A 72,089-nucleotide genomic window follows, 5' to 3' on the forward strand; every position below is an offset into this window, starting at 1 on the left:
AGCTAGTCCGTTATTTTCTACTGACTTTTATTAATGGCGCCTTCTCTGTTTAGTAACACAGTGATGGATGAAAAAGTAAAATGTCTGTCAGTGAAGGCTTCGTGATTGGTTTGCTCTCTTCACATGCAGAAACCAGAGTGAGAATAGGCCAAGAAAAATGAGTGTGTGTTGATGAGGGGGGGTACATTCTGTTCTATGATGTGTATGCTGATGGTCTGCTGTGCGAACACAAAAAGCCTGCTGTATTCAAGACTGCAGGAGAATGAAGTGGCAGTGTGTGTTCTGCATGTGTGCTGCGAGTCTGAGCGACATGACTTTCTGATCGTGTTTTTTTTTCTTCCCAGCGCTGGGATCAGGCTCTCAGCAAAGGAAGGAAACGGGAAAATGACAGACTCATTCGTCCCTGACCTCACTCTGACATGGACCAAACCCGACCACACAAGTATCTGAGAGAACTGAAAAAATTGCACTAATGTACGAACTTCTTGATGTGTAATGAGTTGTAGCAGAGATGTTTTTAGTTGTTGCTTTGTAAGATAATTTTTAACTCTCTTTTTTTATTTTTCTTTTTTCTTTTTATTTGCCTTTGCACGAACAAAATGTTCATTTCAACATTGCTGCACATGTGTGTGCGTGTGTATGTGTGAACTTTTTTGTGGGGGTGGGCTGGGGGACTTGATTCATGTTTGTGTTACAAGTGAAGATGAGGGGGATTCAATGGGGAATGAGGGAGCTTATACAAGAGCAGATGACTGTTTTTCTAGCAGCAGGAAAATGAGAAACAGTGTTTTGCCACAACGCAGCGCACCATCAAGCCTTCGTGTTCACGGAGCCGTGCTGATGTCTCGCCATCGCTGGATTAAAACAAAATGGAGGGAGGGGGCGTTTGGCACAAGACACAAACACGAGGACAAATCTGAAATCCTGAAATTAATTATATCAAACTGAGACAAAATGTTTGTTAAGCATTAATGAATTACATTCATTTAAAAGGAATATTTTTGCATAATATCCCAGTAGTTCTGGTTTTGTAACTTTTAGCCACACATTTGATATTCTTGATCATTAGGACACTGTTAATGAATGAATGCATAATACATAGGATGAATGCCGTGGTTCATTAAAGACAGCTGTTTTTTATATCAAACTGATTGATACAAGATGATTCAGCCTTGCTCAAACTGTCACTTTTACTTCCACTATTAAACATATCTGACTGTTGAACTGAGTTACATGTTAAATGTTTATTAGATTAAGTTAAACAAAAATCAAATTTACTCAATTTTACACATTTTCCCGACATGCCTGGTGTGTGAAGTTTTATAATTAAATTTTACACTGAAGCTATATTATATTACTAAAAGTATGTGGACACCTGACCATCACACCCATATATCCTTGCTGGATATCTTATTCCAGATACATTCCCCTTTGCTGTTATAATAACCTCCACACGCCTGGGAAGGCTTTCCACTAGATTTTGTGGCGTGGCTGTGGGGATTTGTGTTCATTCACTGACAAGAAAATTAGTGATGTCAGTCACTGATGTTGAGGAGTGAGGAGGTCTGGGGTGCAGTCGGAGTTTCAGTTCATCCCAAAGATCTTCAGTGGGGTTGAGGTCAGGTCTCTGTACAGGACACTCGATTTCTTCCATTCCAAAGTTGGAAAACCATGTCTTCATGGAGCTCGCTTTGTGCACAGGGGTGTCATCGTGCTAGAACAGATTTGGGCCTCTTAGTTCCAGTGTAGGGAAATTGTAAAGCTACACCATACAAAGACCTTCCAACTTTGTGGCAACAGTTTGGAGAAGACTTACATATGGGTGTGATGGTCAGGTGTCCATAAACCCTTTGACCATATAGTGTGTATTATGATCTAAACAATTTCCAGCTTTTCTGTATGATTTTGGAGATTACCATGTACAGCATGATTACAAAATCCACCTTGTTAGCTACACAAGCCTCAGAGCTCCAGTGCTAAACTAAAGAAGAAAATGCCACACATGTCTCTGGTTAATCTACTATGTTTGCAGTAAGCGGTACATTTTATTTTTAACAATTTTTTCTTTTTAAAATAACCTGATGATCAGAAACCTGTATTAGAGTCAGTAGAACAGTTTCTACCTAAGAACAGAAGAGTGTGTGTATGTACCTTGCACGTTATAGGGATGGGATTGTTTAATATCCAATTCCCTAGTTTAATTTAGAAATGAACAAATAGCTCCTTTTCTCCCTGCAGTCAGTGCTGAATGCTCATTGTTTGTGGAATATTTCTGTGTGTGTGTGTGTGTGTGTGTGTCCAGCACAGTAATTCTTGTTCAAATTCTCTCATGGGGGTTTTACATAAACACATCCTGAGTGCCTCCTCCCGCTCCCTTCACATGAAAAAGAAGGCCATTTATGGTTGCATCAGTTAGTTTCATATTAACCTAGATCAAGAACCTTATGTACATGCTCTCTCTCTAAAAAGCATCATAAAACAGTGATAAAACATCATAAACCAAAAAATCTGGACATGAATTAATGTCCATGATCTCAATTATTTTTTCCCTGCTTTCATTTGTTTCCCTAAGACATGCATTTCCCACGGCCTGTGTTGACCGTGGAAATGGAGCTGCGGTTTATGCTCTGTATTTATCTGTCCAGAGAGATGGCTCAGAAATTACACCCCACCTGATTTATGTGACGAGGGAGTCGGCCAGTGCAATCATTTACTGCAGAGTTTATGGGAGAATTAACACAAAACGGAGGATTTACGGTGTTTAACTGGCTGTCCTGCCTCGCTTTATGGTTCCCCTGGTAAGTGATCACCTCAATCACACCATTTCTCTCCACCGTGCCTTACTGGCAAAGAGCCTCCACCATCAATCTGTTTAACACACTGAAATTACGCAGCATGTGGGAAGTGAGCAAAAGGCCACAGTAGAAGTGAGCACCTCCTGTTTTCATTCCTTTCATCAGAGGGAGAAGGAATGAGGAGGATTCATCTCTGTCTTCTACCGCATCAGCATCCTGACACGTATTATGACTTCTTAAACTCTTATACCAAGTTTGTGTCAAAATAAGCCATTTAGAAATTCTGAAACTTTGTGTCTAGCTTATTTATATTACACACATAATATTTTGATACAATTAAAGTGTGTTCATAAATCTCAACCAAAAACGTGATTTTAGGCCCCATGTCCATCACTGTTGCTTCTGTTGAGCTGCTGATAAGAGCGTTTTTATACTTGATCTGAATATTCGAATCCACACTTGGGTCTTATTCTGGGCTCGTTTGGGGAGTTATAATTGTAGCCGTTGGCTGCTTTATGTCCCAGGGCGCCCTCATGTCTGTGTTACCTTCTGGCGCTCCCTTTTAGTTACAGTATGGTGTCATAGCTAGTCTTGCCAGAGTCCCTGTTTGCACTCAGCACAGAATGTTCATCTTCTTAAACCATTACATGACAAGAGCATATCTAATAATCTGTGTTCTCTCTGCTCTTGCTAAAACAGTTAACACTCCCAATCAAGTCCCAATCATTGAACAGTGGATAACTTCGCTTTGAATTTATAAAGTTAAAACTCTAATGACCATGTTTCTCAGACTCCAGATCCTTTCAACACAAGCAGCACTGCAGGACTCTATAGTATACAGCTGTGATTCATAATGGCACTATCAGGTGTGACGCAGATGAGGATGGGTTCCCTCTCAAGGTTTCTTCCTCATGTCATCTCAGGGAGTTTTTCTGGCCTGCTCATTAGGTACAAATTTAAATCTATATCCGGATTTCTGTAAAGCTGCGTTGTGACAATTTCCACTGTTAAAAGTGCAATATAAATAAAACTGAATAGAATTCAGTCAAACATAAAAGAATTCATTCTAAACCATGGATCTATTGTGCAATTCCATTCATCACTTTAAATCCAAATAATGCAATTGTGAAAATGATCTAAGATGAATAGGGTATTTGAAATAAATGTACCTATGGTTACTAATATTACTTATACTATATGGCCAAATGTATGTGGACACATGACTATCACACATATATGTACTTGTTTACTGTCCTATTTCAAAACCATGGCCATTAATATGGAGTTAGTCACCCTTTTACTGTTATAATAACCTCCAATGTTCTGGGAAGTCTTTCCACTAAATTTTGGAATGGATTTGTGTTCATTCAGGTACATTAGTGAGCTCAGACACTGTTGTTGGGTGAGGAGGTCTGGAGTGCAGTCAGCGTTCCAGTTCATCCCAAAGGTGTTCAGTGGGGTTGAGGTCAGCGCTCTGTGCAGGAGTTGTCATGCTGGAACAAGTTTGTGCCTCTTAGTTCCAGTGAAGGGAAATTGTAATGTTACTGCATACAAAGACATCCTATACAGTTGTGTGATTCCAACCTTGTGGCAACAGTTTGGGGAAGAACCACATACGGGTGTAATGGGCAAATGTCCGCAAACATTTGGCCATATATTGTACTACTGTTGAAAAATCTAAAGAGATGACCTGAGTCAAAGGTATAGAACATGAGGGTAAAATGAGACCAGCTTTAGTTAGTGTGTTCAAGCAGGAAAACATCAAATTGCAGGATTATAAATGCAAGAGGAGGCACACAGTTAAATGTTGCCCACCTGTGCAAACCTGCTAAAGACACTTCAAAATCGCAACCAAAAGCTGCCTAAGCACATTTACAAGAAAATTTATTTGGTAGTTGCTCACATCACAGGAACTAAAATTGTCATTGGTTTCTCTGGTGAAAACATACTTTAGCCTATAGCCTGTATATTAACCAGAAGTTTCAAGGCATTTAACTTGACATCTCCAGTGTGTACATATATTGCTAGTTTGATTGTAATTTACTCTAAGCCTGTTGTAATTTTGTGTAAAACCTGAGGTCACCTATTCATGGGTCGATTGAGAAAAAAATTAAAATTTAAAATATTGCATACAAATTAAAGGAAAAATCAGCGGCTCTGTTGTGCTCATGTGATTTCGGCTCACTTGTCCCCTTAGTTCTGGTTGCTCGTGGTGGCCCAAGATCTTACTAAGGTACTATGTCATTCTTGTTTTCACCTACAATAGCACATTTGCCTTAAACCTCCAGGGCTGGGAGTTCAATTCCTGCTTCCGCCCTGTGGGTGCAGAATTTGCATGTTCTCCCTGTGCTTTGGAGGTTTCCTCCAGGTACTCTGGTTTCCTCCCACAGTCCAAAGACTTACGTTGTAGGCTGATTGGCATTTCCAAATTGTCCGTAGTATGTGAATGCTTGAGTGAGTGTGCGCGATTGTGCCCTGTGATGGGCTGGCATCCCACCTGTCCAGGGTGTCCCGCGCCTCGTGCTCTAAGTTCCCTGGGATAGGCTCCAGGCTCCCCGTGACCCTGTGTATTATAAGTGGTACAAAAAGTGATTGAATGGATGGATGGATGGATGTGTCACACATTTGTAACTGTGGAACCAGACAGAGATCCAGAAGAGAGGAAAGGGCTCTGATAAAAATATTTTAAAAAGTGTTTTATTTTATTTGATGACTAGGAATTAATTTATTAAGAGTGTGCATAAAAACATATTCATAATTGAAAATTGTCTTTATAGAAGAGTCAAACTAAGGATTTACATGCTACATTTTAGCGCTAGATCAATGTCATTAGGAGGGTTTTTTTCTATGCATAAAAAGTTATCTATATCTCTCTGATTCTAATATTCGCTATAAACTACACATGAAAAATATTTACACGCCAAGTATTTAAACACCTTACTCGCCAAAAACCTCAAGCCTTTTCCAAGGTTTCACTCTGGCACTCTAGGACCCAATCATAACACACCTGACCTTTCTATAGGTAACTATATACACCCAGATTGCTTCAGCCCTTAAAGAACTGTTGCACTTCTGAGTTTGTCAGTTTTCTGTGGTTTCAAGAGCGCATATCCACAATCAGAAACATATGCTGAAATGTGTCAGAGTCATGGGCTCGGATTTGAGGTGTGCAGTGAAGCCCAAACCTGTAATTTCATGATGACTGTATATTGTAGGTTGTTTTTGAGTAAGTCTCATGTTTCAAGTCAGAATGCTTCCCTGAAATGTTATCCTCCTTTTACAAAAAAAAGTTACTCAATGTTCCATGCATATCTTCCATCAAATTTCATATACACAGCAAATTTCAGAGTCTTGCGTTAAGGTTAGATTTCTTCACAATCAACTTCATTTTCTGTGATGTATAAAAACCTGTGCTTACTGTATACCAGAGTAGTCATGAATCTTGATAAAAAATTCTTAACATCTAAAACATCTCATTGACCCCAAGGTCATGATCATTATTCTGCAGTTATTTCGAACTGCTCTGGCACTCAGTATCAGCTTGTTGCGTTTCAGTTCTCAGTGTGAACTAATCTGTTTCTTCACAGATATTCCCAGAACTACTAATTAAGCTTTGCACGCAAAGGCCTGCAGGAAGTAAAGTAAAGCCAACAGTCACTTAAAAAGAACTAACATGAGTTGATTTCATTTTTCCATCTAATAGTGTTATTATATTTTAACACAAACAATGTGTTTACAGGACAACAGAACCTGTAAGGAGTTTTAAAGTTCACCCTGTGAATATTACAGACGGTTTATAAAAATGATCAATTCTTCTACCTTTCACTGTTCTTGTGCTGAGTTTCCTCCTTCTACAGTATCTGAGACTTTTCAGTCTTTGAGTAAATTCTGTATTTACTGTTAAGTGTAATATTAATATTACTTAATTATTAATAACTCATCACTTTGAATGAAAAGTATCCAGGACCCAGGGTTAAGATTTGACTCCATGTGGTGATGTATTTCATTTTGAAACAGGAAGTCATCCATATAAAAGAGCCTTTCAAGATCTATAAAAAAAAACCCAAATGTTCATGATATATGATAGAAGTTAACGTTTACATATGAAAAATAATGCAGCACAGAACATTTACAAAACTGTGAAAGAATTTAAAATTTCACATCCCACTCTGACTTCCTGTTTTGAGGTAACGATGGTAGCTTCTACCTCAGGAATTTCTAAAGTGTAAATAATGCTATGTAAAACGACATAAAATAACACAATAGAGCTTTGCTGGTTCATACAGACCAAACATAACTCTGAAGACCTCCACTTTTCTATGTCATCAAAGTTGAGCTAGAGATGAGGCCAAAAGTTTACATACACCTAGGCTAAACACATTTAAACTCAATTTCTCACAACTCCACACATTTCATGTTACCATATATTTCTTTTGGCAAGTCAATTTGGGCATCTACTTTTTTCACATCAGAATTTTTTTTTTAAATAATCAATTAGGGTCTTTTTAAACAGCGTGGAAGATTCCACAAATTGATTGAATAACTCCTAGCTTCTGATTGGCCAATTGTCGCAATTAGGAGTTAATTAGGAGCATACTTATGGCTGTATTTAAAGCTGTATTTAAAAGGGTATGTCTCAATCAGCTCCCTAGTTCGGTAGTCACGGCATTGATCAGGGAGTTGGCCATTTTAATGTCTGTCAATTGCAAAATCCTTCCAAAGTCCAGTTTTAAAGCCCAGTAGCTTGCCTATGATCGTGCTTGACATATTATGACAGATATACATGTGATCAAGCAAACAAATTTATATGACACATAAAGCGTAATTTTTTTTTAGTTTTTAATTTTTGGTGACATTTTACAATGCGAGTACGTAGACATGTCACTGACAATTCGGATAGTATGCCAATTGGGATACAGAGAGTGCCTTTTTGACCTTGATACCATGGACCAAGACCATAACAAAGGAATTGATGAAGGTATTGCAGGCATCAGGGACCAAAGTATGTACATCCACCATTAAGAGAGTACTACATCACCATGGCCTGAAAGATTGTTGTGAAAGGAAGAAGCCCCTACTGCAAGACTGGCTTACAACATCAGCTTGAAGTTTGGAAGTGATCACCAGCCTTTCTGGAGGCATGTTTTATAGTCAGATAAACTAAATATTGAACTGTTTGACCACAATGACCAACACTATGTATGGAGGAAAAAGGGTGAGGCTTTTAGGAACACCATCCCAACTGTGAAGCATGGGGGTTGCAGTATTATATTATAGGTGTGTTTGCTGGAAAAGAGACTGGTGCACTTCAGAAAATACATGGAATCAAAAGGAAGGAGGAAGATCTAGAAATACTGAAGCAACACCTCCTGATATCATCCATAAAGTTAAAACTTGGTTGCAACTGGTTCTTCCAGTAGGACAGGTGTACCTCCAAAGTTGTAATAAAATGGCTTAAAGACAGTGGCTGTGGCTCAGGAGGTTGACCTCGTTGTCCACTAATCGCAGGGTTGGAGGTTTAATTCCAAATTGTACCCAATGCCAGGCTAGCGCCTTGCATAGCTGTCATTGGTGTATGAGTGTGAGTGAATGAGACACAGTGAAAAGTGCTTTGTAGAACTGCTAAGGTTAAAAAGGCACTATATAAGTGCAGACCATTTACCATTTACAACACAGTGCAAAGCCCTGACCTGAATCACATAAAAAAGTTAGTGGACTGAAAGGGAATAGTGTGTCTGAGCAAAACTGACTGTTACACTAGTTCTATCAGGAGAAATGAGCAGAAATTCCAGTAAAATATGGTAAGAAGCTTGTGGAAGACTACCCCAAGCATTTTTCTCCTTCCATCCATTTTCTGTAGTGTATCCCAGGGGGACTCTGAGCATAAGGCGGGGAACACCCTTGACAGGAACAACCAGTAAGTAAGTAAGTGAAATGTATTTATATAGCACATTTAAACACAGCAAAGCTGACCAAAGTGCTGAACAGAGTAAGAAAATGCTAAATAGAAAACAGAATAAAACCAAATAGAGACAGACAATAAACAATAGTAAAAATTTTATTAATACACCTAGGAGAAGAGATATGCTTTCAGCCTCTTTTTAAAAAAAAAAAAGATAATAGAAGGTGTGAGGCAGATATCCAGTGGTAATTGATTCAATAAATGAGAGGCAGCGACTGAAAAAGCTCTATCCCCCTTCGTTTTTAAATGGGATCAAGGGACATGCAAAAGAAACCTATCAGAAGATCTTAAAAATCTGCTAGATGAATGTGGTGTAAGAAGATCTTTGAGATAAGAAAGAGCATGACCATTAAGAGTTTTAAAGACAAACAACAGAATCTTAAACTAGATTCTAAAATGGACGGGGAGCCAATGGAGCGATGCTAAAATTGGGGTGACATGATCATATTTCTTTGCCTTGTTCAACAGCCTTGCAGCTGCATTTTGAACCACCTGGAGACGAGCAAGAGATGACTGAGGAAGACCCAAGTACAATGAATTACAATAATCTATACATGATGTGATAAAAGCATGAATAACCTTCTCCAAATCTTGGAAAGACAAAAATGATTTAAGTTTAGAAATAATCCTTAATTGATAAAGATGCTTCATAACAACTGAATTTATTTTCTTGGTTAAGCATAATTCTGAGTTCAGGATGATACCAAGGTTCCTAAGCTGGGAAGAAATTGAGGGGAAGTGATTACGAAGCTCATTAATGAGACCAGCTCTCAATTTCAATGGACCAAAAACAATTATTTTTGTTTTGTCTTTATTAAGTTGGAGAAAGTTATTTGTTAACCATTTTTTAAAATATCGTCAATACAGTCCAACAATGGTTGAATGGAGTCGCCAGTTTTCAACGGTATGTACAACTGGGTATCATCAGCATATAAATTAAAAGAGACATTGTGCGCTCTAATAATATTCCTCAATGGACACATATATGTTAAAAAGAAGTGGGCCCAGACTGGAGCCTTGAGGTACACCACTAATAATAGGAGCGGAAGATGAGGAGAAATTACCCAACGCTATTGAAAAGTACCTGTCTTTAAGATATGAGCTGAACCATTGTGGGGCAGTACCCTTGATACCAATCAAATACTCTAAACACCAAAGAAGTATGTTATGTTCTACAATATCAACACAGTATTTTTACTAGCTTCTACTGCCACTAAAGTGTCATTGGACATTTTAGCAAAGTAGACTCTGTGCTATGATAAGCAGTGAAGCCAGATTGGAAAGGTTACTTTCTGAATTTAAAAACTTAAAAGGTAACTTAGCTGAATTTAAAAACAGGATCAATTGTGACTGCACAACTTTCTCTAACAGCTTTCACAGGAACAATAACTGAGAGACAGGCCGATAATTAATAAAGGAACCTACATCCAAACCCTGTTTCTTAAGCAAAGGTTGAACAATACCATGCTCAAAACAACTCGGGACCACCCCAGCATCCAAAGATGAATTTATCAACACCTGGGTACTCGGGCCAATTACAGAAAAAGTTGCTTTTATAATCTCTGGGGGAACAACATCAAGTGAAGTGGAAGTTATTTTCATCTGGTTTCTCTCAGTTCCTTGAGAGAAACATGTTGAAAATGATAAAAGGAAACCGGTATAGCCAGCGAATTCAGGAACAGGTCTGAGAACTGTGAAGTGAATGAAAATGAATGGCTATCACTTTATCAGCAAAAAAACAAATTTCTCACAAAGTTCAATCGAGGATTCCCCATGGAATTGGCAACTAGGATTAATTATTGAATTAATTGTAGTGAATAAAAGCTTAGGTCTATAATAGTGTGTAGTAATTAAATCAGAAAAAATACCTACACCTAGATGACTTTGCTGGGCAAACACACACACACTACAGACAATTTGGAAATGCCTTGGAATCTGCCTACAAAGCATGTCTTTGGACTGGGGGAATAAACCAGAGTACCTGGAGGTAACCGCTGAAGCACAGGGAGAACATGCAAACAGGACAGAGGAATTGAAACCCCAACCCTGGAGGTGTGAGGCAAACGTGCTAACCACTAAGCCACTGTGTCTCCCAAGGTTTTTTTTTTCTAAGTTAAACAATTAAAAGGCAATGCCACTAATTACTAACAAAGACTATGTAAACTTTTGACCCACTGAAAATGTGATATAGTAAATAAAAGCTGAAATAAATTTGTCTCTTCTCTATTATTTTGAAAGGACCTTTTATAGACATAAAGTAGATACAATAATTAAACTAACACAGAAAATGCATGGCAACATAAAAAGCCTAAGTGTCTGTTAACTTTTGGTATATACAAAGTGAAGGCAATATAATACTGTAGTGACCAATTTTGCAGCATGGTACAGGCTACCGAAATGTATAGATAATAAAACAAGGTTAGTTTATGATTTTAGGGGTTTAGGTTTCAGTGCATACAAATGTAATGGCCATATTATTGGGTTTCATGCCAACCAGGACGCCCAGGAACCTTGGGGTGATTCTTGATGACAGCTTGACTTTTACAGACCACATCTCAACAACTGCAAGGTCCTGTAGGTTCATCCTGTACAACATCAAGAAGATCTGACCCTACCTCACGAACAGGCTACACAACTACTAGTCCAGGTTCTTGTTATCTCTAAACTGGACTACTGCAACTCACTGCTTCCAGGCCTCCCAGCCAGCTCCATCAAACCCCTTCAGATGATTCAGAATGCTGCAGTGCACCTCGTCTTCAACCAGCCCAAGAGAACCCATATCACACCCCTCTTCATTTCCCTCCACTGGTTTCCTGTAGCCACCCACATCAAATTCAAGACCTTGATGCTCACCTACAAGACCTTGTCAGGAACAGCACTCTCCTACCTCAACTCTCTCCTGAAGGCCTACGTTCCCTCACGGAATCTGTGATCGATTAGTGACCGACGCTTAGTAGTTCCCACTCAGCGTGGCGCAAGATCCCTTTCCAGAACCTTCACACTAACTTTTCCTCAGTGGTGGAATGAACTTCCAATCTCAATCCGGACCGCAGAATCTTTCACCATCTTCAAAAAACAGCTAAAGACCCACCTCTTCCGTGAACACCTAACCAACTCATATATATATATATATATATATATATATATATATATATATATATATATATATATATATATATATATATATATATATATATATATATATATTTGCACTTTCCACCTCTACTCTGTGCACTTTGCTTCTTCTGGAACTAAATTAATGGTTCTTGTATGGTAGCACTACCTGTATTGTTCTCTGCTAGATATATCGCTTTGCTTGTATTTTTCTCATTTGTTAGTCGCTTTGGATAAAAGCGTCTGCTAAGTGAATAAATGTAAATGTATTAAGATAGCAGCTTTAGATAGCAGGATTTAGCCAAGGGCACATGGAGGGAGGCAAGTCAATGATGGTGCAATTACAAACAGTACTGGAACACAGGGTGTAAAAGTGGGGAATAAATCACAGGTCAAATTCCATGAATGTTTAGTAATGTCTCACTAAGCCCCAACCTGAGCTAGTTGTAATCTGTGCACTAACCCTAAATTTCACATCCGTTCAGCATGTAAGTGTCCTTAACTGCAGATGACTGCTGAATGTGTGTGTGTGTGTGTGTGTGTGTGTGTGTGTGTGTGTGTGTGTGTGTGTGCATATGCAGGTGTGTTATAACAGATGTTGAAATCTGCATCAGTGCTTCACTGTTTCACCTCCTGCCAGAAAAATAAACAAATTTACCCTTAGACGAGGGTCGAGCCAAAATCACTTAGCAATGTAGTGTCCCATCACCCCAGGCTGTCTCTTTAGATTTAATAGAAACACAGTTAAACAAAGTAATTTTTTTTTATTTTTATATTAGTATATTATATTAGTATAATATTAATTACAGTATAAATGTCAAAAGATGTGGTTTAAATGACGGGAGCTTTTTAAATGCACAGTGCATGTTTTCGGTAAAAAGAATTCCTTCTTCATGGAAAATAAAGCAAAACACACGTTTGTTACAAGGTGCTACAACCCACTGATGCCAGTTCTCACAGCTTTCCTCTTATTCTGCTAAATAAACATGTAGGAATCTCTCAGAATTGCCCATTACCAAGGAAACACACACACACACAGAGAGAGAGAGAGAGAGAGAGAGAGAGAGAGAGAGAGAGAGAGAGAGAGAGAGAGAGAGAGAGAGAGAGAGAGAGAGAGAGAGAGAGAGATTCTCATACATACATATACAGCTCACTTTTCTCACACACCCACACATCATATACTCTGCCTAATGCCTTCCCAAGGCTCTCCACTGCTCTAAACGAGCACTAACAGTTACTGGCAAAGGCTGAAAGCTGAAAACAAGCTTTCAGGGAAAATCCTCTATGGATTGTGAGTGGCACCTGGCCGTGAAATTTTGTGTATTGTGTATTGTTGAGTTGGTTGGATAAACAGGTGTGGTGGGGGTTCTGCAGATTCACTCAGGGGAAACAGTGAGCTAGTGTGGTGGTTTACTTAACACTAATGCTGGTGTCTGCTAGGGTTTGCTGAGAAATATGCTTGATTTCCAAATCATTTATTTAGACATTACTCGGACGTTTTACTAAACAGATCAATTAGCATTTTTAAAAGTAGACAATAACATTAACTTGTGATCATAATGTCTAAACAGTCAGGACCTCCAACACAAACACGACCATGTCAGTGCCACAGCTGTGCAAAGAATAATCCACCACTCAAATAATATCTGGTGATCACTGGTCCAGAGCATGGTCTAGTGGATACCAGGGCTATGTGCTCAGTCCATTGCTGTTCATGCTGCTGAATCATGAAAGTGCTGCAAAGCACAGGACAAATCACATCACATTCTCTGCTGGGTCTCATCAGCAACAACGACAAATGAGAAGGAGGTTGTCTGGTCTTTGTCCAATCATCAAATGCCCAGTTTCAGTGAGCATGCACCCATTGTAGCCTCAGATTCATGTTCCTGTCTGATAGGAGTGGAATTCAATGTGGTCGTCTGCTGCTGTAGCCCATCCACCACAAAGTTAGACATGTTGTGTATTCTGAGATGCTTTTCAGCTCACCCCGGTTGTAAACAGTGGTTAGTTCGAACCAGACTGTCAGTGAGACCCAGTTTGGCCATTCTCCTCTGAACCTCTCTTAACAACAAGGCATTTCCACTGGCAGAACTGCCACTCACTGGATGTTTTTTGTTTTTGCACCATTCTGTGCAAAACTCTAGTGAGTGTCATAAAAATCTCAGGAGATCAGCACTTTCTGAAAATACTCAAACCACCCTGTTTGGCACCAACCACCATGCCAGAGTCAAAGTCACTAAGATCATATCTTGACCTGTATCTGCATAATTTTATGCATTGCACTTCTGCTACAATGATTGGTTAATTAGATAATTGCATGAATGAGCAGTGGTACAGGGACCTATTACAGTGGACATATAATTTGAAAACATATTGCTGGCTTCACTTCTATGCTGATGATACATAATTATTCAGCAGTACAGCCTGTGTAAAAGACATAAAGGCTTGGATCAATAGAAACGTCCTTCTAAAATCTGACATAATAGTAGTACTGTTGTTGAGTGCCATGTCTCCACATAGAAAGCATGTTGACTTTGCCCTGGAGCTTGACAACTAATCTTTGAAAGCAAATGCTATGGTTAAGGAACATTGTGTAACCCTAAGTTCTGGTTTACTCTAAATCACGATTAACATTCTAAAAGTGTTTATCAATTGAGAAACACAGCAAAAATAATACATTTGCTTGCCCAACATGATCCCAGTTTTATTCAAACTACACTGGCTATCAGTTAAATTCTGCATTGACTACAAAGTCCTACTCATGACATTTCCCTCCACCCATCCATCCATCCATCCATCCATCCATCCATCCATCCATTTTCTATACCGTTCATCCTGCTCATGACATTTGAAGGTCTACAATTCCTACAAGTACAGCCCATCCTGAGCCCCTAGTTCAGCCCAAGTGAGGCAGGCCTACCAAACAAAAAGAATCTACAGCTTAATCATTGGTAGATACAGTATATTTATTACATCCCTAAAAAAAGTGCTAGAAGTATAATCTAGAAAACACTAACTCAATAAATTTTTGTAAATACTTAAAAACATTTTTTTTAAATAATTAAACAAATCATGTTTTGTGTCCATTGTTTGCTTTTTTAGTTTTGCACAATGAATTTATTGTAACTAAAAGTTACCTCAGCAAAACCTTTCCCATAAATATCTGCCTCAAACCACATCCAGTTCTTCATGAGACCATACAGACAGACACAGTGTGATACTATATACTATAATCTATAAACATGAACAAATCATCAATACTGTTCAGCACAATAGTTCAGCACTGTAATGTTTTGGGGGCAGCCATCTTGGACAACCAAAATATATATTTTTTCTCTTACTGCAGCTTGGTGTCATTACACCATCTTCACCATCATGTATTAAGTCTGGCTGAAAGAAGGCAATCTGAAGCTGCTGTTCATGATGAATTTTACAACTCCAAAAATATGATTCTGAAGTCACCCTAGTGAAAAATGTTTTTTAGAGCTAAAGTAGATTTATAGCCTTTTAAAACTGATGTTACAAGTCATGCATTTGTCAGAGGAAAATAATTGGGTTTAGTTGAAGGCACTAAGGGATGAGGGAGTGAAACTGCCTGGGCATTTCCCCCTACCGTTCCTCACCTCTTTCCTGGCTCCTTTCATGTGAACTACTCATTTTCCACTCCCAGCAGCAAAATCACAGTCCAAATTAAATGATTTGTAACTTGAGAACTTGTAAAAAGAAAACCTGGTATTTCTTTGATGCCGTGTAAACAAGTATAATATTAATTACAGTATAAATGTCAAAAGATGTGGTTTAAATGACGGGAGCTTTTTAAATGCACAGTGCATGTTTTCGGTAAAAAGAATTCCTTCTTCATGGAAAATAAAGCAAAACACACGTTTGTTACAAGGTGCTACAACCCACTGATGCCAGTTCTCACAGCTTTCCTCTTATTCTGCTAAATAAACATGTAGGAATCTCTCAGAATTGCCCATTACCAAGGAAACACACACACACACACAGAGAGAGAGAGAGAGAGAGAGAGAGAGAGAGAGAGAGAGAGAGAGAGAGAGAGAGAGAGAGAGAGAGCTCAGATTCTCATACATACATATACAGCTCACTTTTCTCACACACCCACACATCATATACTCTGCCTAATGCCTTTCCAAGGCTCTCCACTGCTCTAAATGAGCACTAACAGTTACTGGCAAAGGCTGCCATGATTTGGAGTGTATTGCCTTCCCTGTGGGCCTGAATTCAAGTGGCCAGAGCCTCTGGATTGTAACAGCCACTGTGGTACAGGTTTTCACCCAAGTTTGTGTGCATGTGTGTCTGTGTGTGTGTGAGTATTGCGTGTGTGTGTAAACAGTTATACAAGTTGATCTCATCCTGATTTAGCAGTACGTACTTTTCAGCACAGAGGCCATGGGGCATGTCCAATTCCAGCATATGGGCCAGGACACGCACTGAGCAAGGGACTAAAAGAGAAGGGTTTTTGATGTGTTGCCATACTGCGCACAACCCCATCTCCTCTTCTTCTCCAACATCTGGGAGAGCTCTGAAACCCCAACACCACCTCCTCTGCAGTAAGAGTGTGAGAGAGAAAGAGATTCTAGGCTGCCCAGAGAGAGGATTATGTACTCACTTTAAGAACACTGTGACTGGGGCTGAGGTGAACTTTATTTTTTACTTTGAACAATTTAATGACAGAAATTAGCTCAACAAAAGACTAACAATAAAGATGTCAATTAATCTCTAAAAAAAAGACATTATAATTCTGTTTCTGTTGCAAGGGTGTAGTCCATCTAAGACCGTCCATCAAATGCCTGACGTCTTACTGGAACCAACCTTGGTGAGGCCTCAAAAGGGCTGAGCATCACCAAGATAAAGGGTGGGGGTCAAGGTCAGTTCTAGTCAGACATCACCCCTAGACCTGATTCCGGGGGTGTGTCCTGAATACCATAATCTGGGCAGGGTACACAGTCTTTTCAGTGTTTTTCATGGTCGTCAGTAGCACTGCTCTTTGTCTGATCTCTCCCCTCAGATCTGTTCAAGAAGTGTGGTTATACTGGGGGAATTAAGCAGCTTGGTCTTGCACTCCAATGTAGACTATATGGCCAAAAGTGTGTAAATGAATGTATATGTATATACCTGACCATCACACCTATGTGTGGGTCTTCCACAAACTTTTGTCTTAAAGTTGTAAGCAAAGAATTGTCTATATTTGCATGCTGTAGAATTAAAATGGCAAATGGTCTGCACTTATATAGTGCTTTTAAAAAAACAAACAAACAAACAAAAAACTTAGCACCCCTAAGCACTAAGATTAAGATTTCCCTTCACTGAAACTAAGGGGCCTAAACCTGTTCCAGCATGGCCACTGTCATTAGGGAATACCATTGCCATGAAGGGATGTACTTAGTCTGCAGCAATATTTAGGAAAGTGGTACATGTCAAAGTAACACCCAAGGTTTCCCAGCAGAACATTGCCCAGAGCATCACACTGCCTCCTCCAGCTTGCCTTCTTCCCATAGCGCATCCTGGTGCCATCTCTTCCCCAGGTAAGCGATGCACACGCATCTGGTCATCCACATGATGTAAAAGAAAATGTGATTCATCAGACCACACCACCTTATTCCACTGCTCCATGGTTCAGTTCTAATGCTCATGTGCTTATTGTACGTGCTTTCGGTGGTGGGCAGGGGTCAGCATGGGCACTCTCACTGTTCTGCAGCTACGCAGCCCCATACGCAGCAAGCTGTGAAGCACTGTGTGTTCCGACACCTTTCTATCATAGTCAGCATGAACTTTTTCAGTAATTTGTCCTACAGTAGCTCTTCTGGGAGATCGGACCAGATGTGTTAGCCTGCAGTCAGCCTTAGGCGCCCATGACTCTGTCACTGGTTCACCAGTTTTCCTTCCTTGGATCACTTTTGGTACTAACCACTGCATACCGGAAACACCCCACAAGACCTGCCGTTTTGGAGATGCTCTGACCCAGTTGTCTAACCATCACAATTTGGCCCTTGTCAAAGTTGCTCAGATCCTTATGTTTGCCCATTTTTCCCGCTTCCAACACATCAACTTCAAGAACTGACTGTTTACTTGCTGCCTAATATATCCCACCCTATGACAGGTGCCACTGTAACAAGATAATCAATGTTATTCAATTCACCTGTCAGTGGTTTTAATGGTATGGCTGATCTGTGTATATTTTTTACATTTTATTCTGCAACTTATTCTTCTATTATTATAATATATTTTTTATGAATATTTTATGATTACTGTATTATTTATTTCATTTTATATCCTTACTTGCACAGTACAGCGTCAACCACTAATTTATTTGTGACAAATAAAACTTGTGTATCTCTCCTCTCCCTCTCTTTACCCCCCTCTGCCTCTCTACTTCTGTCAAGCCGCACATGATTTTATTGAAATGCCAGTGATTCTGACCCTTTTTGCTCTCCGGACCTGCCTGATCCATCCTGATGCCCTACCTCTGGATGGAGCTCTCATCAACTGGAGGGTACAACCTGGAGATTGCTTAGGATGGTACCGCTTGAAGTACCATGGAAATGGTTTTGGACCTCAATTCCACATGGCCATTCTCGCTGTGGTTACTGGGACTATGGTTGCTACTGTGGCCTTGGGACTGCAATTACTACATGCAGGTCTGTTTTGGGGAACAGTGGACTAGTTCAAAAAACAGACTTCATATTAAAATCATAATGAACTTTCTTTTACTTTGACACTATCTGTTGTTACGCAGATGAGGATGGGTTCCCTTCTGAGTCTGGTTCCTCTCAAGGTTTCTTCCTCATATCATCTTTGGGAGTTTTTTCCTCGCCACCGTCACCACCGGCTCGCTCAATATGGATAAATTCACACACTTAAAATCTGTATCCTTTATGTGTTTCTGTAAAGCTGCTTTGAGACAATGTCCATTGTTAAAAGCACTATACAAATAAAATTTATTTGAATTGTATGTGCCAAAAAATTAATCCTTGAATCTTTGAAAAGGACATTTGGTGCTTTAATTCCATTTTTAAAAAATGCTCATACTGCTAGTACCAGTAAGGTATTTTCTGTATTTTAAATGTATTTACATTTGGATTGCTAGGAAATTAAAAATGAAGGACTAGGTTAAAGTAGTATCCATGGGTAAATAGAGTAAATGAGGGTTAAGCTCCTTATGTAGATTTACTCCTAAGGAAATTCCAGTTTGATTGTGTTATCTTGCCCTCTTGTGGTGATTAATAATACTACCCACCTCCATACTCGTGGGTTAATTGATGCTTGCAATTGGGTACTGTTAGTCTGCTGGAAAAATGGACAAGCTCCCCCTTCCCAGGGAGCAAGGCCAGTTATGCTCTGGTGGAATCCTAGACACAAATGGCTATACCATTGTTGGAATTTGAACTTGAATTACATTGTGCCAGTCTGTCACATGTTTTTGCATAACTTTATATTGTATACAAAATATACCAATGGTATGTGGACACCTGATAATGTGCTTGTTGAATATCCCATTCCAAAACCATGGGCATCTGTATGGAGTTGGTCCCCATTTACAGCTATAACAGCCAACACTCTTCTGGGAAGGCAATTTTGGAATTGCTATGTGGATTTGTGCCCATTAAACATTAAGAGCATTAGCGAGGTCAGGCACTGATATCAGGCAAGGAGGTCTGGGGTGCAGTCGGCTTACCAATTAATTCCAAAGGTGTTCAGTGGGGTTCAGGTCAGGGCTCTGTTTAGTTCATTCAAGTTCTTCCACTTCAACCTTGGCAAACTTGGTCTTTCTGGAGCTTAATTTGTGCACAGGGTCATTGTCATGCTGGAACAGGTTTGTGCCTCTTAGTCCCAGTGAAGGGAAATCTTAATTCTTCAGCAGACAAGGACATTCTATACAATTCTGTTCTTCCAATTTTGTGTCAATAGTTTGGGGAAGAACAACATATGGGCGTGATGGTCAGGTAGTCACATACTTTTAGCCATATAGTGTAGCAACATTGGCACTGATTAAATTTGCAAAAGGAAATATTTATATAGATCCTCAAGTATTGTTCCACTCACCCCTATCTGTTGCAATATTGAACATGCTAAGCATTTGTCTGCATATCCTTCTGTTTCAGAGAATCTCTCAATTCGTGGAGACATTCTAAAATTTGTAAACAAGAAAAAATATGAACAGAATGGTGGCTGTTGGGCCAACTTTGTCACCTTCGCATGATCCAGATTTCACTTGATTCAAAGCCAAACAGAAAGAGCTTTATGAGTACAGAATAATTTAATATATTCCAAATGTATGTCTGTAGCCTATATCACATCGGACGTACAGCAAAGAGACAGGGCAAAAAAGGCTGAGTGGATAAAACTGGAATTTTTGAACTCTGGATAAAAAACTACCAAGAGCCAGCACAACACTCCTACTCAGTTCAGAGAACAACAACAACAAGAACAACAACAAAAATGATTTCAGAATGCTGATCTCTCTCAGTCTGTGACAGCAAGAAAATGGCAGAGGCCAGCATTTCAGTTGATCAGAATGGGTTTAACTGTCCAGTCTGTCTTAATTTCCTGAAGGATCCAGTGACTATCAACTGTGGGCACAGTTTCTGTATGGTGTGTATTAATGGCAACTTGACTCAAGATCACAGAAGAATCTACAGCTGCCCTCAATGTAGAGAGAAGCCCTAAGAAAACAGCTTCTCCTGCTCAACATTATGCCGAACCTGGAGAAGTGGAGTGTGATTATTGCACTAGAAAAAAACAGAAAAGTCTGTCTGATGCATGTGCATGGTTTTTCTTTTTGAAACTAATCTTAAACCTCATCTTGAACATCCAGCCCCCAAATAAATTAAAAAATTAAAAATAAAATTTTTTAAATAAATAATAATTCCCCTCTGACTCTGAGGAGCCAGAAGGATGTGCTAAAAACTGAGAGCAGCATATAAAGAGCTGCTTGAAGTGATTACTAAGGCTGGTTGAGCTTTTTTATCCCCAGTGAAAGTAAATCCCTCACACTGCAGAAAACTTCGGGGTTACGCATGTAACCCTGTTCCCAGAGAAGGGAACGAGACGTTGCATTTAGCATAACAGTATGGGAACACCTTGCGCGCGTGACCGGTATCTGAAGCTTGTGTAAAATCATGCCTCTATTTATAGGCCTGCCATGATCAGGTGACGTGGCAATTAAGCGCGTCGCATGATATATATATGGCATCTGTGAACCACGCCGCCAGCCTCTATTATCTGAAGCGAAGACGCAATTCACAGACCTGCCCTGGTATGACAGTGCTATTCAACGTCTCGTTCCCTTCTCAGGGAACAGGGTTACATGCATAACCCCGACGTTCCCTTTCAAAGGGAACTTTGACGTTGCATTTAGGGTATGGGAATGGGAATACCCACACCGTCATACCGAGGGTACGGCCTGTTCAAAAATACCCAAGCCTGAGGGTCACTGCAAGACACTTGAGCCCAGGGTGGAATGAATATCCAGGCTGTAATAACAAATAAATGTATGTGGCGTAGACCACCCTGCAGCCGCACACACATCCTGCAAGGATATCCCTTTGCACAAAGCCTTCGAGGAGGCGACCACCCTAGTGGAATGAGCTCTTATGCCCAGAGGCATGGCGAGACCATGTGTCGTAAGCCTTAGAGATTGCTTCCACTATCCAATTAGAGATGCGCTGCTTTGACACAGCATCACCTTTCCTGTCGCTGCCAAAGTAGACCAGTAGCTGCTCCGACTTACGCCACTGGACGGAGTGGTGGACGTACGTACAGAGAGCCCTTACTGGACACAGCAGGTGCATCCTCTCTTGCTCCGGTGTGAGGAACAGAGGAGGGCAGAAAGCCTGCAACTACAGGGTGGGCAGGTGATGTAGGCACTTTAGGAATATAATCCAGCCTAGGATACAGGAAGGCCTTGGTGAATCCAGGGGTAAAGTCAAGGCAGGAAGGGGCAACAGAGAGAGCTTGTAGACCTCCCACTCGCTTGAGAGATGTCAGGGCCAGTAAAAGAGCTACCTTTAGAGTCAGAAGCTTCTCAGAGGCTCAAATGGGGCCCCTGACAGACCTTCCCAGACCACAGCAAGGTCCCAGGAAGGTATGCATTGCCTGCAGATGGGCCTCAGCCGTCTAACACTACGCATGAACCTAGAAGTTAGAGGATGTTGCCCCACAGAGGCTCCATCAACAGGGGCATGGCTGGCCAAAACGGCGGCCACGTAACCCTGATTGTAGAAGGAGCCACCCTGCTGAGAACGTTCTTGTAAGAACTCCAGGACTGTAGCTCTTGCGCAGTTCACTGGGTCTAGCTAACATTCCTCACACCACAAGACAAAAAGCCACCACTTGAACACATACAATTTCCTTGTGGATGGTACTCTAGCGTTTAACATGGTCTTTACCACCTCAGTTGTGTGACCAGAATCTATGAGCTGGAGCCCCTCAGGGGCCAGACCCACAGTTTCCGAAGTTCTGGCTGAGGGTGATAAATCAGCCCTCCGGCTTGAGACAGAAGATCCACTCTAGGGGCTCAAACGGGGCACCGACAGCATACAGATGTGACCTCGGCCACATGCCTTGAGCATAGCTAAATAGCCATGCCGTTCATTCCCACAATGGCCGAATAATCCAACATCGTGGGGTTATGAATATGGCATATGCGTGGTTTTCCCCCAGAAGCCTGAGATTTTGTCATGCAGTGTGAGGGATTTACTTTCACTGGGGAGAAAAAGGCTCATCCAGCCTTAGTAATCACTTCAAGCAGCTCTTTATATGCTGCTCTCAGTTTTTAACACATCCTTCTAACTCCTCGTAGTCAGAGAGGAATTATTACCTTTTGGCTTTCCATAGCGGAAAAAGGAGTCGCGACGCGAGCTCCAAAATCCAGCGGAGAGCCGAACCCGGAAGACAGAGCAAGAGATAGAGCAGCACTCGTCTCCGGCTCCTCTACTGGATCTATGAGAGATCCCCCAAACCTGACAGATCTGCGAGGCTCTGAAACCTGACTCGCTTCGGCTTCCGTTTTTTTTTTCTTAAAGAGTGTGAGTCATGAACCGAGCTGCTTAATGTAGGCGTTACCATGCGCAGCCTCTCGAGGCTGCCAGCATACTACACCGCTAACACTTCACCCAGAAAGTGTGCACTTTTCCCCGTGATGAAACGGGAGCAAGCCGTAACACATTTCCTGAACTCTTTCTCGCTCATCACTTACCTCTCTCTTCCTCTAAATAAAGGGATAGAAAAGTTGAGATTTTGAGAAAATATTGAGTAGAAATGAAGCGTTTTTGTCACACAAACATGCAGTTTTGCTGAAGATAATAAGGCTGGTGGTGTGGTTCACAGGTGCCATATATATATATATATATATATATATATCATGCGACGCGCTTAATTGCCACGTCACCTGTTCATGGCAGGCCTCCCCTTTCTTCCAGAAGTGCATGACAAAATATCAGGCTTCTGTCAAAACCATGCATAAGCTGTATTTATGTCAATAAATACAAATTTATTTTGTATATATACAATATATATATATATATAATGTCGGATTATTCGGCCATTGTGGGGAATGAACGGGCATGGCTATTTAGCTATGCTGAAGGTGGTGGAGGCACTTGCGAGCTACCTCTCTCCATCGACGGCAGGTAATTTAGGGGGGCCGGCTTTGCCTTCCAAGCCACTGTGTAAGTCCACCGCGGCATTGGTGGGCAAGGCCTATGCAGTAGTAGTCTTGCTTGTGGGTTACTGCAGACAATTACAGTGTTGCAGGCCTACCAAGCAGACCTGCTAAGTGAGCTTGACATATGGCGGCATTCAGCCAGTTACTTCATTGTTGTGTCAAGTTCACCCGGGCATCCATGAGTGGAGCCCGGGCCAGCGCTCGTGTGAGAGAGGCACAGGAGGCAAGTATGGCAGCCTCCCAACCCCTGCAGACAGCCAGGGGAACCGGGCGACCACAGTTGCTGCCTGCTACCAGGCCTGACCTGAGAATGGTCATAAAGGCCAAGCAGGCTCTGCTCCCACAAGCTCTAGCGAGAGTTTGCAAAGACAGTCTACATCTGCTGCTAGTAGCACCTTATTGGCCAGCTCGAATATGGTTCTCAGAGATAATATCCCTGCTAGATGGCACTCCTTGGGAGCTTCCCATCTGCAGGGATCTACTGTCTCAAGCTAGAGGGCTGATTTATCACCCTCAGCCGGAACTATGGAAACTGTGGGTCTGGCCCCTGAGGGGCACCAGCTCATAGATTCTGGTCTCACAACTGAGGTTGTAGAGACAATGTTGAACCCTAGAGCACCATCAACGAGGAAATTGTATGCGCTCAAGTGGTGCCTTTTTGTCTTGTGATGTGAGGAATGCCAGCTAGACCCAGTGAACTGCGCAATAGTTACAGTCCTGGAGTTCTTAAAAGAATGTTTTTCAGTGGGGTGGGCTCTTTCTACAATCAGGGTTTACGTGGCCACCATTTCGGCCAGCCCCGCCCCTGTTGATGGAGCCTCTGTGGGGCAACATCCTCTAACTTCGAGGTTCGTGCATCTTGTCAGGTGGCTGAGCCCCATCTGCAGGCTGCGCATACCTTCCTGGGACCTTTCTGTGGTCCTGGAAGGTCTGTCAGGTGCCCCATTTGAGCCCTTAGAGTCAGCCTGTGAGAAGCTTCTGACTCTAAAGTTAGCTCTTCTGCTGGCCTTGACATCTCTCAAGCAAGTAGGAGATCTACAAGCTCTCTCTGTTGCCCCTTCCTGCCTTGGCTTTACCCCTGGATTAGCCAAGGCATTCCTGTATCCTAGGCTGGATTATATTCCTAAAGTGCCTACATCTACTGCCCAGCCTGTGGTGTTGCAGGCTTTCTGCCATCCTCTGTTCTCACACCGATAATCGTTATCGGCCGATACACATCGGTGCATCTCTAGTTGAAACCAAACGTTTCAAGCACCTTCCACAAGTATTCATGTTCAACCCGATCAAAAGCCTTTTCCTGATCTAGGAAAATAAGACCAGTCTTTAAGCCCAATAGCCTGGAGACATCCAAAATGTCATGAATTAAGTATACATTATCAAATATAGACCTGCCAGGCACACAGTACATCTGGTCATGGTAAATGATTTGCTCCATTACCTTCGTCAGTCTTGAGACTAATGCTTTTGAGAGCAGCTTGTAGTCAGTGCACAACTGGGCACCAGTGCAAAACCGGGCACCAGTTCTTCAAGTGCATCAGGTCTCCCTTTTTTAGCAGGAGGGTCAGGACGGCACTCCTGCTGCTCAGTGGGAGCTCACCTCCCTTCACACTGTCAAGCAGATCTTCGAGCGCATCCTGTCCTACTACTGCCCAGAAGGCTTTGTTGAACTCTACAGGGAGACCATGTATACCTGGCTCCCGTCTGTTCTCCATCCCCTGGAGAGCCTCATAGAGCTCTCCTAGCGTTAGCTCTCTGTCCATTTCTCCGGCCGCATGCTCTGAGGGTTTTGGCAGGTTCTTAAGGAAGCTCTCCTCTACCATATGTGCTGCTTGCGAATTTCAGTGGGCTCTCATAGAAGATCCCCTGATTCATTTCACACAGCATGTATGAATCTTTTCTGTCTATTCTTTTGCTCTAGACAAAAAAAGAACTTAGAAGGAGCATCCATCTCATTCATGCTATTAACGCATGAGTGGACCAGCGTCCCCTGTGCTGTAATGCCCAACAGGTAATTTATTATGGCTTTTTTACTTTTGAGGGCTTCAAACTGCCCTTAATCTCCTGTGGTCTCCAAACACTGGAGTTCCACTATTCCAATCGCCAGGGGTTTCAGAGATCTGACAATGTCTTTTGAAACATTAAGACTGTTGACAAAATGCTTTAATTTGTGCCTTAGCTACATCCCAGCACTGTTGTACAGATATAAAAACCACCTTCTCTGATTTAAAACCATTCCAGAAATAAATAAAACATTGTCTAAAATTAGTATCCTCTAAAAGTGCAGTGTTAAAATGCCAGTAAGCACTCTTTTGTTTTACTTTTTTTTTTTTGCTGATGATACACTGCACCATGCTGTGATCAGAGAGGCCTACTGGAACAATACAACATTTTGTAAAAAACATCAGTTGATGTTTAAAACCATAAAACCTTGCCAGTGAGAGTGTGTTATCTATAGAGTGGGCCCACGTGTACTGTCTCTGTTTTTTATTTAAAGTTATCCATATATCTCTTAATTTGTGTGCCTCCATCATCTCCCACAGGCGCTTACGGGATTCCACATGAGGTTCTGCATGATTCCTGTCTAGGTTGTCTGTTGTGCAGTTAAAATCCCCACCCAATATTAAAATATCGGCAGTGTTGCAGTCAGCAATTACATTGCTTAGCTTATCTAAGAAACCCATTCTTTCCGCTGCACCACTGGAGGGAGCATACACACAAATAAAAACAAAACTCTCATTCTCATAAAAAGCTTTTACTCCCTTTTAAAACCTCTTCTACCGTGTAAGAACTAGGAATAAAATTGCGAGCAAACAGTAAAGCAACCCCACTACTAATTGATGTATGTTGACTTAAAATTGCCAGTCCATCCCACTCCTTCATCCAATTAGCCGCATTGTTGACATCACTATGCGTTTCTTGCAACATAACTACATCACTACACTTCTGCTTTACTAGTTCATACAACCTTTCATTTTTTCTTGCCCCGTTAATGTTCAAACTCACAACATGAATCCCAGTCATTAGAACAAAGTATAGATAAAACAAGCAGATGATAAAACCCATTCTAACATAAAACACACAAAACAGTCTACTGATCATCATCGACATTTATTTGTTTACTTTAGTTACCAATTTCTTCAGTCAAAAGATTTGCCAAGTTGCAAATAAGAACACTGTCAGCAGAAGCAGGTAACATATTCATGTTCAGTGCACTGTATTTAACAGTTCATTATATCAACACTCACTCTCTCCGTCTCTCAAGCTTTAAATGCTGCTTAGTCCCACACGTAGAATGATCATACTACTTCACATCAAAACGTCACATTCACAGTATGAAAATGATATCGATTAGTCTTGTTGCCAACGGTTTAAACATTAATGGCTGTGTGTTGAGTTATTTTGAGGGGACAGCAAATTTACACCGTTATACAAGCTGTACACTCACTACTTTACATTGTAGCAAAGTGTCATTTCTTCAGTGTTGTCACATGAAAAGATATAATCAAATATTTACTAAAATATGAGGGGTGTACTCACTTTTGTGAGATAGTGTATATACATGTATAGTCTTAATATCCATAAGGGAGAGTTGTAAAATCGGGTAATAAACACACTTCTCATACACAACCCTGAACCTTTTCAACTGTGATTTGTTTCTCAAATGAAACCCCTTTTTCTCTCTCACGATTTGGTTATGCGTGGTTACGAGTTGACTGGTTTGATCCGGATTTTTCACTCGCTCGTCCACCAGATCTGTCAGTGATTTCATATTGACAATTTCAGAATTGGTGCAATTTAAAGTAACGCCTTTAGCTTTCATAGTTGTTTTTCCTTTTACGGTTTTGTAACCGTAGCTTTTAGGACCTGCGCTTACGAATTCTACGATTTGATTGCCATCATCTAATTCGCTGGTAAGACCACCCAAGTAATCACTTAAGGGCGGCATCCAGTCACCTTCCTTACTTTTAAAAATGATACTGTCGGTGTCTGTGTACAAACAACGCTGATCCAATCGATCCATCAAATTGTACAGCTCAAGTCTAGCGTATGCTGTAGTGAAAATGCCAATGAATACATTAGCTTTCATTTTCATTTCATTTTCATTAGCTTTCATTTAATCAGTCTCTCATCTGCATACTGCCACTGCACCAACGCCACCTTCTCATTCAAAAAAGAGAATTGACTCACATTATAAATATCGGAGGACATGAACTGTAAAAACTTGGCAGGATCATGAATTAAGGTCGTGTTTGATCTGTCTGGTCTTTGACACATCTTACCCAACAACAAATGTTGCGTGATTTTAGCCACGGATCTTTTGGCAGGATTAATGTGATACATTTCAGATCCAACGTGATCCCTTCGTGCTCCTTATACTTGCAAATGAACTCACATTTAGAGGATTTATCAATGACCCCGGATGGATAACCTGAACTTTCCTGTTTGGTCTTGAGGAACATTTTAATATATTTCGTAAAAAGCTCATCAGACCTTTTAGGAAAGTGCCACACTTCAAACACTTTTAGAATTTTGTAACCTTTTTTGACAGCTTTCTCTATTTCAACAGAAGCCCATCTTCTGGTAAGAGCTCTCTCTTGATCTGTATGATCGCATTGTTTTAGCTGATGCTCGCCACACGTTCTACATAGAGGAAAGAGGAGTAGACTTTTTACACTAAACGGGAGAACAGGTGCCCACAGACCCCTAGGCGGTAATACTTTTGCTCTGACGATACCAAATTGATATTTCAGTGGTTTAAAGTCAGGATAAATTATGATAAGGTGATCGATCGGTATGTCTTTGTCTTATTTACAAATGGGTAAAGAGAGGTAAAATCGAAATAATCGATTCTCTCACTGGGCTGAGCTACATAATGCAAATGTAACACATTTGTTCGACCGCCGTATAGAGCATCTCACGGGTATAATTGCTCAGGAAAGTCAAAGTCTTTTCAAAAGTCTTTGAAAGTTTAGCACGCGGTTGTCGTTTTCTTCATTTCATTCCACTCGTGTTACCACATCAGAGTGACTTGCAAATTGAGAGTGTCTTGCAAATTCTTAATTCTCTCCATCAATTTTTGACAGAGATCTCCGAAGGTAGCTTTGGATGAGCTAAGAGGATGCGGGGTCATTGAGGGAAAACACTTTTCATACCCGTGATAAAAGCATACAAGAAACTCAAAAACCTTATGGTTTTCCCCATCTTCACAGTACCCATCTATGTAATAGTTAACAAACCTGACGGTCTAAGTTGCTGAGTGATTTCTGGAGTTGAACCAGTATTGTGATCGGGACATAATGCTATATTTTCGAGTTGATTCACTGCATCTATTAAACAAGGATTTATCTGCATAGATTGTCTTTGTTTGTTTAGGTTATTTTGTAACTCTAACAGACATTGATTTAATTCGAAAAATATGTCGTGCGACATCACCGGCGTACTTGATACTGTCTGACTGGAATTTCAGCTGGGATTTTCATCTTGGGTATTGCTCTGGTCTGGTGATCTTAAATTTTCATTAAACTGATTGATGGCATCGATTAGATCAGGGTTTATTTGTACTAAATGACCGTGTTCCTTTAGGTTATTTTGTAACTCTAGCAGACATGGATTTAATTCAGAAAATATATCGTATGGCGTCACCGGTGTGTTTGATACATTGTAATTTGGACTCTGATTAGGTCTCTCACTAGCAACCTGTTGTGTCGGAATTAAACTTTCATTCAGCCGGTTGATCGCTTCAGTTAAACATGGGTTCAGGGTTGTGATCACTATGTATTTGACCATTTGAAGAACTCTGGTTTCCATCATAATAGAAACCATGGGGTAATGGAGTATGTTCGGTTCTCATTTTTTGTATCCGAACTGCATTTCAGTCGTTTCTGCGCCATATTTATCATACAATATTCTAATCAACTTTATGTTCACTGTGAGGCAACTATTCAAATTTTCAAGTGCGTTGTACTGTAAAGGGACAAATTCCGTACCTCGACCAGATTCAAATGTATTATAAAGCTGTCCAAAGTTTTCCAATAAAGCAGTCTTTGCTTGGAAGAATTCACGCCACACTGTGCAGATCTCCTGTAATTCGAGGTCGGGTTGAATGTCGGCTTCCGAGTTGAATTCCTCTTGCATCAAAATTTTTGACATCACTTGTATTTATAAGTCACAGAACATGTGAAAGAGGTTTTTGTTTGTTTGGTTTTCATGATAGGGTGCCCCTGGAGCAGAGAGGGTTAAGGGTCTTGCAGTGCTGGGGCTTGAACCCCACCCTTCCAATCAGTAACCCAGAGCCTTAACCGGTATGCCACCACTGCCCCAAAGCAAATGAAAAGATACTAGAATCAGATGTGCTTCGTTCGGTCTTGTTCTGTAATATAAGTGTATTGAAGAATATATTTTAGATATAGCATCGTACCAGATTACATAATGACCAGATAAGTATGATGATTGTTGTACTCAGAAAGATTAGTTTTATGTTTATATCAATATCAATATCAAATGGATAGTTACATAAACATTCTGTTTCAATTTATAATTGAATTAATAATGAACTATTTTAATTGTTTAAAATACATCTTCTTACCTGCTGAGAAATCCAAAAAACATGGAAGTTTTGAAGGATAGAGTCTGGAAATTCTTTTGACACTTTGCCAATTGTCCAACTAACGGAGTGCTCGCTTTTATACACAGGGTCGTGTGTGTGTGTGTGTGTGTGTGTGTGTGTGTGTGTGTGTGTGTGTGTGTGTGTGTGTGTGTGTGTGTGTATGCACCAGAACCAAATTTAAAGTTTACTACTGATATGTATCTTTAACTTCATCTGTCCAGGTAATGATGTTGGTGATGACCTTTTGACCTAGGCTTGTCAAAATCAATGATTAATCTATAGCTAAGGACATAAAACAATAATTATCTTTAATTTCATCTGTCCAGATAATGACATGGGTGATGACCTATTGACCTAGGCCTAACTCAGGAATGGTTCCCAAGCTACGTGAAAGGAAAGAACTTGTGTCTATGCGTATATGTGTGTGTGGAAATGCAACTTTGACCTAGGCCTAATTCATGAGTGTTTCACAATCTGTGTGTGTCAGTAGCACAGATCCCAATATTGAATCTTTTCATGCTCTAAATTTTGTTCTAATCTTCCCAAAAAAGAGTGAGCTTTTTTTTTGGTGCATTAGGACAAGCATCAGCCATGTTATAAGCTCACACATGATGTTCGAAATACAGAGTATTTTAAACCTAGAGGGTGGGTGAGTCCTGCTTCTTCTTCTTCTATAAACTTATGGTGTTTATATCGACACCTACCGGATGGAGCAAATTTAATTTCTTTTGTTCTGATTGGTCAGGGTGTGTGTGTGTGTGTCATATTTTTGGTTGGAAGTGTATGGAAATTCCTTATTTATTATTTCATCATCCTTATGTATGTGTGTGTGTGCGTGTGTGTGTGCATGTGTGTGTGTGTGTGTGTGTGTGTTTGTGTTTGTCTGTGTATGTGTTTGTATGTGTGGAATGGAATGCACCAGAAAACTGTCATTAACCTTTTTCCTAGGCCTGTCAAAATCCCTGATTAATCTACAGAAAAGAATGTGCAACAATAGATATCTTTAACTACATCTGTCCAGATAATGATGTTGGTGATGACCTTTTAACCTAGGCCTGTCAAAATAAATATGATTGATGATAATGATCTTGACCTTTGACCTAGACCTGTCAAAATCAATGATTAATCTATTGAAAAGAATGTGCAACAATAGATATCTTTAACTACATCTGTCCAGATAATGACATTGGTGATGACCTTTTGGCCTAGACCTGTCAAAATAAATATGATTGATGATAATGATCTTGACCTTTGACCTAGACCTGTCAAAATAAGGTTTTACAAAATATACATATATATAAAGTACATCTCTCTCTCTAAGTAACTGGAGAAACTTTTCCGCCTTCAGTAAATCATTGTGTAACGCACCCAGTCTCCCTTTCTGGATCACACAATCTGCATGTGGGTAGGTGACCGAAAAGCCCACACATCCAATTTCTGGGAATATTTTTTGTATATTACAGGTCACGAAGTTTTAAGTAATTTACACAATGGGCAATCAGGCAGATGTCCGAAATATTTACAATGGCAAATTCTTGATTGCTCCACAATTTTTTAAAACACTTTTTTTATTTTATTTAAACATTCACAGCAGTTATTGATACTGTCATATCACAGAAAACCAGCAACTCCATTTCTATCACACGATGTACTTAATTGCCACATCACCTGATCACGGCAAGCCTATAAATAGGCATGATTTTACACAAGCTTCAGATGCCGATTGCGCGCAAGGGCGCTCTCATAGTGTTATGCTAAACGCAACGAGGAGTTCCCTTTGAAAGGGAGCACTGTTCTTTCTACTCCAGGAACACCCATTTATTGATTTCACTATACTGCCAGCCAAAGGTTAACCACAGTATTGCAACAAAATGGCTCCCACATACTGGCCCCTTAATTGCTTATGGCATACTGGAATAACAATTACAAATTCATACAACTTGGAGCCATACAAATGTATATAGGAGACAGTAAATTCAAACACCAAACAAAATACTGTATGCCCTATTTTAGTCTGTTGCTTCTAATAGAAAGCAAAGCTTGTTAATAGGATGTTCCAACATGTTACTTTTAGTCTGAACTTTTATTACATGTACTAAACCTTTGTTGTCTGGATAAGTCTCCACAATTCTTCCAAGTAGCCATGTGCTTCCATAGAATCGGCAATAATATGGTAGAAAAGCTTTCACGTTCTTTGTTCTGCTTTTGTCATTTTTGCAACAAGTGTAGGTATTCTTGTACCCATCTTTTCCAGAAGAGATTGGAAATATATTCCACTTATTTCCATCTCCTTTTGTCTTAAAGATCTTTCGAACAAGCCAGATGGTAATGCAGGATTTCCTCTCATAAGCAAGATGTGATTTGGAGTGAGGGCTTCCAGTTCATCAGGGTCATTGGATAGTTTAGAAATAGGTCGATCATCCAAAATAGCTTCTGCTTTGCACAAGACAGTTTGCAGTACTTTGTCATCCAATATTTTTGTCGATGGACTGCACAAAGAATGTCTCATCATTCGAATGATATGCTCCCATACTCCTCCATAACAACAGCTTGTAGGAGGATTAAAGCTCCACTGAACTTTCTTCTACAGTAAGGCCCTTTTGAATCTTTTTGTTTAATCCAGTCAGAGCTGCCTTTAACTCCCACTCAACAATGAAATTCGTTCTGTTGTCTCATGTGGTCTGGTACCTGTCCATGACAACAGACAAAGCACTGATACATGAGTCCATATATAGTGAGTACACCATTTACAAATGTACTGCTCTACTTGTCATACAAGTGTAAAATCACTCCATAGGGTTTCACTTAACTCCATCCTCTGAAACGATCAATGCCAATCTCAACCTCAGACAGATCCCACCCGGTCAAACCTTGCATGCCCAAAGATGCTTTAAATTCCTGTAATTTTGCATCTACAGCAATGTTGATAATTTGCTCCAAAGATATCTCATTTGTTTTATGGCTTCTGCAGTTTCAAGTACCAGGCAAGTGCAACCTTTAGACATTTCCATTGTGAGACATAGTGTATAAGTTAACTTGTGGTGTTCTGTCCATTCTGCAAGACCATGGCATTTACCTTTAACTTCCTTTTAACCTCTGAGTCATCATCATCAGTCAAAATCAGTTCACTTGTGGGAAACCGTGTGTCGCTCAGCTTCCAGAGAAAGCTGGGTCCATCAACCCACTGCTTATTGTTTAGAAAATTTTCCACCTTCAATCCAGGAGATGTGTTGTCTGCTTGATTTTCTTTATTAGGAACATTGTACATGGTTGATTTTTCACAGAAATCTTGAATTGAAAGGTGTCGGCTTCTACACTCCATTGAAGAGCTAAAACTCTTTCAATGGGCAATTTGTCTTGATAGAGATTAAGTTGATCGAGATTAAGTTCCTTAGCTCTGTGATCCTCAGAAATTGACTGCAACACTTTGTGGCTGTTGCTGATCCATACTGTCAAATGGAAACCTCCTTTCTGACAAAGAGCAGTGAGATTTTTACTCATAGAGATGGCTACTTCCTCAGAAGAGACGTTCTTCAAATGTCATCCACATAAAAATTGTTGTTGATGGTTTCAATTACTTCTGCTGGAAAGTCTGTTTGGTTGTCCTTCACTGTCTGGTTCAAGACATAGCAAGCATAGCTTGGAGAAGACACGGCTCCAAAAAGATGAACCATTGTCCTGAATGTACTGGGTCCTCTAGTCAATTCTCCATCAGGCCATCACAAAAAATGAAGAAAATCCACATCTTCCTCAGCCACTTTGACGTGGTGGAACATTGCTTCGATGTCAGCTATGAAGGCCACTGGTTCTTGCCTGAAGGGGTTAAAGAAAACACGTGGTGGTCACTTTTAAATTTCTCTTGTTTGTGCTTAATAAATAACTTTAAGCAAAGTTCATGGACTAGACAAAGTTTACTATCCTAAGTTGAACTTTAGTCAAGATAACTGTAACATTTGATTTAAAATCTTTCATTTTTACTTATATCAGTAATAATCAAGTTCATTCTGAATATCTGAACATTTTAAAACGTCATTCTAAATCTGTTGTACAAAGTTAATTAATTTCATAGGTATATTTTTTATACATTTTTAAATATATGTTTAATTTTATTGTGTGTGTGTGTGTGTATATATATATATTTATTTATTATAAATAACTCAATTAATGGATCTTGTATGGTAGCACTACTTGTATTGTTCTCTGCTTGATATATCGCTTTGCTTGTATTTTCTCATTTGTAAGTCGCTTGGTATAAAAGCGTCTGCTAAATTAATAAATGTAATGTAAATGTAAATGTTATTTCATTATAAAAATACTCAAGTATCTTGTCTACTGATTTAATAACTATGTTTCTATTTATTGAGTACTTGCCCCAGGGTTTTAAGTTAAAAGAAAAGGTGAATGGGCTACAACAGCAGAAGACCACACCGGGTTCCAAGAACAGGAATCTAATAATTAATCTAATAATAGTCATCTATGAAAAAATATCTATGTATACTAAATTATAATAATGTAACTAAGACAGTGTAACATTCAGGTGACATTTTACTAAAGAAGAAATTTGTAAGTGTGTTGCATTAATCTCTAAGGTAATGTTTTTAATATAATCAATGGCTAATGTAATTTTAATTAATGTAAAATGTAATGTAATGTAAAATACTAGTTTCGAATAATGTTATGTTCGATAATGTTATGAATTTTCATTTTATATTTAAGTTTGTATAAAACATTTATTAACAAAATGCATCTCATCTTTTTTGAAACACTGCAATGCTACTAATGTATAGATCTATAAAATTAATTAACTTTGTACAACAGATTTAGAATGATGTTTTTAAATGTTCAGATATTCAGAATGAACTTGATTATTACTGAGATAAGTAAAAATGAAAGATTTTAAATGAAATGTTACATTATCTGTGACTAAAGTTCAACTTAGGATAGTAAACTTTGTCTAGTCCATGAACTTTGCTTAAAGTTATTTATTAAGCACAAACAAGAGAAATTTAAAAGTGACCACCACATGGTTTCTTTAACCCCTTCTAAAGACACTCCTACTTTTGGAATGTGTAATAAAATATAAATAATGGTTGTTTTGAACCCTTTTGACAACATAGACAATTCTAGTGAAAGTTGTGCATTTGTCTGAGAATGAATCTAAGTATTACTGCAGCAGAGTAACAGATGATAAGAAGATGAGTTTTTTCTTTCTGTCTAAAACATTTATGAGAAAACAAAGACTCCTTGAATAAAAACACACTGTTTTCGTCTGCTATTCTGTAAGATGTTGTTTCTAAAACACAATAAACAAACCTTTAAAAACCTTTTGCTGCGACTAAAAAAGGTTGTAGTTGTATCTTATAAATTTCGAAACACACTGGAGTCACCATAATGTATATCATACCATTTATTTAAAAATAAAAAAAATCTTTTCCACTTTACGTAATTGGGTATGCATAAAATGTGAAAATTAAATATTAGAAATATACAAATAAGTTAAATGAAACAGAAATGTATATAGCAGAACAACCTTCTACAAATATGTAAATGTACACATATAAATGGTAAAAAGCCTCATGCGACAGCGGCTCTACTCTGAGTTCCTCTCGGATAGCCGAGATTCTTATCCTATCTCTAAGGGAGAGGCCAGCCAACTTACGCCACTGGCCAGAGCGGTGGACGTAAGTACAGAGAGCCCTTACTGGACACAGCAGGTGCATTCTCTCTTGTTCCAGTATGGGGAACGGAGGAGGGCAGAAAGCCTGCAACACCACAGGCTGGGCAGTCGATGTAGGCACCTTAGGAATATAATCCGGCATAGGATACAGGAAGGCCTTGGCGAATCCAAAGTAAAGGCAGGAAGGGGCAACAGAGAGAGCTTGTAGATCTCCTACTCGCTTGAGAGATGTCAGGGCCAGCAGAAGAGCTACCCTTAGAGTCAGAAGCTTCTCAGAGGCTGACTCTAAGGGCTCAAATGGGGTCCCTGACGGACCTTCCAGGACCACAGAAAGGCCCCAGGAAGGTAGGCGAGGCCTGCAGACCGGCCTCAGCCACCTGACACCATGCATGAACTTCGAAGTTAGAGGATGTTGTCCCAGAGAGGCTCCATCAACAGGGGCATGACTGGCCGAAATGGTGGCCACATAAACCCTGATTGTAGAAAGAGCCCACCCCGCTGAAAAACATTCTTGTAAGAACTCCAGGACTGTAACTTTTGTGCAGTTCACTGGGTCTAGCTGACGTTCCTCACACCACAAGACAAAAAGCTGCCACTTGAGTGCATACAATTTCCTTGTGGATGGTGCTCTAGCATTTAACATGGTCTCTAAAACCTCAGTTGTGAGACCAGAATCTATGAGCTGGTGCCCCTCAGGGGCCAGATGCACAGTTTCCATAGTTTGGCCAAGGGTGATAAACCAGCCCTCCGGCTTGAGATAGTAGATCCATTCTAAGGGCTTAAATGGGGCACCTGACAGACCTTGCCAGGAAAGTATGGGCGGCCTGCAGATGGGCCTCAGCTGCCAGACACCACGCATAAACCTCAAAGTTAGAGGATGTTGCCCCACAGAGGCTCCATCAAGAGGGGGGCATGGACATAATCCTCCCTGGTGGTCAATATATGAGACCACCGGTGTGTTGTCTGTAAACACATGGTGACCTCTCAATTGAGGAAGAAGGAATTTCAGTTTTAGAAATATGGCCCACATTTCTAGGCAATTTATATGCTGCTCCAGATGAGGGCCGCACCAGAGACCATGAGCTGGACAGCTGTCTAAGACCACGCTGCAGCCCGTGAGGGAGGTGTCTGTCATTACCATCTTGCGCTAAGGAGACACCCCTAGAGTGTGACCCAAGGCTAGAAACTGGGGACACTCAAATTCTCAGAGCACGTAGGCATCGCCATGTGACACTGATTATTCTCAGAGGTTTTGTCCTTGGACGGAACCCCCAACTTCTCAGCCACCACTGAACGGTCTCTTGTGCAATAGGCCCATAAGCGCCTATAGTCTCCCAAGATCCAGCTTTATCTTGATCAGTGTTCATAGGATTGACCCTACGCATGTTGGGGATAGAAATGCCCTCATCGTAGTAGAATCCTTATAACCCCTAGAAAAGTTGTCCACTGCACTGGGGAAAGTATACTTTTCTGAGGTTCAACCTGAGCCCCAAGCTCTTCATGTGGGCGAAAACAACATCTCGATGTTGAACCGCCAGTTCCCTGCATCGTGCTAGAATTAACCAGTCATCTAAGTAGCTTAGTACACGGATGCCCTGGAGTCACAATGGAGCCAGAGTGACATCCATGCACTTTGTGAAGGTACGAGGGGATAAAGCTAGCGAAATTTGGAAATATGCACCTTTTAGATCTATAGTCACAAACCAGTCCTCAAACTGAATCGGTAGAACGATAAGTTTGGGGGTCAGCATCTTGAACTTGCATGTCCAAAGAGTACAGTTCAGATGACGCAGATCTAAAATTGGCCGCATACTCCTATTTTTTGCGGACCAGGAAATAACGGCTGTAAAAACTTCCCTCCCTCAGGGAACGGGGTACATGTTCTATGGCCCCTTTTTCCAAGAGGGATCTTACTTCCTGCGCTAACATCGGGCTCTGGTCTGTGCTGACTACTGTGGTGAGCACACCTGTGAACCGGGGGGGTCGAGCTATAAACTGGACCTGGTAACCCTTTTCTATGGTAGACAGAACCCATGGAGACACATTTGGCAGTAGTTTCCACGCTGCCAGATGGTCTTTTAGTGACATTAACTATTCCACATTCTATTGGAGGGAAAGCATCAGATTTTCATTGCCCTGTGACAGCTTGCTGACCACAGAATACTGAAAACTTGGGACAGCCTTGGCTAGGGGAGGCCGTACACTAGCACTGGGGGCTAACTGCCCTAACAACATCCTGTCCCCTGATATGTCCCTCCATGGCCCCTCAGGACTGCTCTTCTTTTCCTGCTTGGCCTTTATGATCATTCTCAGATCAGGCCTAGTAGCAGGTCGTGACTGCAGCCGCCTGGCTCCACTAGCTGTCTGCGTGGGTTGGCTCGCTGCCATACTCGCCTTCTGGGTCTCCCTCATACTAGTGCTGGCCTGGGCTTCACTCGTGGATGCCCGGGTGAACTTGAGACAACAGGGAAGGAACTGGCTGAATGCTGTCATATGTCGAGCTCACCCAGTCATTGTCATTGTCTGCATGTCATTGTCTGCAGTGACCCACAAGCAAGACTACTACCGCATAGGCCTTGCCCACCAATGCCACGGTGGCCTTACATGGTGGCTTGGATGGCAAAGCTTCCCCACCCAATTACCTGCCGTTGATTGAGAGAGGTAGCTCGCAAGCGCCTCCTCCACCTTCAGCATAGCTAAATAGCCATGCCGTTCATTCCCCACAATGGTCGAATAATCCACCATCATGGGGTTATAAATACGGCTTATACATGGTTTTCCCCCAGACGCCTGATATTTTATCATGCACTTCTGGAAGAAAGGGGAGTTTCTGCAGTGTGAGGGATTTACTTTCACTGGGGAGAAAAAGGCTCATCCAGCCTTAGTAGTCAATTCAAGCAGCTCTTTTTAAGCTGCTCTCAGTTTTTAACACATAACTAGTTTTTAGTTACATTTCCAGCTTAGAAACTTATCAACAAACAGCAAACCATATGTCATTGTAATAATCAATTCCTTGGCTAACAGTCACATTAGTAAAAAGCACAGTCACTTGCATTACTCTAGATGTGTATTGTGTGGTGTAGAGAGAGATTTGTGCATCATCACAGGGAATGGTGGCTATGGTTGGAGTTATATTTGGGGCTGTGCTAGGGCTGCATGAGAAGGGGTCTAAATTAGAGATGCACCAATGTATCGGCCAATAATCAGTATCATCCGATAAAGACAAATTTTCACGCTATGGGCCATCAGCCGATAGTTTAAAAACATCCGATGATCAGGGCCAATTATATCCTGTCAATAAAAAGAGGGCGGGAAAATCATCGATTTTGTACTGTGTGTAAAGATGATGTCTCTTGTGTGGAATGATGACAAAACTGCAGTTTGTAATCTCTGTAAGCTCTGCACTACTAAAATTTTACACCGGATGCTGCAGCAGTGAAATGGGAGTTTCGGTGTCCAGACTAATTATTTATTTATTTATTTATTTATTTTGCTGCACTGAATTAAAGGGCCAGTACACCGTTGAATGATTTAAATTAAGATGAGTTAACAAAAGTTATATATATTACACAGAAAAAATATATATATTTGTAGAGTAGTATATTTCATATCCAGTTAATGTTAATATATAAAAAAAAGTTGATATTATATATTACCAGTTTGATGTTCAGTGATAAAGTAGAAATGCTTTTGTTTATGGTGAGTGAATGTGAGACTAACAGGAGGTTTTTTAGAATTCAGTCAATATTAATATGAATTAGCAACATTCAGCAAGTTAAGAAATCTTACTTTAATCTTCAGAAGTTAGTTAACGTGTTAATGTTAATTTGAGTAATGTGTTTTCTGTTTATGAGACCAGTTACTGTGAAACAACTTGTTGAAATGATGAGGAAAAAAAGTTTTTATTTGTATTTTTTCAGAATTGTGGAATTAATTATTATTAATTTAAAAGAAGGCATAAAAGGCAGAACTATCTGTATTGGTTATCGGTATTGGCCGATATCACTCTGAATAATCGGTTATCGTATCGGCTGAGAAATTTTGTATCGGTGCATGACTAGTCTAAATCTACATTTTAAAAATAAAACACATAAAAAGAGACAGTCAGAGCATTGTTAAGTAGAAAGGACCTGAAAATTAGCGGGGGAGTATGCATGTTAAAACGAGAATAATAAACTTTGAACTCTGTTTAAGGTTATTTATTAACCACACACACACAATCAATACATATTTAAAAGTCACCACTTTGTGTTTTCTTTAAGACTATATTTCCTGTTTAAGACCTTGACATAACAAGGTAAGAATATGCACCTCACTGCATCATACTTCACTACACTGCATCACAGTCACATGACCACCTGCAACTGAATCACGTTCTTGTTAAGGAGCACTCGTGTATATAGCCACAGTTTGCATAGCACTCCTTGTCTTACATTCGTCTTCCTTTGCCATTGTCTATGTTGCTGTGTTTAAGGTCTTTGGTTTATGTTTAGTCTTTGCCTTACTGTTTTGCCACATGTTCATAGCTTCTTTTGTGTTTGTCGTCATAGTTCTTAAACTCTAGCTGCACTTGCATCCGTCTTCAAATCGTGACATCGTCTCAGGGAGTTTTTCCTCACCACCGGCATCTCTGGCTTGCTCAGTAGGGACAAATTCATATATTTAATACATAAATTCATGCATAAATTTATATCCTGAATTTATATTTCTGTAAAGCTGCTTTGGGACAATGTCCATTGTTAAAAGTGCAATAAAAATAAAATTTAATTTAATAACACTTTGCCACAATACAGCAACTACTCAGATTTAACAGGTTATGATGTAAGACATGGTAAACGGTTTGCAAGTTGAAGGTGTTCGTAACTAAAATGATAATTATATTTGTTTAATTAACGTCAATAGGTTGCATAATAGTGGTAAGTACAACGAAACTGCTTTAGTAAATACATGTAAATGACTGTGGCTGTAAGTGCAGATTTAAATGTGTAATAATGCTTCTAACATTATATGTAAGGAATAAATGACAACAAGATGTGGTGTTATAGGAAAATAATCCACGACTGGGTGGTACAAATGAGCTGTTACTATAGAAACAAATATATATTAGAATGAGTACATTTAATATAAATCTATCATTTGTTACAGCCAAAACTACTGGGAGTGTCACTTAATAAAAGCAGGCTAAGAACAAGTTCTAAATTTGTTCAAAAGAGCCACTAGTAAGGGAATCTGTATTTATCACCTGTGTAAGCACACCTATTGTACAGTGGATGTTGATAAATCCAAACACTCTAAATTGCTGTGCCTGTGCATGACCATACTCAGTTGCATAAGGAAACACCCCCAAATATAAATAATATATTGCCATCTACAATATCACCTTGCTGAAGTCTGTGAGACAACATAAGAATCCTTGCATGAATTACTCAAAGCTGTGTGATTTTATGGCTACATCCACGGAATTACAATTAGAAAACTTGTAATGGCATGAAAACCCATCATTATTGTTGTACTTTCTGCTGTCATATTTGTAAAGGCAGTGTACTGCAGTGTGAGAGATAGGAATGCATGCTTTTAATGAAAAATCATCTCTAAAAGTAACTGGGAGAGATCAATTAAAATTGTACAAGGCAAATGAAATTGATTATTCTCTCATGACTTTAAACAAACAGTTTCCTATGCTCTTTAAAAACACTTTGCTACCCTGCTCTAACGCCTGTCAATAATGGCCAGTAAGTGGAATGGAAGGGCCACACAGTTCACCTGTGATTACACTTTTCTACAACTAGGGGTTCCTGCATATGCATAGTCAGAACTATGTGTAAATATACACAGTTTCATGCATGAGAAGAACTTGTTAAATCACAATCTCTGTCGAGAATCATGTAGGTATACGTTTTACCCCAAATCTGTCTATACTCGGATGATAAATAAGACCCTGTCAGCATAACGCTCCCAGCTGCAGATCTTAGGGAAGAGGTCAGATACATGAGCAATCCTAACCAACCCCATGAAAGGTACAAAAAGGATTGTGTACCCTGCCCAGATTAATGTCACCCACCCATTAGGATCAATAAAGTATATCTATCTATCTATCTATCTATCTATCTATCTATCTATCTATCTATACACACATTTAAAGTTAGAACATCTGAGGAGGGCTTGAAGGTGGTAAAAGACAATGCTCATCATTGCTAAGTATTTACTGATTAAATAATCTGTAGTTACTGTAAATTCTCTCTGCTCTCAGTGGTCTGAAGATGGTGCTCTTCAGTGCACTGTTCTCTAAACTGTTGCTGCTGCACATCGGGCTGCATCTGACTGCTGGAGACATGGAAGGTAACTCGATAATTGGCTTTGTCAAGCCAACATACGAGAGATGCACCGATTGATTTATCAGCCGATAATCTGTATCAGCCGTTAAAGGCTATTTTTCAGTTTAAAAACATCCGATGATCAGGGCCGATTATATCCTATCAATCAATAGAGGGCGGGAAAACACATCGAATCATCTGGTACCCAGATGAGGATGGGTTCCCGTTTGAGTCTGGTTCCTCTCAAGGTTTCTTCCTCATATCGTCTCAGCAAGTTTTTCCTCACCACCATCACCTCTGGCTTGCTTATACATTAAATTTATACATTTAAAATTTATATCCTGAATTTATAATATATTTCTGTAATAATATATTTCTGTAAAGCTGCTTTGTGACAATATCCATTGTTAAAAGCTCTATACAAATAAAATTTAATTGGACTTGCAATTAGAAATTCAACTAAATTCAGCGGATCATATATCCTATATGGAAATAGTGTGCCACATAACAACGCTCCAATGTATCTTTTTTCCCCATAAGAATACACTGAATGTTTCCTTGATCATGGTTTCTGGTGTCCAGAATCATAGATCACATATGGGAATTGTGTACTTGTGCTTGTGGAAAAGATTGGAATTACGGTTGCTGGAATTACACCATATCAACCACCTGGGACCCCATAACAGCCACCCCATAACAGCCACCTAGCAACACCCTAACAATCAGCTGGGTTAACATAACAACCCAGCAGCATACTAGTATCCAGCTGACTTAGCATAACAACCACCTAACACCCTAACAAACCAATTGAATATGCTAGCAACGTTTTAACATTTTAATGTTTTAACACTTTACCCCAGCCTTTAGCCTTTTTAGCTAAAGGCTAAACTGTTCATCTCAACAAAGTAGCAACACACTAGCAACCAACTGGATTAGCATAGCAATCACCTAGCAACACTTTAGCAACCACCTGGAATATTATAACAGTATTTTAGATTTTAACACCTTTAAATGACTTTCAACACTTACATTTCTACAGATGATAAACTTTGAGACTTTTATAAACTTCACATAATTAACAGTTACGCATGCTAACATTTTAAAATCAGTGACATCAAAACTTTGTAAAATAATGTAACACTTTTAGCATATTTAGTGGGCTCAGTCAAGCCAACATCAAAGTTCATCCATGAAGTTTAGCCTTATAGTTAATCTTGCCTTTCATTTTAAAAGTTTATTACATGGGTTTGATCAGAAATCAGGTTACCACTGGAATATTTTTAAACTTATTGTAGTTTGAAGTGTTTTACTGGTGTTTGTGTTCAACATTAACCCCAGCAAAATCTATATTGTAATATAGAGCATATCATGAAAAGCTTCAGGTGTGAAGCTATTATTACCTTATTATTAATTTATTATTATTACTTAATATTATTATAATATTGTGCCATATTGTCTAAGCCTAGAAAATAGTTTAATGAAGAATGCTAGAACCTTGTTAAGCTCTAACATTCCCATTACAGAACTGAGTAAACAGAGACCACCAGGTATTTCTCTAATGTCACCATGTCCACCAGGTCCATCATGTCCGGTATGTCCACCAGGTCCACTGTTTAATGAAGAATGCTAGAACCTTGTTAAGCTCTAACATTCCCATTACAGAACTGAGTAAACAGAGACCACCAGGTATTTCTCTAATGCCACCATGTCCACCAGGTCCATCATGTCCGGTATGTCCACCAGGTCCACAAGGACCACCAGGTATATCAGGTCGACCAGGTCCAGCAGGACTACCAGGTTTTCCAGGACCATCAGGTCAACCGGGTGCACCAGGTCTGAGAGGACCACCAGGTCTACAAGGACCACTAGGTTATACTTGATATTAAATGGATAAAGATTCAGTTATTATTTGTTTAATATTCTGAAGGGATCCACATGCTAAATCTTAACAACTTAAAACTTACCACAACTGATTCGAAACCAGAAATTAACACTTGCATTAACCCTTATTGATAAATTCTGTGATATTAAAGCAAATTGTCTTTAATTACTACAATGATAATACATCTGTCAGCATACTTAGCTTCTTTAATCCAAGTTAAATAGAGCATGCTTTGACTGTTTACTATAATGATATTTTCAGGGTTACCATGTTTACTCTAAGGCTAGTCGCATCATGTGCTAATTAATTTGAGCTTTCTTCTTCACATACATTTCTAAAGTGGGGTGTTTTTCACATTTAGGTTCCAATTATACATTTAACAAAAACATAACATTTATTTTATGAAATTTGCAAGGTCAAAATGACTGTCTGCAGGAGGAAATCAGGAATCTTAGAACAAGACTGTCCTTGTTGGAGAAAGGTAGGACACGTGAACGTAATTTTTTTTTTTTTTTTTTTTTTTAAAGCTGAAAGTCAAAAATTGAAAGCTAAAATTGTTAGAACATGACACTTTACCAGGATCTTATCATCTTTCATTTCAAGCCACAAGTTTCCAGACATTCATTAATGTTGGGCAGAAATACTATGTGACCGAAGGACATGCAAAGAACTTCGAGGATGGCTTGGGATTGTGCCAGAATTCTGGAGGAACTCTTGCCTTACCCAGGAATGAGGAAGAAAACCAAGTACTGTCTAAACTACTCGCGATTGTGAAATCGGAATATCTGTTTCTAGGAACGGGTGACCGTAAAATGGAAAGTGTCTTCATAGATACAGAGGGGAAAACTTTAAATTTCTTTAAATGGGATAAAGGGGAACCAAACAATTCTGGAGGGGAAGAAGACTGTGTTGTAATGGGCACCGGTGGAGTCTGGATTGACATACCATGTGAAAACCAAAAGCTCATAGTTTGTGAGCTAACTTAGTCACATGCTATTGCAAATACTGTATCTGAAAGACCAAAACCGCATTTAAGAAGTCTAGTTAAAAGGAATTGTAATTGTTATGATAATGCGATAATGCTGTTAATGCTGTGTTTATGACTCAGGGTCTGATTTACTGACCTTTTTTGAAGCAATATTAAAAATCTTTCAATTTTTTTTGTGTGTGTAAGTAGGGGGTGGGGGGGTGGGGGGTGGGAGGGTTTGTCAGGTGGTAATTGTTTTTGATAGCTGTGATGAGTTGAGATCTTTAAGAAACACCCAGCAGAGTAAAACTGGAAATGAAACCAACCAAACAAAAACTTAAATATCTGCTAAAAGTTTCTGCTGTAACTCAATGCCACTGCATTGCATCGCTGCATTGCATTTGAGACAGTGGGCCTTATTTGTGAAGCTGGATGAAATGTACCGATAAGAAGACTAAACACTGTAAACATTGATTGATCAGCTTCAGCTGATAAAAATAACACATGAAAAACTGTGCTATTTTACATGCCAAAGTATATTATTTTCATATAACAGCACGGTCCGGAGTGCATTATTTTGCTTATGCCACAGCGATTTACCAACAATTACAATCTTTAATCTAGTAATGAACAATATATCACACATTTTAATGGTTTTAGTTGGATTTAATATCGTGGAACATCTGAGAGATGAGTTAGTTCCTGTTCTTACTTACATTATAGCTGCAATAACAGTGTTCTGTCACCAGCCTCTCTCTCTATAGGGATACAGTATATATTTAGTGTGTGTATATATATATATATATATATATATATATATATATATATATATATATATATATATATATATATAAATAAAAATTAGAGATGCACCTATGTACTGGCCAATAATCGGTATCAGCTGATAAAGGCCGATTATATCCTGTCGATCAAAAGAGAAAGGGAAAACACATCGATTTCGTGCTGTGTTTAAAGATGATATCTCTTGAGTGGAATGACGACAAAACTGCAGTATGTAAGCTCTGCACTGCTAAAATTTTACTCTGGAGGCTGCAGCTGTGAAGCGGGAGTTTCGGCGTGAAGACTTTTTTTTTTTTTGCTGGGTGGCTCGAGCTGCTTCTGCTGAATTAAAGCAAGATTTAAATGAAGATGAGTTAAAATATGTATTGCACAGAAAAATATATTTGTAGAGTAGTATATTTCCTATCCAGTTAATTTTAATATATATATAAAAAAGTTTATATTATATATTACCAGTTTGATGTTCAATGATGAAGTAGAAATGCTTTTGTTTGTGGTGAGTGAATGTGAGCCTAACAGAAGGATTTTTTAGATTTTAGTCAATGTTAATATGAATTAATAACATTCCATAAGTTAAGAAATCTTACTTTAATCTTCAGAATTTAGTTCATGTGTTAATGTTAATTTGAGTAATGTGTTTTCTGTTTATGAGACCAGTTACTGTGAAACAACTTGTTGAAATGGAGAGAATAATGTTTTTATTTGCAATGCTTTCAGAAGAATGCATTATTATTAATTTAAAAGAAGGCATAAAAGGCAGAACTATCAGTTATCAGTATCGGCTGAGAAAGTTAGTATCTGTGCATCTCTTTTATATATATATATATATATATATATATATATATATATATATATATATATATATATATATATATATATATATATGCATCCTGTTATTTTACTTTGAAACCAGAAGGTGTAATTTCCTCTGTCCTGAAGACTTTCCCATTGAGTCCAGCTTTTCCACTACTACTGTGCTGTGTTTATCTTTAAAACCTGACTGTAGTCATTTATTTTTGAGATTACTGGAATCTTTTCTCCTGTATAACTATTGTAACTGCACTAGCAATAACAGTGTCTCCCTGTGTCGTCATCTCAGCACACCCTAACCAAGCACAGAAAGAACACAACACAAAACCAACAAACAAATTAGTACCAGAATCACTAAACACATCACAAATATGTCAATAAAGATATACATATTTAATGTGGTTTTATGGTGGAGTTTATATTTAAATAGCTGAGGATGTAGTAAGGACACAGAGACAAGGGAACCCAAATGCAGAACACATACACAATGACTGAAGGTTAACAAGATTTATTGAGAGGTAGTGGAGGCTGGGGTGTGTGGGAAAGGAGTTTATGTTGTATGGTCGTGGATGAGATGAGTGTTGAATGCTCAGCCGATATGCCATGGAGAGAGACCGAGCATGAGCAATCTTGAGTGCTGTCAAGGCTGGGGCTTGAACTCCAGTCAGCAGCGTGAAAGCTGAGTGCAGAGCTGGTGGACCTGGGAGCTGACATGAACAGGTGTGAGCTGGGAGACATGAAACGTGGGATGGATGTGCAGGCACCTGGGAAGTTCGAGCTTAATGGCAGTGAGATTAATAATGCTTTCAATAGTGAAAGGGCCCAGAAAATGGTTGGAGAGTTTCTTCACCTCTGTCTTGAGTGGGATGTCTTTGGCCACAAGCCAGACCTTTTGGCCCGGCTGATAGTTTGGATGGAACCATCGGCCAGGCAATGGTTGCGCTCAGTGGAGTGGAATACGGTGAACAGCAATGTCACCTTCCTAGTCTGGGATCAAGTAAGGCTGATAGCCCAGGGAGCACTCGAAGGGGACATGCCAGTGCTAGTTAGAGTTGTGGGAGTACTCAATCCAGGGTAGCTGGGAGTTCCAGGTGGTGGGGTTGTTGACCGCGACACACCGCAGCGCTGCTTCCAGTTCCTGGTTGGCCCACACTGCCTGGCGGTTGGTCTGGGGGTGAAATCCAGAGGACAAATTGACTGTGGCCCCAAGAGCATTACAGAATGTCCATCAGACTTGGGAAATTAACTGAAGTCTGTGGTCTGAGACAATGTCCTGTAAGATGCCATGCAGGTGGAACATGTGGCTAACGAGGTCTGTGGTTTCTTGGGCAGTGGGGAGCTTGTGAAGTGCCACAAAATGTACTGCTTTTAAGAACCGGTCTGCTATGGTGAGGATGATGGTTTTACCTTGGGAAGGGGGTAGACCAGTGACGAAGTCCAAAGCAATGTGTGACCAGGGGCCCCATGCAGCGGTTCGAAGGCAGAGTTTAGGTGTGTCAGGGGGTACTTATTCTTGACTATAATGTTGTTGCAATAGTCAATGCAAGGGTGGCGAGTCTTGTCCTTCTTGGCCACAAAGAAGACGTCACCACCCAAGGGGAGGAGGAACGTCAGATCATGCCGGTAGCGAGGGACTCCAAGATGTATTTCTCCATGGCCTCCCTCTCAGGACGGGACAGATTATACAGTTGACCAGATGGAAGAGTGGCCCTAGGAAGAATGTCAATGGCACAGTTGTATGGGCAGTGAGGTGCAAGTGAGAGAGCCCGGTCCTTGCTAAAGGCCTCTGTCAGGTCATGATACTCAGGGGGCATGGATGATAGGTCTTGAGGACTTAAAATAGGAGGTCATTTAGTGAACACATTGGGTGAAAGGGTGGATTTCAGACATGAGGAGTGGCAGAAGGGACTACAGTTGATGACCTTCCCGGCTGACCAGTCTATTTGGGGGTTATGTTTAGTTAACCAGGAGTGGCCCAAAAACCAAGGGGGTGCTTGGGGAGGAGATGAGTTTGAACATGACTTGTTATTGGTGGTTACCAGAGACGACCAGAAGCAATGGGGTGGTATGATGGGTGTCTTTGACCAAGAATCTCCTGTCCAGCACATTAACCGGGGGGATCCAGTGTTTCCACAGGGAGGCCAGACTGGGATGCTAACTACCAATCCAGAAAACTGCCCTCTGCGCCGGAGTCAATCAGGGCAAGTAGTGGGATGAACATTAGATTGTGGTGCAGGGTGGCACGAATTTAGAGCCGCGACAGGGAGATCTGGCATGTGTGGCTCGCCAGTAACTCCCTTTCTACTGGCGAGCCCCTCCTTTAGGGCAAAGGGGACAGGTGGCGATGAAGTGGCCTGGTTGGCCACAGTAGATGTATGCACCAACCTGGAACTGGCAGTCGCGCTCGGCCGGGGTAAGCCGGGCCCAACCTACCTGCATGGGTTCTTCTGCTAAGAAGGGGGGACTGGAAAGGACTCGAGGACTGGGCTGAGGCTCCTCGTCCAAGTTGACAGATAATCTGGGAGGCAGATGGGGGGCTTGGGACCAGCCAGCCCTCTCTCATCGTTGCTTTTGCATGCAGTTATCCAGCTGGATGGTGAGAGAAATCAGCATATCGAGATGGGGGGCACTGCGTGAGAGTTGAGTGCAGAGCTGGTGACCCATGAGGGAGGTGCTGAGCATAGCAGGAAGTGAGCCAAGGGTGAGCAGACAGTAGCATGAGTGGTGGACCTGAAACATGAAAAGAAACAGACAGGATAAGCATAGGGAAACTCAACAAAGAAAACAGTGGACATAACAGTAAAAGAAATGTGAGAAAGGCCGGAAGTGTACCGCACTGAAGCTGGAACAATCTGGAGACAAGTGGCTGAAGAACTGGGATTTATATACGCTGCTGATGAGGTGGGTAGATGAGGAGCAAGTGAAGCAATCATTCAGCAGTGGCGCGCCACGCCCAGGGACACACACACACACACACACACACACACACACACACACACACACACACACACACACACACACACACACACACACACACACACACACACACATAGAGAAAATAGAGGGAGAGAAAGCACTGGAGCATGGGGAAGGGGGGAAAAAACATGGAAATACACGGGGCTCCGACCCAGACCATGACAAAATGTGTGAAATCAGGTGGGAAAATCCAGACTTAACATAACATAAGAATGATAATGTGCCAATTAGGAAATGACCTCAACGTCCTCCTAATGACTAATATTAGTTAACTTAGCTACCCCTAACTGTTATTAAACCAGCTCACATTAGTCACACAAGTGGGATTTCTTTTTCAAATTTATTGACATCTGTGTAGGGTTAGATGTATATGGAGCAACATATTATAATCACTCAAGAGAGACTTGATTTTTAGTACTGGGCCAAGGATAAGAGGCAAGTCAATAAGCTAAGCTAGCAATTAACATGCTATAGTAACAAGTCATAGGGTCAAAGAGAGCTTACAGAGAATGAAAAGGACCGTTTCCCCACTGTAGCCACAAGCTACAAGGATAGGTCCAAAATCTAGACAAAGTCCAACATGTGTACAAAAGAATTGACATGGGATGAAGATATTTATGGCAAATACCACAGCAGTTCAGGGGTGTGCATTAGGAACACTAACACTCTTTTCTTTGTCTTGATAGTGCATGATTAAGAAGATAAGAGAAAGTAAAAAGAATTCACAACAGTTAATACAAATAGCCTTGAAGTTTTGTTTTCTGCTCAGTTCAGTGATCCACTACTCAGCAGATGATAGGCTACGTAATCTAGTAATCTGGCTCAGGGAACAGTGACTTGAGCCCATCTCCTTTCTCAACCAGATAAAAAAGAAAAAGTCAATTAACATTATATCAACAGCAAATAGTCAAATGGAGGAGATGTACATTATCATATCATATTAAGTTATAAACATGTCAAAGAATCATATTGACATAATCAATTTAACATATCATATTGTCATATTAATATGAGATGTTTGACTTGTTATGACTTAAAATGAATCTTTAGCATGTTTATGACTTACTATGATATGTTTCACTTGATTATGATTTTATGACATGTTCATGATTTAATGTGATACTATGAACTATTTCACATGTTTAAGACTCAATATGATATGTTTCACTTGTTTAAGACTCAATATGAGATGGTTCACTGTTTTATGACTATGAATATGATTCTTTGACGTTTATAACGTGTTTCATATGTTTATGACTCAGTATGAGATATTTGACTTAAAATGATTCTATGATGTGTTTCACATGTTTATAACTCAGTATGACATATTTCACGTTTATGACTCAATATGTGATGTTTGACCTCTTTATGACTTAAAATGATACTATGATGTCTTTGCCATGTTTATAACTTAAGATGATGTGTTTCACATTTTTATGACTCAATATGAGATATTTCACGTTTAAGACTCAATATGAGATGTTTCACTTGTTATACTATGATGTGTTTACGCATATTTGGTTCACTTGAATTGTCACTTTTTTCACGCGGACGAATGTGAACAAGTTAAAGATTTTAACTTTCTGACTTTCTACACATCAATTGACACTTTCTTCAGTTTTTATCAACTTAAAGATTTTAAGGTAAACAATCATATTTCATATTTTATTAAGTCAGAAACATTTCATAGTACTATATTATGTCATAAATATGTGAAAACTATCATATTAGAGGACTTCACCCAATTAATTATATGACTTGTTCGAAAATCCACTTTCCTTCGCTCCCAGCCGCTTGAAAATCGCTGTATAGTGTTCGCAGAGCTCTGGTGTGTATGGACAAACAGGACGAATGTGAACAAGTTTTGTTAGGGCCCATTTGATGAAAAGTGACTTTCTACACTTTAATTTTCACTTTTTTCACCTTATAGATTTTAAGGTAAACAATCATATTTCATATCATTTTAGGTCAGAAACATTTCATAGTACTATATTATGTCATAAATATGTGAAAAATATCATATTAGAGGACTTCACGAAATTAATAATATGAGTTTGTTGGAAAAAGCACTTTCCTTCGCTCCTAGCCGCTTGAAAATCGCAGTATAGCGTTTTGAGCGTCTGAAGAGCAACAGTGTGTATGGACACGCAGGACGAATGTGAACAAGTTTTGTTATGGCACATTTGATGGAAAGTGACTTTCTACATTTCAATTTTCACTTTTTTCACTTTATTTAGAACTTATAGACTTTAAGGTAAACAATCATATTTCATGTCATTTTAAGTCAGAAACATGTCATAGTATTAACATTAATATTATATCCTTCACTGGTTTATGACTAAATATGATTCTTTGACATGTTTATAACTTATGTGTTTCACATGTTTATGAGATATTTCACGTTTATGACTCAATATTACATGTTTGACTTCTTTATGACATCATACTATGATGTGTTTCACATGTTTATGACTCAATATGAGCAGTTTCACTTGATGATTTAATATGATTTGTTTCAAATGTTTATGACTCAGTATGAGATATTTCACGTTTAAGACTCACTATGAGATGTTTCACTTGTTATATGCTGGCTCAAATTTAGCCTATTACCCCAAAACACTTAAAATTCAACATAGAAGCAAATACTCACATCTCCGAACCCAGTTGGAGATAGAAAAAAAGACACCAGCCGTGAGTGAGAAGAAGCAAGGGTCCAGATTTATTGGTTCCGTTCCACCACATGAGATCCACACCGATGAGAATTCTCAGAAGTGATCTGACACCCGGAGCTCAATCTCCAGTATTTATACTGTATTTACACAGTAGATAACCAATATATTTCAGAGGAAAAATTCAGCGTGACTCAACTACAAATGGCTCCTCATGGTTTTCTCTTAAAATTAAGGCCTTCCTTGCGAGACAAGAATCTTCACCATCTTAATTATGAGTAAGTTACATTTTTCTGTATTTCTAGTTTATAATTTATTTTCATATTTGCCCTATATCTCTATTTTATATATAGTTATACTGCTTGCAAAATGGTTTACTGTACTTCATAATATCGTTATATTACCCTTCTACTATCCTACATATCCTACTACTCTTTATTTTTATATTTTATTATTATAAGATATTACCCTTATAATATCTTAATACTCCTTTTTATTATTCTTATAAAGTTATAATGTTATGTGTGTGAGCGAGAGAGACAGAGAGAGTGTGTGTGTGTGTTATGTCTACATGCCCGCCCTTGACTGTACGAGTGTGTGTGTGTGTGTGTGTGTGTTAGCACTCCTCAGCTCTTATACTTCTTTTTGACTTTTTGACTAATAAACCATAGTGTGTTACTCTTAAACAATCTTAAAGTGTGAATCCAATTCATCAATATCCGCCTAATACCGCTTCTGTGTGTCTAGGTGCCGGTTGTCATTTCTTCTTCTCCCCTTTACTGGATCTGGATCTGGATCTGGACACTCACTATCAGCTCGCGCATCTCACTGCTGATATCATGGTGCTACTTGACGTTCTTCGCAGCACCGCCTCTGGAAATGTAAATGCGGGGTCCCCCCCCCCCCCCCCAATACAGAATCCACCCCGAGAATGTGTGTATTGATGCCTCTACACAGACAGAACCTCCCTCCAGCTTTCAGTCTGAGGAAGATGTCACCTTCTCTGATCTGGGCTCTGACCATTCTTCCCTCTTCTCACCTGTCAGTCCGCCCCACTCTCAGTGGTCTTCTCACTTCACCTTTGCTGACTATCCCATATCCCCAGGACGCACCCCATTTTCTTCCCCCTACCGCTCTCCCCTCATGTTTATTTCATGTCATTTTTATCCACAACATATACTATGATGTGTCTACGCATATTTGGTTCACTTGAATTGTCACTTTTTTCACCTTAATCATACTTTATCAACTTATATATTTTAAGGTAAACAATCATATTTTGTATCATTATAGGTGAGAAATTTGTCGAAATATGTGAAAAATATCATATTAGATGACCACGCAATTAATTATATGAGATTGTTAGAAAAACCACTTTCCTTCGCTCCCAGCCGCTTGTAAATCGCTGTACAGCGTTTGCAGAGTACTGGTGTTTATGGACACGCAGGACAAATGTGAACAAGTTTTGTTAGGGCCCATTCGATGAAAAGTGACTTTCTACACTTCAATTGACACTTTCTTCACTTTTTATCATCTTATAAAATATTAAAGGTATTAGAGGACTTCACGCAATTAATTATATGAGTTTGTTAGAAAAACCCCTTTCCTTCGCTCCCAGCCGCTTGAAAATCGCTGTATAGCGCATTGAGCGTCTGAAGAGCCACAGTGTGTATGGACATGCAGGACGATTGTGAACAAGTTTTGTTAGGGCACATTTGATGAAACGTGACTTTCTACACTTCAATTGACATTTTTTTCACTTTATAGATGTTAAGGTAAACAATCATATTTCGTATAATTTTAGGTCAGAAACATTTCATAGTACTATATTGTGTCATAAATATGTGAAAAATCATATTAGAGGACTTCACGCAATTGATTATATGACTTTGTTAGAAAATCCACTTTCCTTCGCTACCAGCCGCTTGAAAATCACTGTATAGCGCACTGAGCGTCAGAAGAGCAACAGTGTGTATGGACATGCAGGACGAATGTGAACAAGTTTTGTTGTTCTACACTTCAGTTTTCTCTTTTTTCACTTTTTATGAACTTATAGATTTTATGGTAAACAACATATTTCGTTTAATTTAGGTCAGATACATGTCATAGTATTATGTCATAAATAAGTGAAAAATATCATATTAGAGCACTTCACACAATTAATTATATGAGATTGTTAGAAAAACCCCTTTCCTTTGCTCCCAGCCGTTTGAAAATCGCTGTATAGAGTTTGCAGAGCTCTGGTGTGTATGGACAAACAGGATGAATGTTAACATCATCATGTTTTTATGATATCATACTATGATGTGTTTCACGTTTATGACTCAATATGAGATGTTTGACTTCTTTAGGACTTAAATTGGTACTATGATGTGTTTTACATGTTTATGACTCAATATGAGATGTTTCACTTATTTATGACCTAAAATGAATCTTTTACATGTTTATAACTTAATATGATACTATGATGTGTTTCATATGTTTATGACTCAATATGAGATGTTTCACTTGTTTATGATTTAGTATAAGATGGTTCACTTGTTTATGTCTTAATATGAGACTTTGACATGTTTATAACTTATGTGTTTCACATGTTTATGACTCGATATTTCACGTTTATGACATGTTTGACTTCTTTATGACATCATACTATGATGTATTTCACGTTAATGACTCAATATGAGATGTTTGAGTTCTTTAGGACTTAAAATGATACTATGATTTGTTTCACATGTTTATGACTCAGTATGAGATGTTTATGACTTAATGAGAGATGCTTCACTTGTTTATGTCTTAATATGATTCTTTGACATGTTTATAACTTAATGTGTTTCACATGTTTATGACTCAGTATGAGATTTTTCACATGTATGACTCAATATGACATGTTTGACTTCTTTATGACATCATAATATGATGTATTTCATGTTAATGACTCAATATGAGATGTTTGACTTCTTTAGGACTTAAAATGATACTATGATGTGTTTTACATGTTTATGGCTCAATATGAGACGTTTCACTTTTTTATGACTTAAAATGAATCTGTAACATGTTTATGACGTAATATATGGTTCACTTGATTATGATTTAACATGATTCTATGACATGTTTATGATGTAATATGATACTATGAACTGTTTCACATGTTTATGACTCAATATGAGATGTTTCACTTGTTTATGACTTAGTATGAGATGGTTCACTTGTTTATGTCTTAATATGATTCTTTGACATGTTTGTAACTTACTATCTGTTTCACATGTTTATTAGATATTTCACGTTTATGACTCAATATGACATGTTTGACTACTTTATGACATCATACTATGATGTGTTTCACGTTTATGGCTCAATATGAGATGTTTCACTTGTTTATGTCTTAAAATGAATCTTTAACATGTTTATGACGTAATATATGTCCCACTTGATTATGATTTAACATGATTCTATGACATATTTATGATTTAATATGAACTGTTTCACGTTTATGACTCAATATGAGATGTTTCACTTGTTTATGACTTAGTATAAGATGGTTCACTTGTTTATGTCTTAATATGAGTCTTTGACATGTTTATAACTTAGTATGATACTATGATGTGTTTCACATGTTTATGACTAAATATGATATGTTTCATTTCTTTATGACTTAATATGAGATGCTTCACATGTTTAAGTCTTAATATGATTCTCTGACATGTTTATAACTTATGTGTTCCACATGTTTATGATTCAGTATGAGATATTTCACATTTATGACTCAATAAGACATGTTTGACTTCTTTATGACATCATAATATGATGTGTTTCACGTTTAAGACTCAATATGAGATATGACTCAATATGAGATGTTTGACTTGTTTATGACTTAAAATGAATCTTTAACATGTTTATAAGTTAATTTGATACTATGATGTGTTTCATATGTTTATGACTCAATATGAGATGTTTGACTTGTTTATGACTTAATATGAGATGGTTAACTGGTTTATGTCTTAATATGATTCTTTGACATGTTTATAACTTATGAGGGATTCGCAAGTTTACTAGATATTTCCCGTTTATGACTCGATATGAGATGTTTGACTTCCTTAAGAGATTATCCTATGATGTGTTTCACTTGTTTATGACTCAATATGAGATGTTTGACTTCTTTATGACTTAAAATGATATAATGATGTGTTTCATGTGTTTATGACTCAATATGAGATGTTTATGAGTTAATGTGAGATGCTTCACTTGTTTATGTCTTAATGTGATTCTTTGACATGTTTATAACTTAGTGTTTCAAATGTTTATGACTCAGAATGAGATTTTTCACGTTTATGACGCAATATGTCATGTTTGTCATCATATTGTCATCATATTAGAGGACTTCACACAATAAATCATTTGAGTTTGTTAGAAAAACCACTTTCCTTTGCTCCCAGTCGCTTGAAAATTGCTGTATGGCGCATTGAGCGTCTGAAGAGCCACAGTGTGTATGGACACGCAGGACGAATGTGAACAAGTTTTGTTAGGGCACATTTGATGAAACGTGAATTTCTACACTTCAATTTTCACTTTTTTCACTTTTTATCAACTTATAGATTTTATGGTAAACAATCATATTGCATATCATTTTAAGTCAGAAACATGTCATAGGACATGAAACATGTCATGTCATATTATGTCATAAATAGGTGAAAAATATCATATTAGAGGACTTCACAGAATTAATAATATGAGTTTGTTTGAAAAAACACTTTCCTTCGTTCCCAGCCGCAAGAAAATCGCTGTATAGTGTTTGAAGAGCACTGGTGTGTATGGATACACAGGACGAATGTGAACAAGTTTTGTAAGGGCTCATTTGATGAAAAGTGACTTTCAACACTTCAATCTTCACTTTTTTCACTTTTTTATCAACATATAGATTTTATGGTAAACAGTAATATTTCATATCATTTTAAGTCAGAAACATGTCATAGTATTACATTATGTCTCAAATATGTGAAAAATATCATATTGGACAACGTTATGCAATTGACTACACGAGTTTGTTGGAAAAACCACATTCCTTCGCTCCTAGCGCCTTCTGAAGCGCTGTATAGCGTTTTAAGCGTATAAAGAGCACCAGTGTGTATGATCACACAGGATAAATGGGAACAAGTTTTGCTATGGTACTTTTGATGAAAAGTGACTTTCTACACTTCAAATGTCACTTTTTTCACCTTATCATACTTTATCATCAAGTTTTACATTTGAATGTAAACAATCAAATTTCGCATTATTTTAGGTCAGAAAAATTTCATAGTACTATATTATGTCTAACTATGTGAAAAATATCATATTGGAGTCAGTCAGGCAAGTGATTATATGCGTTTGTTAGAAAAACCACTTTCCGTTGCTCCTAGCGCCTTCTGAAGCGCTGTATAGCGTTTTCAGCGTATAAAGAGCACCAGTGTGCATGATCACACAGGATAAATGGGAACAAGTTTTGTTATGGTACTTTTGATAAAAAGTGACTTTCTACACTTCAAATGTCACTTTTTTCACCTTATCATACTTTATCATCAAGTTTTACATTTTAAAGTAAACAATCATATTTCGTATTATTTTTGGTCAGAAACATTTCATAGTACTATATTATGTCTAAGTATGTGAAAAATATCATATTGGAGTCAGTCGGGGAAGTGATTATATGAGTTTGTTAGAAAAACCACTTTCCTTTGCTCCTAGCGCCTTCTGAAGCTCTGTATAGCGTTCTCAGTGTATAAAGAGCACCAGTGTGTATGGACACACAGGATGAATGGGAACAAGTTTTCTTATGGTACTTTTGATGAAAAGTGACTTTCTAGACTTAAAACGTCACTTTTTTTTTTTACCTTATCATACTTTATCATCAAGTTTTACATTTTAATGTAAACAATCAAATTTCGTATTATTTTTGGTCAGAAACATTTCATAGTACTATATTATGTCTAACTATGTGAAAAATATCATATTGGAGTCCGTCGGGCAAGTGATTATATGAGTTTGTTAGAAAAAACAGTTTCCTTTGCTCATAGCGCCTTCTGAAGCACTGTATAGCGTTTTGAGCGTATAAAGAGCACCAGTGTGTATGATCAGAAAAGATAAATGGGAACAAGTTTTGTTATGGTACTTTTGATGAAAAGTGACTTTCTAGACTTAAAATGTCACTTTTTTCACCTTATCATACTTCTTCATCAAGTTTTACATTTTAATGTAAACAATCAAATTTCGTACTATTTTAGGTCAAAAACATTTCATTGTACTATATTATGTCGAACTACGTGAAAAATATCATATTGGAGTCCGTTGGGCAAGTGATTATATGAGTTTGTTAGAAAAAACACTTTCCTTTGCTCATAGCGCCTTCTGAAGCACTGTATTGCGTTTTCAGCTTATAAAGAGCACCAGCGTGTATGATCAGAAAGGATAAATGGGAACAAGTTTTGGTATGGTACTTTTGATGAAAAGTGACTTTCTAGACTTAAAATGTCACTTTTTTCACCTTATCATACTTTATCATCAAGTTTTACATTTTAATGTAAACAATCAAATTTCGTATTATTTTAGGTCAGAAACATTTCATAGTACTATATTATGTCTAACTATGTGAAAATATCATATTGGAGTCCGTCAGGCAAGTGATTATATGAGTTTGTTAGAAAAACCACTTTCCTTTGCTCCTAGCGCCTTCTGAAGCGCTGTATAGCGTTTTGAGCGTATAAAGAGCACAAGTGTGTAAGGGGACACAGGATGAATGGGAACTAGATTTGTTATTGTACTTTTCATGAAAAGTGACTCTCTAGACATAAAATGTCACTTTTTTCACCTTATCATACTTTTTCATCAACTTTTGCACTTTAATGTAAACAATCATATTTCGTAATATTTTGGGTCAGAAACATTTCATAGTACTATATTATGTCTAACTATGTGAAAAAAATCAAATTGGAGTACGTCGTGCACTTGATTATATGAGTTTTTTAGAAAAACCACTTTCCTTTGCTCCTAGCGCCTTCTCGTTCGCTCTATAGCGTTTTGAGCGGATAAAGAGCACAAGTGTGCATGGAGAAACAGGATGAATGGGAACTAGTTTTGTAATTGTACTTTTGATGAAAAGTCACTTTCTAGACATAAAATGTCACTTTTTTCACCTTATCATACTTTTTCATCAACTTTTGCATTTTAATGTAAACAATCATATTTCGTAATATTTTGGGTCAGAAACATTTCATAGTACTATATTATGTCTAAATATGTGAAAAGAATCAAATTGGAGTAGGTCGGGCAACTGATTATATGAGTTTGTTAGAAAAACCACTTTCCTTTGCTCCTAGCGCCTTCTCGTTCGCTCTATAGCGTTTTGAGCGGATAAAGAGCACAAGTGTGCATGGACACACAGGATGAATGGGAACTAGTTTTGTAATTGTACTTTTGATGAAAAGTCACTTTCTAGACATAAAATGTCACTTTTTTCACCTTATCATACTTTTTCATCAACTTTTGCATTTTAATGTAAACAATCATATTTCGTAATATTTTGGGTCAGAAACATTTCATAGTACTATATTATGTCTAACTATGTGAAAAAAATCAAATTGGAGTACGTCGTGCACTTGATTATATGAGTTTTTTAGAAAAACCACTTTCCTTTGCTCCTAGCGCCTTCTCGTTCGCTCTATAGCGTTTTGAGCGGATAAAGAGCACAAGTGTGCATGGAGAAACAGGATGAATGGGAACTAGTTTTGTAATTGTACTTTTGATGAAAAGTCACTTTCTAGACATAAAATGTCACTTTTTTCACCTTATCATACTTTTTCATCAACTTTTGCATTTTAATGTAAACAATCATATTTCGTAATATTTTGGGTCAGAAACATTTCAAAGTACTATATTATGTCTAAATATGTGAAAAGAATCAAATTGGAGTAGGTCGGGCAACTGATTATATGAGTTTGTTAGAAAAACCACTTTCCTTTGCTCCTAGCGCCTTCTCGTTCGCTCTATAGCGTTTTGAGCGGATAAAGAGCACAAGTGTGCATGGACACACAGGATGAATGGGAACTAGTTTTGTAATTGTACTTTTGATGAAAAGTCACTTTCTAGACATAAAATGTCACTTTTTTCACCTTATCATACTTTTTCATCAACTTTTGCATTTTAATGTAAACAATCATATTTCGTAATATTTTGGGTCAGAAACATTTCATAGTACTATATTATGTCTAAATATGTGAAAAGAATCAAATTGGAGTAGGTCGGGCAACTGATTATATGAGTTTGTTAGAAAAACCACTTTCCTTTGCTCCTAGCGCCTTCTCGTTCGCTCTATAGCGTTTTGAGCGGATAAAGAGCACAAGTGTGCATGGACACACAGGATGAATGGGAACTAGTTTTGTAATTGTACTTTTGATGAAAAGTCACTTTCTAGACATAAAATGTCACTTTTTTCACCTTATCATACTTTTTCATCAACTTTTGCATTTTAATGTAAACAATCATATTTCGTAATATTTTGGGTCAGAAACATTTCATAGTACTATATTATGTCTAAATATGTGAAAAGAATCAAATTGGAGTAGGTCGGGCAACTGATTATATGAGTTTGTTAGAAAAACCACTTTCCTTTGCTCCTAGCGCCTTCTCGTTCGCTCTATAGCGTTTTGAGCGGATAAAGAGCACAAGTGTGCATGGAGACACAGGATGAATGGGAACTAGTTTTGTAATTGTACTTTTGATGAAAAGTCACTTTCTAGACATAAAATGTCACTTTTTTCACCTTATCATACTTTTTCATCAACTTTTGCACTTTAATGTAAACAATCATATTTCGTAATATTTTGGGTCAGAAACATTTCATAGTACTATATTATGTCTAACTATGTGAAAAAAATCAAATTGGAGTACGTCGTGCACTTAATTATATGAGTTTTTTAGAAAAACCACTTTCCTTTGCTCCTAGCGCCTTCTCGTTCGCTCTATAGCGTTTTGAGCGGATAAAGAGCACAAGTGTGCATGGAGAAACAGGATGAATGGGAACTAGTTTTGTAATTGTACTTTTGATGAAAAGTCACTTTCTAGACATAAAATGTCACTTTTTTCACCTTATCATACTTTTTCATCAACTTTTGCATTTTAATGTAAACAATCATATTTCGTAATATTTTGGGTCAGAAACATTTCAAAGTACTATATTATGTCTAAATATGTGAAAAGAATCAAATTGGAGTAGGTCGGGCAACTGATTATATGAGTTTGTTAGAAAAACCACTTTCCTTTGCTCCTAGCGCCTTCTCGTTCGCTCTATAGCGTTTTGAGCGGATAAAGAGCACAAGTGTGCATGGACACACAGGATGAATGGGAACTAGTTTTGTAATTGTACTTTTGATGAAAAGTCACTTTCTAGACATAAAATGTCACTTTTTTCACCTTATCATACTTTTTCATCAACTTTTGCATTTTAATGTAAACAATCATATTTCGTAATATTTTGGGTCAGAAACATTTCATAGTACTATATTATGTCTAAATATGTGAAAAGAATCAAATTGGAGTAGGTCGGGCAACTGATTATATGAGTTTGTTAGAAAAACCACTTTCCTTTGCTCCTAGCGCCTTCTCGTTCGCTCTATAGCGTTTTGAGCGGATAAAGAGCACAAGTGTGCATGGAGACACAGGATGAATGGGAACTAGTTTTGTAATTGTACTTTTGATGAAAAGTCACTTTCTAGACATAAAATGTCACTTTTTTCACCTTATCATACTTTTTCATCAACTTTTGCACTTTAATGTAAACAATCATATTTCGTAATATTTTGGGTCAGAAACATTTCATAGTACTATATTATGTCTAACTATGTGAAAAAAAATCAAATTGGAGTACGTCGTGCACTTGATTATATGAGTTTGTTAGAAAAACCACTTTCCTTTGCTCCTAGCGCCTTCTCGTTCGCTCTATAGCGTTTTGAGCGGATAAAGAGCACAAGTGTGCATGGAGACACAGGATGAATGGGAACTAGTTTTGTAATTGTACTTTTGATGAAAAGTCACTTTCTAGACATAAAATGTCACTTTTTTCACCTTATCATACTTTTTCATCAACTTTTGCACTTTAATGTAAACAATCATATTTCGTAATATTTTGGGTCAGAAACATTTCATAGTACTATATTATGTCTAAATATGTGAAAAGAATCAAATTGGAGTAGGTCTGGCAACTGATTATATGAGTTTGTTAGAAAAACCACTTTCCTTTGCTCCTAGCGCCTTCTCGTTCGCTCTATGGCGTTTTGAGCGGATAAAGAGCACAAGTGTGCATGGAGACACAGGATGAATGGGAACTAGTTTTGTAATTGTACTTTTGATGAAAAGTCACTTTCTAGACATAAAATGTCACTTTTTTCACCTTATCATACTTTTTCATCAACTTTTGCACTTTAATGTAAACAATCATATTTCGTAATATTTTGGGTCAGAAACATTTCATAGTACTATATTATGTCTAACTATGTGAAAAAAATCAAATTGGAGTACGTCGTGCACTTGATTATATGAGTTTTTTAGAAAAACCACTTTCCTTTGCTCCTAGCGCCTTCTCGTTCGCTCTATAGCGTTTTGAGCGGATAAAGAGCACAAGTGTGCATGGAGACACAGGATGAATGGGAACTAGTTTTGTAATTGTACTTTTGATGAAAAGTCACTTTCTAGACATAAAATGTCACTTTTTTCACCTTATCATACTTTTTCATCAACTTTTGCATTTTAATGTAAACAATCATATTTCGTAATATTTTGGGTCAGAAACATTTCATAGTACTATATTATGTCTAAATATGTGAAAAGAATCAAATTGGAGTAGGTCGAGCAACTGATTATATGAGTTTGTTAGAAAAACCACTTTCCTTTGCTCCTAGCGCCTTCTCGTTCGCTCTATAGCGTTTTGAGCGGATAAAGAGCACAAGTGTGCATGGAGACACAGGATGAATGGGAACTAGTTTTGTAATTGTACTTTTGATGAAAAGTCACTTTCTAGACATAAAATGTCACTTTTTTCACCTTATCATACTTTTTCATCAACTTTTGCATTTTAATGTAAACAATCATATTTCGTAATATTTTGGGTCAGAAACATTTCATAGTACTATATTATGTCTAAATATGTGAAAAGAATCAAATTGGAGTAGGTCGGGCAACTGATTATATGAGTTTGTTAGAAAAACCACTTTCCTTTGCTCCTAGCGCCTTCTCGTTCACTCTATAGCGTTTTGAGCGGATAAAGAGCACAAGTGTGCATGGAGACACAGGATGAATGGGAACTAGTTTTGTAATTGTACTTTTGATGAAAAGTCACTTTCTAGACATAAAATGTCACTTTTTTCACCTTATCATACTTTTTCATCAACTTTTGCACTTTAATGTAAACAATCATATTTCGTAATATTTTGGGTCAGAAACATTTCATAGTACTATATTATGTCTAACTATGTGAAAAAAATCAAATTGGAGTACGTCGTGCACTTGATTATATGAGTTTTTTAGAAAAACCACTTTCCTTTGCTCCTAGCGCCTTCTCGTTCGCTCTATAGCGTTTTGAGCGGATAAAGAGCACAAGTGTGCATGGAGAAACAGGATGAATGGGAACTAGTTTTGTAATTGTACTTTTGATGAAAAGTCACTTTCTAGACATAAAATGTCACTTTTTTCACCTTATCATACTTTTTCATCAACTTTTGCATTTTAGTGTAAACAATCATATTTCATAATATTTTGGGTCAGAAACATTTCAAAGTACTATATTATGTCTAAATATGTGAAAAGAATCAAATTGGAGTAGGTCGGGCAACTGATTATATGAGTTTGTTAGAAAAACCACTTTCCTTTGCTCCTAGCGCCTTCTCGTTCGCTCTATAGCGTTTTGAGCGGATAAAGAGCACAAGTGTGCATGGACACACAGGATGAATGGGAACTAGTTTTGTAATTGTACTTTTGATGAAAAGTCACTTTCTAGACATAAAATGTCACTTTTTTCACCTTATCATACTTTTTCATCAACTTTTGCATTTTAATGTAAACAATCATATTTCGTAATATTTTGGGTCAGAAACATTTCATAGTACTATATTATGTCTAAATATGTGAAAAGAATCAAATTGGAGTAGGTCGGGCAACTGATTATATGAGTTTGTTAGAAAAACCACTTTCCTTTGCTCCTAGCGCCTTCTCGTTCGCTCTATAGCGTTTTGAGCGGATAAAGAGCACAAGTGTGCATGGAGACACAGGATGAATGGGAACTAGTTTTGTAATTGTACTTTTGATGAAAAGTCACTTTCTAGACATAAAATGTCACTTTTTTCACCTTATCATACTTTTTCATCAACTTTTGCACTTTAATGTAAACAATCATATTTCGTAATATTTTGGGTCAGAAACATTTCATAGTACTATATTATGTCTAACTATGTGAAAAAAAATCAAATTGGAGTACGTCGTGCACTTGATTATATGAGTTTGTTAGAAAAACCACTTTCCTTTGCTCCTAGCGCCTTCTCGTTCGCTCTATAGCGTTTTGAGCGGATAAAGAGCACAAGTGTGCATGGAGACACAGGATGAATGGGAACTAGTTTTGTAATTGTACTTTTGATGAAAAGTCACTTTCTAGACATAAAATGTCACTTTTTTCACCTTATCATACTTTTTCATCAACTTTTGCACTTTAATGTAAACAATCATATTTCGTAATATTTTGGGTCAGAAACATTTCATAGTACTATATTATGTCTAAATATGTGAAAAGAATCAAATTGGAGTAGGTCTGGCAACTGATTATATGAGTTTGTTAGAAAAACCACTTTCCTTTGCTCCTAGCGCCTTCTCGTTCGCTCTATGGCGTTTTGAGCGGATAAAGAGCACAAGTGTGCATGGAGACACAGGATGAATGGGAACTAGTTTTGTAATTGTACTTTTGATGAAAAGTCACTTTCTAGACATAAAATGTCACTTTTTTCACCTTATCATACTTTTTCATCAACTTTTGCACTTTAATGTAAATAATCATATTTCGTAATATTTTGGGTCAGAAACATTTCATAGTACTATATTATGTCTAACTATGTGAAAAAAATCAAATTGGAGTACGTCGTGCACTTGATTATATGAGTTTCTTAGAAAAACCACTTTCCTTTGCTCCTAGCGCCTTCTCGTTCGCTCTATAGCGTTTTGAGCGGATAAAGAGCACAAGTGTGCATGGAGAAACAGGATGAATGGGAACTAGTTTTGTAATTGTACTTTTGATGAAAAGTCACTTTCTAGACATAAAATGTCACTTTTTTCACCTTATCATACTTTTTCATCAACTTTTGCACTTTAATGTAAACAATCATATTTCGTAATATTTTGGGTCAGAAACATTTCATAGTACTATATTATGTCTAACTATGTGAAAAAAATCAAATTGGAGTACGTCGTGCACTTGATTATATGAGTTTTTTAGAAAAACCACTTTCCTTTGCTCCTAGCGCCTTCTCGTTCGCTCTATAGCGTTTTGAGCGGATAAAGAGCACAAGTGTGCATGGAGACACAGGATGAATGGGAACTAGTTTTGTAATTGTACTTTTGATGAAAAGTCACTTTCTAGACATAAAATGTCACTTTTTTCACCTTATCATACTTTTTCATCAACTTTTGCATTTTAATGTAAACAATCATATTTCGTAATATTTTGGGTCAGAAACATTTCATAGTACTATATTATGTCTAAATATGTGAAAAGAATCAAATTGGAGTAGGTCGAGCAACTGATTATATGAGTTTGTTAGAAAAACCACTTTCCTTTGCTCCTAGCGCCTTCTCGTTCGCTCTATAGCGTTTTGAGCGGATAAAGAGCACAAGTGTGCATGGACACACAGGATGAATGGGAACTAGTTTTGTAATTGTACTTTTGATGAAAAGTCACTTTCTAGACATAAAATGTCACTTTTTTCACCTTATCATACTTTTTCATCAACTTTTGCATTTTAATGTAAACAATCATATTTCGTAATATTTTGGGTCAGAAACATTTCATAGTACTATATTATGTCTAACTATGTGAAAAAAATCAAATTGGACTACGTTGTGCACTTGATTATATGAGTTTGTTAGAAAAACCACTTTCCTTTGCTCCTAGCGCCTTCTCGTTCGCTCTATAGCGTTTTGAGCGGATAAAGAGCACAAGTGTGCATGGAGACACAGGATGAATGGGAACTAGTTTTGTAATTGTACTTTTGATGAAAAGTCACTTTCTAGACATAAAATGTCACTTTTTTCACCTTATCATACTTTTTCATCAACTTTTGCAGTTTAATGTAAACAATCATATTTCGTAATATTTTGGGTCAGAAACATTTCATAGTACTATATTATGTCTAACTATGTTAAAAAAATCAAATTGGAGTACGTCGTGCACTTAATTATATGAGTTTGTTAGAAAAACCACTTTCCTTTGCTCCTAGCGCCTTCTCGTTCGCTGTATAGCGTTTTGAGCGTATAAAGAGCACAAGTGTGCATGGACACACAGGATGAATGGGAACTAGTTTTGTAATTGTACTTTTGATGAAAAGTCACTTTCTAGACATACAATGTCACTTTTTTCACCTTATCATACTTTTTCATCAACTTTTGCATTTTAATGTAAACAATCATATTTCGTAATATTTTGGGTCAGAAACATTTCATAGTACTATATTATGTCTAAATATGTGAAAAGAATCAAATTGGAGTAGGTCGAGCAACTGATTATATGAGTTTGTTAGAAAAACCACTTTCCTTTGCTCCTAGCGCCTTCTCGTTCGCTCTATAGCGTTTTGAGCGGATAAAGAGCACAAGTGTGCATGGAGACACAGGATGAATGGGAACTAGTTTTGTAATTGTACTTTTGATGAAAAGTCACTTTCTAGACATAAAATGTCACTTTTTTCACCTTATCATACTTTTTCATCAACTTTTGCATTTTAATGTAAACAATCATATTTCGTAATATTTTGGGTCAGAAACATTTCATAGTACTATATTATGTCTAAATATGTGAAAAGAATCAAATTGGAGTAGGTCGGGCAACTGATTATATGAGTTTGTTAGAAAAACCACTTTCCTTTGCTCCTAGCGCCTTCTCGTTCACTCTATAGCGTTTTGAGCGGATAAAGAGCACAAGTGTGCATGGAGACACAGGATGAATGGGAACTAGTTTTGTAATTGTACTTTTGATGAAAAGTCACTTTCTAGACATAAAATGTCACTTTTTTCACCTTATCATACTTTTTCATCAACTTTTGCACTTTAATGTAAACAATCATATTTCGTAATATTTTGGGTCAGAAACATTTCATAGTACTATATTATGTCTAACTATGTGAAAAAAATCAAATTGGAGTACGTCGTGCACTTGATTATATGAGTTTTTTAGAAAAACCACTTTCCTTTGCTCCTAGCGCCTTCTCGTTCGCTCTATAGCGTTTTGAGCGGATAAAGAGCACAAGTGTGCATGGAGAAACAGGATGAATGGGAACTAGTTTTGTAATTGTACTTTTGATGAAAAGTCACTTTCTAGACATAAAATGTCACTTTTTTCACCTTATCATACTTTTTCATCAACTTTTGCATTTTAGTGTAAACAATCATATTTCATAATATTTTGGGTCAGAAACATTTCAAAGTACTATATTATGTCTAAATATGTGAAAAGAATCAAATTGGAGTAGGTCGGGCAACTGATTATATGAGTTTGTTAGAAAAACCACTTTCCTTTGCTCCTAGCGCCTTCTCGTTCGCTCTATAGCGTTTTGAGCGGATAAAGAGCACAAGTGTGCATGGACACACAGGATGAATGGGAACTAGTTTTGTAATTGTACTTTTGATGAAAAGTCACTTTCTAGACATAAAATGTCACTTTTTTCACCTTATCATACTTTTTCATCAACTTTTGCATTTTAATGTAAACAATCATATTTCGTAATATTTTGGGTCAGAAACATTTCATAGTACTATATTATGTCTAAATATGTGAAAAGAATCAAATTGGAGTAGGTCGGGCAACTGATTATATGAGTTTGTTAGAAAAACCACTTTCCTTTGCTCCTAGCGCCTTCTCGTTCGCTCTATAGCGTTTTGAGCGGATAAAGAGCACAAGTGTGCATGGAGACACAGGATGAATGGGAACTAGTTTTGTAATTGTACTTTTGATGAAAAGTCACTTTCTAGACATAAAATGTCACTTTTTTCACCTTATCATACTTTTTCATCAACTTTTGCACTTTAATGTAAACAATCATATTTCGTAATATTTTGGGTCAGAAACATTTCATAGTACTATATTATGTCTAACTATGTGAAAAAAAATCAAATTGGAGTACGTCGTGCACTTGATTATATGAGTTTGTTAGAAAAACCACTTTCCTTTGCTCCTAGCGCCTTCTCGTTCGCTCTATAGCGTTTTGAGCGGATAAAGAGCACAAGTGTGCATGGAGACACAGGATGAATGGGAACTAGTTTTGTAATTGTACTTTTGATGAAAAGTCACTTTCTAGACATAAAATGTCACTTTTTTCACCTTATCATACTTTTTCATCAACTTTTGCACTTTAATGTAAACAATCATATTTCGTAATATTTTGGGTCAGAAACATTTCATAGTACTATATTATGTCTAAATATGTGAAAAGAATCAAATTGGAGTAGGTCTGGCAACTGATTATATGAGTTTGTTAGAAAAACCACTTTCCTTTGCTCCTAGCGCCTTCTCGTTCGCTCTATGGCGTTTTGAGCGGATAAAGAGCACAAGTGTGCATGGAGACACAGGATGAATGGGAACTAGTTTTGTAATTGTACTTTTGATGAAAAGTCACTTTCTAGACATAAAATGTCACTTTTTTCACCTTATCATACTTTTTCATCAACTTTTGCACTTTAATGTAAATAATCATATTTCGTAATATTTTGGGTCAGAAACATTTCATAGTACTATATTATGTCTAACTATGTGAAAAAAATCAAATTGGAGTACGTCGTGCACTTGATTATATGAGTTTCTTAGAAAAACCACTTTCCTTTGCTCCTAGCGCCTTCTCGTTCGCTCTATAGCGTTTTGAGCGGATAAAGAGCACAAGTGTGCATGGAGAAACAGGATGAATGGGAACTAGTTTTGTAATTGTACTTTTGATGAAAAGTCACTTTCTAGACATAAAATGTCACTTTTTTCACCTTATCATACTTTTTCATCAACTTTTGCACTTTAATGTAAACAATCATATTTCGTAATATTTTGGGTCAGAAACATTTCATAGTACTATATTATGTCTAACTATGTGAAAAAAATCAAATTGGAGTACGTCGTGCACTTGATTATATGAGTTTTTTAGAAAAACCACTTTCCTTTGCTCCTAGCGCCTTCTCGTTCGCTCTATAGCGTTTTGAGCGGATAAAGAGCACAAGTGTGCATGGAGACACAGGATGAATGGGAACTAGTTTTGTAATTGTACTTTTGATGAAAAGTCACTTTCTAGACATAAAATGTCACTTTTTTCACCTTATCATACTTTTTCATCAACTTTTGCATTTTAATGTAAACAATCATATTTCGTAATATTTTGGGTCAGAAACATTTCATAGTACTATATTATGTCTAAATATGTGAAAAGAATCAAATTGGAGTAGGTCGAGCAACTGATTATATGAGTTTGTTAGAAAAACCACTTTCCTTTGCTCCTAGCGCCTTCTCGTTCGCTCTATAGCGTTTTGAGCGGATAAAGAGCACAAGTGTGCATGGACACACAGGATGAATGGGAACTAGTTTTGTAATTGTACTTTTGATGAAAAGTCACTTTCTAGACATAAAATGTCACTTTTTTCACCTTATCATACTTTTTCATCAACTTTTGCATTTTAATGTAAACAATCATATTTCGTAATATTTTGGGTCAGAAACATTTCATAGTACTATATTATGTCTAACTATGTGAAAAAAATCAAATTGGACTACGTTGTGCACTTGATTATATGAGTTTGTTAGAAAAACCACTTTCCTTTGCTCCTAGCGCCTTCTCGTTCGCTCTATAGCGTTTTGAGCGGATAAAGAGCACAAGTGTGCATGGAGACACAGGATGAATGGGAACTAGTTTTGTAATTGTACTTTTGATGAAAAGTCACTTTCTAGACATAAAATGTCACTTTTTTCACCTTATCATACTTTTTCATCAACTTTTGCAGTTTAATGTAAACAATCATATTTCGTAATATTTTGGGTCAGAAACATTTCATAGTACTATATTATGTCTAACTATGTTAAAAAAATCAAATTGGAGTACGTCGTGCACTTAATTATATGAGTTTGTTAGAAAAACCACTTTCCTTTGCTCCTAGCGCCTTCTCGTTCGCTGTATAGCGTTTTGAGCGTATAAAGAGCACAAGTGTGCATGGACACACAGGATGAATGGGAACTAGTTTTGTAATTGTACTTTTGATGAAAAGTCACTTTCTAGACATACAATGTCACTTTTTTCACCTTATCATACTTTTTCATCAACTTTTGCATTTTAATGTAAACAATCATATTTCGTAATATTTTGGGTCAGAAACATTTCATAGTACTATATTATGTCTATCTATGTGAAAAAAATCAAATTGGAGTACGTTGTGCACTTGATTATATGAGTTTGTTAGAAAAACCACTTTCCTTTGCTCCTAGCGCCTTCTCGTTCGCTCTATAGCGTTTTGAGCGGATAAAGAGCACAAGTGTGCATGGAGACAAAGGATGAATGGGAACTAGTTTTGTAATTGTACTTTTGATGAAAAGTCACTATCTAGACATAAAATGTCACTTTTTTCACCTTATCATACTTTTTCATCAACTTTTGCAGTTTAATGTAAACAATCATATTTCGTAATATTTTGGGTCAGAAACATTTCATAGTACTATATTATGTCTAACTATGTGAAAAAAATCAAATTGGTGTACGTTGTGCGCTTGATTATATGAGTTTGTTAGAAAAACCACTTTCCTTTGCTCCTAGCGCCTTCTCGTTCGCTGTATAGCGTTTTGAGCGGATAAAGAGCACAAGTGTGCATGGAGACACAGGATGAATGGGAACAAGTTTTGTAATTGTACTTTTGATGAAAAGTCACTTTCTAGACATAAAATGTCACTTTTTTAACTTTAATCATACTTTTTCATCAACTTTTGCACTTTAATGTAAACAATCATATTTCGTAATATTTTGGGTCAGAAACATTTCTTAGTACTATATTATGTCTAACTATGTGAAAAAAATCAAATTGGAGTACGTTGTGCACTTGATTATATGAGTTTGTTAGAAAAACCACTTTCCTTTGCTCCTAGCGCCTTCTCGTTCGCTATATAGCGTTTTGAGCGGATAAAGAGCACAAGTGTGTAAGGGGACACAGAATGAATGGGAACTAGTTTTGTTATTGTACTTTTGATGAAAAGTCACTTTCTAGACATAAAATGTCACTTTTTTCACCTTATCATACTTTTTCATCAACTTTTGCATTTTCATGTAAACAATCATATTTCGTAATATTTTGGGTCAGAAACATTTCATAGTACTATATTATGTCTAACTATGTGAAAAAAATCAAATTGGAGTACGTTGTGCACTTGATTATATGAGTTTGTTAGAAAAACCACTTTCCTTTGCTCCTAGCGCCTTCTCGTTCGCTCTATAGCGTTTTGAGCGGATAAAGAGCACAAGTGTGTAAGGGGACACAGAATGAATGGGAACTAGTTTTGTTATTGTACTTTTGATGAAAAGTCACTTTCTAGACATAAA

At 38.1% G+C, this 72,089-nt stretch overlaps 2 protein-coding genes across 16 annotated transcripts in view; both read left to right on the plus strand.

The window, feature by feature from the left end:
- frzb (frizzled related protein) overlaps nt 1-1,224 on the plus strand; it is a 12,757-nt gene extending 11,533 nt beyond the window's left edge. For both annotated transcript variants that reach the window (XM_053680816.1, XM_017470879.3), the window contains one exon: nt 345-1,224. In XM_053680816.1, coding sequence (XP_053536791.1) covers nt 345-407 — 63 coding nt within the window. In that variant the 3' untranslated portion in view covers nt 408-1,224. The remainder of the gene's footprint in view (nt 1-344) is intronic.
- A 26,535-nt stretch (nt 1,225-27,759) lies between these two features.
- LOC108266466 (mannose-binding protein C) lies at nt 27,760-45,196 on the plus strand. Of its 14 annotated transcripts, none has more exons than XM_053680827.1 (8): nt 27,762-28,138; nt 40,104-40,138; nt 40,392-40,483; nt 42,092-42,180; nt 43,679-43,746; nt 43,872-43,988; nt 44,453-44,518; nt 44,641-45,196. In XM_053680827.1, the coding sequence occupies exons 5-8, from the start codon at nt 43,722-43,724 to the stop codon at nt 45,021-45,023; spliced, it is 591 nt and encodes a 196-aa protein (XP_053536802.1). In that variant the 5' UTR covers nt 27,762-28,138; nt 40,104-40,138; nt 40,392-40,483; nt 42,092-42,180; nt 43,679-43,721; the 3' UTR covers nt 45,024-45,196. The 14 variants fall into 14 exon arrangements, with proteins under 14 accessions (XP_053536799.1, XP_053536802.1, XP_053536797.1 ...); XM_053680825.1 differs by having other exon boundaries at nt 27,876-28,138; nt 43,733-43,746; nt 43,872-44,024; XM_053680824.1 differs by lacking the exon at nt 43,679-43,746 and having other exon boundaries at nt 27,760-28,138; nt 43,899-43,988.
- The last annotated feature ends 26,893 nt before the right edge of the window (nt 45,197-72,089 follow it).

The sequence above is a fragment of the Ictalurus punctatus genome, chromosome 6 (genome assembly GCF_001660625.3).
Source record: "Ictalurus punctatus breed USDA103 chromosome 6, Coco_2.0, whole genome shotgun sequence".
NCBI lineage: Eukaryota > Metazoa > Chordata > Actinopteri > Siluriformes > Ictaluridae > Ictalurus > Ictalurus punctatus.

What these genes read in the sequence shown, in the direction of transcription:
- LOC108266466 (XM_053680818.1), top strand. Translation starts at nt 42,102, where the DNA reads ATGGTGCTCTTCAGTGCACTGTTCTCTAAACTGTTGCTGCTGCACATC. An exon ending in GACTGCTGGAGACATGGAAG is followed by an intron (nt 42,181 to 43,871) that starts GTAACTCGATAA and finishes CATGTCCACCAG; the next exon opens with GTCCATCATGTCCGGTATGT. An exon ending in AGGTCTACAAGGACCACTAG is followed by an intron (nt 44,025 to 44,452) that starts GTTATACTTGAT and finishes GAAATTTGCAAG; the next exon opens with GTCAAAATGACTGTCTGCAG.